At 36.4% G+C, this 56,112-nt stretch overlaps 4 protein-coding genes across 5 annotated transcripts; all 4 read left to right on the top strand.

Annotated features, from left to right (window-relative positions):
• Positions 1–243: 243 nt before the first annotated feature.
• Positions 244–7,505, top strand: LOC110701974 (probable receptor-like protein kinase At2g42960). 2 transcript variants are annotated; one of them, XR_002507430.1, is made up of 9 exons: positions 244–1,195; positions 1,843–2,601; positions 2,687–2,791; positions 2,968–3,090; positions 3,300–3,470; positions 3,575–3,704; positions 3,890–4,099; positions 5,112–5,331; positions 6,918–7,002. XR_002507430.1 is itself a non-coding variant. In XM_021879599.1 (8 exons), the coding sequence occupies exons 2-8, from the start codon at positions 1,925–1,927 to the stop codon at positions 7,056–7,058; spliced, it is 1,557 nt and encodes a 518-aa protein (XP_021735291.1). In that variant the 5' UTR covers positions 246–1,195; positions 1,843–1,924; the 3' UTR covers positions 7,059–7,505. The 2 variants fall into 2 exon arrangements, 1 of the variants encoding a protein (XP_021735291.1); XM_021879599.1 differs by lacking the exon at positions 5,112–5,331 and having other exon boundaries at positions 246–1,195; positions 6,918–7,505.
• Positions 7,506–10,803: 3,298 nt separating this feature from the next.
• Positions 10,804–16,744, top strand: LOC110701973 (conserved oligomeric Golgi complex subunit 5-like). Its single transcript, XM_021879597.1, has 3 exons — positions 10,804–12,191; positions 14,481–14,954; positions 15,462–16,744. The coding sequence occupies exons 1-3, from the start codon at positions 11,067–11,069 to the stop codon at positions 16,398–16,400; spliced, it is 2,538 nt and encodes an 845-aa protein (XP_021735289.1). The 5' UTR covers positions 10,804–11,066; the 3' UTR covers positions 16,401–16,744.
• A 2,751-nt stretch (positions 16,745–19,495) lies between these two features.
• LOC110701972 (GDSL esterase/lipase At4g10955-like) lies at positions 19,496–23,567 on the top strand. The gene is made up of 2 exons (XM_021879596.1): positions 19,496–20,504; positions 22,313–23,567. Exons 1-2 carry the CDS (start codon positions 20,335–20,337, stop codon positions 23,310–23,312), a joined length of 1,170 nt encoding a protein of 389 aa, XP_021735288.1. The 5' UTR covers positions 19,496–20,334; the 3' UTR covers positions 23,313–23,567.
• A 10,362-nt stretch (positions 23,568–33,929) lies between these two features.
• Positions 33,930–37,168, top strand: LOC110701971 (pentatricopeptide repeat-containing protein At3g16610-like). The gene has a single exon (XM_021879595.1). The coding sequence runs from the start codon at positions 34,352–34,354 to the stop codon at positions 36,776–36,778; it is 2,427 nt and encodes an 808-aa protein (XP_021735287.1). The 5' UTR covers positions 33,930–34,351; the 3' UTR covers positions 36,779–37,168.
• The last annotated feature ends 18,944 nt before the right edge of the window (positions 37,169–56,112 follow it).

The raw sequence follows: 56,112 nt of genomic DNA, 5'->3' as shown, positions 1-56,112 counted from the left end.
CAAATTACCCTTAATGAGAAGAATAAAACCTTATAGGCTTTAATCACAAGGTTGAAAGGTGTTCTATTTTCACTATACAAAGAGTTCGCTTGTTAATCCAGGTATAAATTAGAATAATAAGATCCAGTTGATTCAAGTCCTTCCCACCCCCACCTCTCGGTCATATTTTGCATAATGATGTTGTAGGTGTGACTATGACACGTTTCCTTTTCTAGAATAACATAATCATGAAATCAAATCGATCAACCCATTTTAGAGATGTCTCGACTAGACGACGACCTATTCATACGCTCGACCCCATGATACAAGTATAATATAGGTTAGGAATACTCAACGGTAACGAGACTTATAATTGTGAAAACGAAACAAAAAAAAAAAAAGCTCCTCCACTTAGAAACATACCATAACATAAGAATATAAGAACACATCTATCCAAATAAGTACGTAACATAAACAGGTGGAATGTATTGTTATTTGTCTTCCAGCTAGGCATCCTCTGCTTTTGACTCTCTTTCTTTCTTCTTCTTCTCCTTCTCCTTCTCTTTCCCACCTCTCTCTCACTATCTTGATTCTGACCCTTTTTCCTCCTTTTCTTCTTCTTTTTTCTACTTCTACTTGTACTAATTATACTTCTTTTTACCACTATTATCATTATTCACAAAATTATTACAATTAAATAATAAAAATCTCTCTTCATTTCACAATTTCACCCTCTATTCTGCTTCTTCTTCACTGATTCTGGGTTTTCTTTCCTCCATTGTAAACAAAGCTTCAATCTTTCTTAGATCCCTACATTTTGTAATTTTATTTTTTTTTACCATTTTTTTCCCCAACCCTTTAATATTCTTTGGATTTGCCGGCCATTGAATAAAAATTAAAACTTGGGAATTTTCCCAAAAAAAAAACCCTTTTGTCTTCCTTTTCACATTTTGGTTAATCAATTTTTTTGATTATTTAAAAAATAATTTTAGTGGGGTTTTAATTGAATCCTTCAAAATTACTCTACATTTTCAAAGGTGTGACCTTTCTTCTTTATTGTTGTTGGGTACTGCTAGCTTGCTTTAGGTCTACATTGGCCTATCTATGCTTATTGAGTTTGTTTTGGGTGGAAAGCAACCCCTTTTTTTGCTTCTCTGGGTTCTTAAGGAAGAAGATCAAGGTGGTTAGGTTAAGATTTCATCTCCCTGCTAAAAAGGTATAATGCTTTCCTTCACTCTTTCAATTACTGTCTTATCAATGTCACAATTAGCGTAGTTGGTTAAAGTCTTTTGGGTCGATAATTAAGACCTCTGATCGAATCCCGTCTATACTCGACTCTTTATACACATCTAAAAAATAAAACTGCTGTTCAATTATTATTAAATTTACTGTGTATATATATATATATATATATATATATATATTTTCTGTAGTTGTATTATCCGTCTTTTCCTTCCATCCCCATTGACCTTTTTTTCATTTGACTTCAAGCACAAGTGATGCTACTTTCTGAATTTGATCTCTGTTAGATTTGGAAAATTTGAGTAATTTCAATGATTTTTACTATGATTTTAGGGCATTTTATGCTGCAATTTCATCTTAATTTGGAGTTTCCCTACAAGTAATGGGTGAAATTGCTAATTAAAATGTCACTTGTTTACAATTCTGTAATCAAAGAATGTGCTATTCATTAGGTTTTCTTGCAATATTATTAGCTCTAATTTCACAATAACTGTACTGATTTCTAGTATATGCTGCCTATTCAGTGAAGTTTGTTGGGGATCATATTGTTCTTTTTGGCTGATGAACAATTAGACATTATAGAAGTGTGAAATTTGAAGCAACATTGTTGTGGTGTAACAGGTGAAGATGTTTAGGTTGTGCAACCTGTAGACTCAAATAAGGGTGAGCTAATTAGGCAATTCGTATTGGCGGAAGATTAACAATGTCATCGGGTAGCTCATTGAGTGCTAAACTTTCACAGAAGACAATTCTGGGTCTTAAGCTGTGGGTTTTGATAGGATTATGTGTTGGTTTGTTTATAATTGTGATTCTTTGTATCTTATGTATATGGTTCACATTCCGGAAGAAGTCAAGAAGGGTAGACAGGTTTTCCGTTTCTCAGATTCCAAATGTTACAAAGGATATAAGGGTTGATAGAATTGGGGTTCCGGGTCCTCGGGAATATAATAATAACCATACTAATAATAATAATCATCATCTATCCATCAATGTACATGATAAATCAAGTGACAGAAATTCAGGAAAGATGTTTTCTTATTTGGGTAGGAGCAAGTCCAGTGATGTTGAAACTATGAGCCAGTGCAGTTCGGTTCATCACCACGATAGGGCATACAGCTCACATTCTGGGGATGATGGAAGTTTTGGCACCATTCCAAAGCATGCTTCATCTTATGGCCTTCCAACAGCTTCTCCTTTGGTTGGTTTGCCAGAGATATCACATCTTGGTTGGGGACACTGGTTTACTCTTAGGGATCTGGAAATGGCAACTCATCATTTCTCAGCAACTAATATTATAGGTGAGGGTGGTTATGGTGTTGTCTACAAAGGGCTGTTAGTCAATGGAACTGAAGTAGCTGTTAAGAGACTAGTGAATAATATGTAAGTAAATTTCTGATCAAAAGATTTTTAAGGCCTGCATATTCTTATGCTATTATTTTGATTGCCATTGAATGTTTATTGACAGGGGGCAAGCCGAGAAAGAATTTAGGGTAGAAGTTGAAGCTATAGGTCATGTTCGACACAAGAACTTAGTGCGCCTCTTGGGCTATTGCATTGAAGGAGTTCATAGGTGACTCACCATTAATCTTGATGTAAATAGAATTCTTTCATGATTATGATTATGATTATTTACTGCCTTTTTGTGTGCAATGCTGATTTTTTTTTTTTTTACAAGTTATCTGCTATAAGTTAATTTCTTTTGGCCCAGCTGCCCAAGTATAAATTAGATATGAATTGGTTTTCCAGGATGCTTGTTTATGAATATGTGAACAATGGCAACTTGGAGCAATGGATTCATGGAGCTATGCGTCATCATGGTACCCTTACATGGGAGGCTCGCATAAAGGTTCTTCTTGGGACTGCTAAGGCGTAAGTTTACCTTACCATTCTTTTCAAACATGTATCATGAAGATATAAATTATTAGTTGCTAATCTTGCTATATCCTGGAGGTAGGATGGAAAATTAAAAAAATATTAGGAAGAAAGAATTATTGTATTAATGAACAAGATTCATATTTGACAAACTGGTTCAGTAAACCAGATTTATACAAGATTCAAATTGTGTCTGTTGGTTGCAGGCTTGCATATCTGCACGAATCAATAGAACCAAAAGTTGTTCATCGGGACATAAAATCAAGCAATATTCTGATCGATACTGATTTCAATGCCAAAGTATCTGATTTTGGATTGGCAAAGCTCTTGGATTCTGGAGAAAGTCACATAACCACCAGAGTAATGGGGACTTTCGGGTTAGTTTTGTTATCGTGTTTAATTTTTCTGAGTTCAGCATTTCATATTTTAGCAATTTAGTGTAAATTTCTGATCTTGCCGCTGACACTGTTATGAACTACAGGTATGTGGCACCAGAATATGCAAATAGTGGTCTGCTGAATGAGAAGAGTGACATTTATAGTTTTGGTGTTTTGCTTTTAGAAGCCATAACTGCAAGGGACCCTGTAGATTATAGCCGGCCTGCCAATGAGGTATCAGAATCTATGCTTTCATGAATGCTCATTGTAGTTGCAAAATCACTTGTTAGTTAATATTCATTACTCTCTGCTGATAACCTTATTAGGTGTACTGTGTACATACTTAAGAATTTAAGATAATAAATACACTATCACATTGTGCACAATTGCTCATGTAGATAATCGTTTTCTTGTGATAGGTCAATCTTGTAGAGTGGCTGAAAGTCATGGTGGGGACTAGAAGGGCTGAGGAAGTTGTAGATTCGAATCTTGAAGTTAAACCTACAACTCGTACTCTGAAACGTGCGCTTCTTGTAGCACTTAGGTGTATTGATCCTGACCCTGAAAAAAGACCGAAAATGAGTCAGGTTGTAAGAATGCTGGACGCTGATGAGGTTCCAAATCGTGAGGTATGCTTCTCTAGCTGTCACTGACTGCATCTTGAGCTGTCTCTTTCGACTGCAATTATAGAAACCAAAAAAAATCTAACTAGTTGTCAACTTGTCATGCAAAAGTAAATTTTTTCTCTCACATTATATGTCGGAATTTTTTTATGGATGACTATACGGAATAATAACTTTTGATTCATTCATGCAACCGACCCCACTTATTGGGACTAAGGCTTTGATTGATTGATTGTCGGAATTACTGCCTGCCTCATCACTTTAGACATTGCCAAAATCTTTTTTTTCCCCCTTCTCCCATGACATTCTCAATTTACAATGATCAACTCGTAACTGATGCTATATTTGACCTATCTCACCAATGGGCTGATTTTTATATACTGTATTACCTTACTTTGCATCTCTAGGATGAGGCATAATTTAAAGCATTTATAAGTTTTCCTACTTCGTTTGGAAGATTGTTCCAAAAATTGTTCATGGCCATGTGGTGTTAAGACTGCTAGTATATGCTGATTTTGAGGTAATTATTATGTTTGACTATAAATCCTACAGCGCTATAGGCTATTAATTTTTAAACCCTAAGATAACTAATTCTATCAACTATGTCATGAATGGAGAGGGAGCAAGGTTGGAGATTTCCGGCTTGACAGGTCAACATTGTAGAATCAGGTTGATAATTTTAAGATTCTGTTGATCTGTAATTAAGAAACAGCTTATAATTACCAAGCTTCATAATCAAAGTACATAGGATCTAGGACACAACTGAGACTATTTCATGGGTTTTCTTGGATGACTTTGGATCAGTTTTTGTCATGGGGCTGCTTTGTGGGGATGATTCACTGCAGCCACTCGATTGTTTTTTCTTTAGATTGAAGAGCCAATACCAAGTCATTGAAAATCGCTAAGCTCATTTTCTCCTCTTCAACTCCATCTTGTATGGTTTTCAACCCAGCCTATTTTATTGTGCTGTTGTGCCTTAACAATTATACGACCCTAATGTTTACATCTTGTTTCTCAGCTTATTGCAACGAACTAGCGTGGTGTTGAGAAGTAAATGGACGGAAGGTTAATTTGGATAGATAAAGCTTGAAGCTTTCGTACAACGTCAATGGCTTTAGGCCATCACTCTCCAAGAACTCTCTAAAATAATACTTTCTGCCTGCCTTCTCTACTCTAAGCTACTTCTATTTATACTACTACTACAAGCATAAGTGGCAACAAGGCCTTAATTACTACATGTACTACTCTTGTCCTCTTACTATTTTAGTGCAATAACAAACAAACAAATAAAGGTGCTTTGTCCCCTGCTCAGTCCCCTGTTTCCTTTTGCTGCTGCTGCCATGGTAAGTTGTTGTTGTTGGTGCAAAGCCCTTGCTGCTCTCTCTGTCCTCTGTGGTAGGTGAGAGTCACGGGAGGAGGTGGAAGTGGGTTCATTGCACTTATTGAGCCCAACTACTGCTTTCCCTTGCAAACAATTTGTCGTTTGGTGTTTTTTCATCAGTGCGTAAGCTTCATTGAATCTTTCCTTTTAACTTTTTGTACCTGAAAATTTTGCATCTACTCAGTCTAGATAGAATATGGGAGGGGAATGAATCTACTGATTATTTTGTGAGACAATAACACAAAATGCCCCATTTTGGAGTCCAAGATGCTCTGAATTTCAGTGTACTACAAGCAATAAGATCCAATAGAGGTGGTTGTGTCTTTATCTTTGTAACATGCATATGACTGTATTAGTAATTTGGTGCTTATAAGAGGTAGAATGGTTCTCATAACTTTTAAGGCTAGAAGTTGAGTCAAGTAATAGTTTATGAAACAGCAATATGGTTTGGGAGCTTTCAAGTAGAGAACATTCTGACTTTTGCACCTCCTTATATTGGTTATTGGCGTGCACAGGAATTAAATTGCTTCTGCTAATAGTTAATTTCAATTTGCGAGTTAGAAGCTGCTAGGGTGTGATTTTATAGCGTGCACATTTATTTTGACACCAATAAAAAAGCCAACCTGACAATAATATCTCATAGGCATTGCTTAAAATTTTCAATGAGTAAAGCATTTGGGATGGAGTGCAACATGAAGGCTGTTTTACATATAGCGAAACCAATGAGCTATACATTGCATGGGAAAATAACCTGCTTTATGATCCTTTAGTTTGTAGTCTTTTAGTAGCAAAATGAATTCTGTTTATCTGGTCCAAAATTCTGAAGACCCTATTTATGAAAAAGGAAAAGGGAGTGTGAATGTGTAGAAACCAGTAACCAAGGATCATATACATAGGATGACAAACTTGTAGATAGAATGTATTAAATTTTGTGCAGAAATTGATGCTGTGAGCTTCTTTCCAAGATTATTTTCGAAACATTTATACCTTTTTGACAATGGAAAGCAAATTTTGTAACTTTTGCCCCTTCCATATAAACAATGTGAACCATTTGATACCATGACCGCCTTTAGAAAAGCTCCTACCTTGAGCGCAGTGGATTTTATGGAGCTTTGCCTGAAAGTTGATCCGGAAGGAAACCAACTAGCTTACTATTGTATTTTCAGAGCTAACAAAGTCCAGTTTTACTAGGCAGGCACTTGATTGTTTCCAAAATAGAGTGATGCTCATTACAGATCTTATTATGTTGAAATATAAGTCCTAAACTAGCGAATGTTCATGGTTTTAGAGCCAGCAGATCAGGAGCTTGAACACATTACTCTTGTTTAGAAGTCGTATTTAACTGTGACCAAATTTTCCCAATATGCACAATTTTTACTATCTGACCAGGTCTTCTGGTTGCATCTGTTTGGATTATCTGACTTTAAAGGGTGTTCTTTGCAGGATCGTAGAAATAGAAAGAGCCGTACAACGAGCATGGAATTTGAGAGTGTGAAGGATACTGGTAGTTCAGTCGGTGATGAAATTAGTATTATTAGAGTGGAAGACACTGATAGCATTGCACCCAGTTCTAGTCAAGTATAGGCATTGACTGTAACATGGTTTAGCTAATATTGGCCACTTCTTCCAGAATGTATGGTGCAGCCACTCATCTTGACGCTTAACAAATACTTGTGACTGGTTTACCAGCCATCCTGTTCGATTGCTGGTGCCTCCCTAGTAAGACCTGTTGAGAGCGTGAAAGTTTTCCTTATATGCCTGCCTTCCATGAATCGGGACAGGACAGGAAGCTGGGGAATGATTGGAATGCTAAGAAGAGGAGAGAAACCTATGTACAGAAAATCATCAGATATAAAGTTAATTTTCATTCATGGTGGAACCTAGGTGATTCTACCCGTTTTAGCTTTGCATTTATTTACTTAATTTTTTTTTTTTTGTTGCTTTTCCTTTTTAAAGTTTAACATCTGTATTTATTCATCTATGTATGAAGTATTTTGAAGATTTTAATTTTATAATTAATATTTGATGATATGTTAAGATGAACCCCATTATAATTTGTCTTGCATCATCGACGAATGAGAGGAAGGATGATTGATTAACAAATGTTGTGGGCTAACCTTATGTTTTTTGAATTAGTTCTAGGGTGAAATTTTACTCGGCTTATATAGTTATATGTGTTTAGACTCTAATCTCTATGAAGACATCGATGATACGACTTGGGAGTTAGGATTTTAAACGAGCATCTAAATGCTAGACTAAGGCGTAAGGGTCGAGTAAAAATATAAATCTCTCATCTTACTTGACACAACTCATGTTTTATTTCTTTTCTACTTCCATAATCTTGATTCAAGGCTTTTACTCTCTTCTTTTTACCTATAGTCAACCTCAAATTCTCTCTTCTACGGAGTATCTATATAATTACTAAACTTTCAACAATGGAGTCTTATATTTACTTTTAGGAAAATTTGTTAGAAAAAACCTATTATAACACTCTTTTGTTAGAAAAAACCTTTAAAATTTTTTTTGGCCAAAAGAAACCTATTTTAAAAATTTTTTGTTGAAGACAACCAAAACCTCTAATTAGCCCCAAATTACAATAAATCTTATTTAATTAATCAAAAATCATAAATAAATTGGAAAATTAAAAAAAAAAAAACATACACCACCTTCTAACCCCATCACCAGCTACCACCCCCTGGCCTGGTAGCAACCGCCCCCACCCCTCCCCTTCCCCCGCGCCGGCAAAGTCCCCCCTACCCCTCCTATTCCTTTGAACCACCACCGCGACCACCCACCCATCACTAAACCCTAACCCCAAAAACTCCCATCCCCCTCTTTACCACCACCACAAAACGCCCACCACTCCATTTCCCACACCCTGAAACGACACGAGGAGGTCGTTCATGGGTGTGGAAAAAGGAGGGGGTTGTTTATGGTTGTGGAAATGAGGGGTGGAATTTTCGGGTTTGGGTTTAGTAAGGGGTGGGTGGTCGCGGTGGGTGAAAGGGAGGGGGTTGGGTCTCTGGTCGTCGCAGTGGGTGAAAGGGAAAGGGTTAGGGTTTTGCCGGTGCGAGGGGTAGGGATTCTGTTCGCCGGTAGGGGTGAGGGTGAGGGTGGCTGCTACCAGGGGAGGTGGATGGGGGAGGGTGGCAGGTGGTGATGGGGTTGGGGAGTGGTTTAAGTTTTTTTTTTTTTTTTTTTTAAAATTTTTTTTTTAAATTTATCAATTTATTTGTTATTTCTAAATAATTAAATAAGATTTAGTAGATAATTAGGAGTAATCAGGGGCTAATTAGGTTAATTACTATCTAGCTAATTATTTTTTTGAGTGCTAAACGCAACCTAACTTTACTCAGCGCAGCTTCTATTCCACTCATTTATTAGATGTAGGGAAAAAATAACCATTTTATATCTTTTCCTCTCAAGTAATCTCTAATAACAAGAGTGCATTAATTTAACTTAAAATACATTGAATTTGCAATGGGTAATGATTTTTACATTAGCCTCTTCGAATTTGATAAAGAATCATACAAATCTATTATGTGTAGAATCAATAAAACCACTTTTCATCCTTCAAAAAAAAAAAAAACAAAAAAACGCATTTCATATTTCGTTCAAATTGTATAAAATAATTGATCCCATTTCGTGTGTCACCCAACTTCATCCGATTCATGTTCATATTTATTAGATCTCGGAATATTGTTCGCTAATTGATTATGTAAGTAATTCGAATAAACTAAAAGGTATAAATTTCTGGAAGTTAGGTGTGGAAGGTGGAAAGGAAAGCAGGCAAAAAAATGTCGTGAAGATGATTTTAGCTTAGAAGGGTGTTTATGGTATTTAGGAGGGGTGTATAGTAGTAACTAGAGGTTGCGTTTAGCAATCATGAAAAAAAAAAACACCGGGCTGTCTTTTATTACAAGTATTCCATCTATCCCTATTTGTTTGCTCCATAGGCAAAATGAAAACTAAGACCTCCAATTTTAAAAGTAATAATGTTAGCCACTAAGCTATTTCCACATTATACTCCGTATGTTATTTTATTAAAATTAAATGTAAATAAGAATTTCAATTATGGAATTGATAGTAGTTTTGAGGAAATGCATACCGAGGTAAATTATATAAAATATTTTTTATTCAAAAATTAAAAAAAAAAAAGTAAATATAAGACTCCATTGTTGAAAGTTTAGGCCTATGATAACTCACTCTGTCCTTAATTTTTTACCTCAAATTTCTTTGTACTACCTCTGTTTTATATTTTTTGCAACTTTTGCAAAAAATGGATGCTACACATAATTTGCAACTAATTTTTCTCACTCTATCTTACACTTATAAACAAATTTTGTGTAACAATCTGTGCCCCCTTTAAAGTTACTAAAAATGTAAAATAGAGGTAGTAGTAAAATAAAGGATGGAGATAATACAATTTCGCCCCTTCTTAAACTATCTGAGAAGATAAAAGACAAAAGCTAATGAGCGCCCCGAGACGTTAGATAAGAGAAATAAAAGTGGAAATATTAGAGTAAAACTAACATTAATTACACTGAACGACGCGGGATTTTGTCATGCATTCCTAACTTATTACTAATTCAACCAATATAATTACTGTACACAAACTTTTAATAACACATAGTTTACACTAAATTAATGTAAATCGGGCTGGGCTGGGCAAATTCATCACCGAGAAAAATGATTTTGAGGAGAGAGAAAATGATTTAACAGCGAGGTGGTCGTCAATGGAGAGATGATCGAGGATTATGAAGAGGAGTTCTTCGTTGAGGAGGTCGAAGGGGTTGTTGTTGTTGTTCTCATGCTTCATCGATCTCGCCATTGAAGGATTGAAGGAGAAAGAAAATGGAGGAAAGTAGAGGGAGAAGTACTGTAGTTGCTAATTGTAGAAGAAAAATGGTTGAATTTTGAGGAAAGTGAATACTCATATGATGGAGGATAATTGTATTGAATTGTATTGTTGGGAAGAAGGTGGTAAGGGCAGACTATAATTGATTTCCCCATTAAAGGAGAGAGAAAATCGAGGAAAATACTTGCTAATTGTAGAAGAAAAGGATAACTTTTTGATTTTGATACTCTGTTTTTGTGGGGAAAAAAGGTCACTTTTGTGGAAAAAAAAGGGTAACTTTTGTGAAAATATAAGTCACTTTTATAAAAAAAGAAAGGTCATTTTTGTTAAAAAAAAGGGTCACTTTTGTGAAAAAAAGGGTCACTTTTGTGAAAATGTGGGTCACTTTTGTAAAAAAAAAAAAAAAAAAAAAAAAAAAAAAAGGTCACTTTTCGTAAAATGTTCGATGTACAATAAAATTATTGTAAATCGGGTGCATTTAAAAGGTTTGATTACTGTATTTATTATCCAACGCTCAAGGGTGCTGATTAGCAAGATTGATGATAAAATGAGGCTAACTCCTATTTTGCAGTACATAGCTTGAGTCCTTGACCTTTGTCGATCACCGAGATCAACCGGCAAATAAGCAAAATAGTGATCCGAATGTTACATTTCTTCTCCACAATTCCATGAATTTCACCATGAATCTGCAACAACACTAACTCTACAACCTCCAATTCTTCTTCTCTTCAACAATGGCGGCTTCCTCTGCTTCACTCCACAGATCCTCTCTCTCTCCTCCTTCTTCTTCCTCCCCTCTTCAACGCCTCTCCACCTTCAAAGACACCACCAACAACAACCCATCTTCTTCTTCCCTCGATTCCACCACCACAACCTCAACCAACCCTCTCTCCTCCTTCTCTTCCGACCCCATTTTCTCTCTCTTCCTCTCCCCTGACTTCTCCTCCACCTCCTTCTCCTCCCAAGCTCTCTCCTCCGGCTCCGCCGCTTCCACCGCCGAGCGCCTCCAAGACGGTATTCGTCTCCTCGAAAAACAGCTTCGCTCCGAAGTTCTTTCCCACCATGATCATCTCTTCTCTCAGCTTTCTTCCCTTCGAGACGCTGATTCCGCTCTTTCTCTTGTTCGATCCTCCGTTTTCTCTCTCCAATCGTCTGTTCGTCGCGTTCGATCTGAGATCTCTGACCCACATACCCAGATCAAATCTAAGACTACCCAGTTGTCTAATCTTCATACTGCTTCACAGCATTTGCAGTTTACTATCAAGGTGTTGCGATTGATTAAGAAGCTTCGAGATCTAATGGAGGGTTCTTCGGAATCGCTGGACCTTTTGAAGGGTGCTCAATTGCATTGTGAGATTCTGGGGTTGGCTAATGATAATGATTTGGGTGGGATTGATGTGGTTGATGAGGAATTGAGGTGGGTTTCTGAAGCCGGGTCGAAACTTCGGGCCGAAGGGATGAAGATGTTGGAGGGGGGATTAGAGGGGTTGAATCAAGCTGAGGTTGGAAGTGGTTTGCAGGTGTTTTACAATCTTGGGGAATTGAGGGGAACAGTTGATGGATTGGTTGCGAAGTATAAGAATTTGGGGGTTAAGAGTATTGCTAATGCATTGGATATGAAGGCAATTTCTGCTGCTTCTGGTGCTGGTGGTGGGTTTGGTGGTCCCGGGGGGATTCAGAGGAGTGGTACGCCGCAGATTGGGGGCGGGGCGAGAGCGAAAGACGCTCTTTGGCAGCGGATGAGTGGGTGTATGGATCAGTTGCATTCGATTATCGGAGCCGTTTGGCTATTGCAGAGGGTGTTGTCTAAGAAGAGGGATCCTTTTACTCATGTTTTGTTGCTGGATGAGGTTATTCAGGTGTGTTTGCTGCTCCTGTTTTTGTATTGTGAATGGATTTGGTTACTTGTAGTTTACCGCTGCAGAATGTTTACTGTTTATCTGTTCTTATGTGAATTTGCATGGTTTGATTGAATAATGTTCTTACAATTGAAAACATAGAAGCAAGTTGGTGATTCAAGATTGTTTGATATGCATTTTGTGGGAATACTTGCTACTAGTATGCTTAGAAGAGAAGATGAACTCTGATTGGATCTTCTATGAAGTTTTATACTTATATTATTTAACTCGTAACTTGATTAGTTTATCCTCACTTGTAGAAGTAGTAAATGGGTGATAAAGAACGTGGTACTTAAGCTCATAAGGGTAGAAGTTTTGATTTAATTGTGGTTGATTAGTAGCTTCCTTTTTCATTCTGCTTAGATCAATCACAGGATTCACAGCTCCTCTTAGTTCTCTTGGGAGTATGAACATACATTACAAGTTTGCTTAGTTTTTGACTAATGCCAAATGAGAAGGGTGACATTGGTTTTTTTTAATGGAATTCATTAAACATTTTTCTGTAAGTTCTAGTGGAAGCACTAAATATTTATGAGCAAATAAAAGGTGCAAAATATATAGAGCCAGTGATAATTACACATTAAATTTGATGTCCATCCCAAGATTCCCAACACTTGTGAATTACAACCCTTTTTCTCGAGAATTGGAACCAGACTAGCAAGAGTGTTGCCTCCTTATAATGTGCAGAGTCCTACCCGTCTCTTAGACTCTGTCTCAGATCTAGATTACAAATGATATTAGTAAACATATAATTATAATTTAATCTAACAACCTTTGCTTTGGAAATATTTACACTCCCTCTGTCCCAAATTAGCTTTTTATTTATCTCAGGCACTAGTTTTTAGGAGATATTATGGTGGGGGTTTTGTTGATTAAAGTGATTAAAATAAATTAATGGGTGTTGTTTAATGTTTGTGGTGAAAGAAAGTGTGGATTTGTTGAATAAAAGTGATTACCTAAGAAGTTAGTGGTATAGTTAATTCTGTAGACCCAGCTTAATATGAGAAATTGAGAACTTTATATGGGATCAAACATTTTGTGAGGAATGAGAGCTTTGATTGGGGAAGGTGGGAGTAGAATCCTAATTTATGCAAAACTAGAAGACTTAGTAGCTTGTAAGCAATAGTCTGCAAAAAACTCAACAATGCATCAAATTTCCCATCCCCACTCCTGCATGGACGTATTGGCCCTACCATGGGTCCATGGCTCACCTATCCTGTAGTGGACTCTTGTGCTTTCCGTACTAAACACTCTAAGGGGCTATCTTGTTATTGCAAATTGTCTTTAACTTCTTTAATTATCTTCTCTTCAATTCCAATTCCAAGCTTACTCAGTGTCATTCCGACATTCTGACTTAGCTGCTTTTTTCAAATGCAAACAGAATCATAACTATGAAAAATTCAGTTTGAATGCTCGAACAATTCACTTGCTAATATACTCTTGAGGAAGATCTTGAAGGTCTATGCACATCATTGAGTAAAATATGGATGGTGTCTTACATAAGATGCTTTGACACTATCTTTCTCTCATTGTTTCATTGCTTCCTTCAGCCTAGTCTGTTTACTAGACAGTGACAATGACAACGCTTTGGAGGCTGTTAAGCTATAATAAATTTGAAGAAAACGGTTATGCTTTAGCCCCTGGGCAAGATCAAAGAATCATCTTTTCTTAGCCATTCCATTTACTAAAATGTATAATGCATTTCCACGAGTGCCCCTTCCCCTTAGGCTAGTCTATTACTTGAACTTGTAGGCCCTTTTTATTGATTTTTTTAATCATCTACAAATTGAAAATTGCTCAAGGAAGATGATGGATCTTCTCTTAATGCTACACAAGCTGCATGTTGATTATTGATTTTGGGTGGCTATGATATGGAAAGTAGGTATATGATGACTGTATGAGGTTGAGTGTCCGGGAAAGATCAAAAGTAATAGCTATTGTACTGGTAGTTGATTTTGTCAAAATTCGAAACGTTTGGAAATCAGCCCTGTATCTGATACATTAATCTTTCTTGCCCTTATGTTGTGGATAGAGTAGACAAACAATATGTGGAACAAACTACTTCTCTACCATAAATAAAATTATGATGTTTCTTTCTTCTAGTATTAAAGAATCGTGGAGTGGCAGATATTCTAGATCTAGGTACTTTCTTTTGTTATCTTTCCCCAGTATTGCCATTTCAAGCTAGCTGGTCAAGCTGGATTTCGTATGACTTTTCCTTTTTTCTTAGTTTACCTGTTGCTTTTGCAGGAAGGTGATCCAATGTTAACAGATCGAGTTTGGGAAGCATTTGTAAAATCATTTACAAATCAGATGAAATCTGCATTCACCGCTTCAAGTTTTGTAAAGGAAATATTTACATTGGGCTACCCAAAACTTTATTCCATGATTGAGAATCTGTTAGAACGAGTATCACGTGAAACTGATGTCAAAGGAGTTCTACCAGCTATTAGTTCAGATAACAAAGAGCAGATGCGTGGGGCAATCGAAATTTTCCGGACAGCATTCTTGACCCTTTGTTTGAGTCGTCTCTCAGACCTTGTCAACAGTGTCTTGCCAGTTTCCAACCGGGGAAGTGTTCCCTCTAAGGAACACATATCCAAAATCATATCACGGATCCAGGAAGAGATCCAAGCTGTTCAGTTTGATGGACATTTGACTCTTTTGGTTCTGCGTGAAATCGGCAAAGTTTTGATTCTCTTGGCTGAAAGAGCTGAATATCAGGTATGTTTGGGTTATTTATCCCTGAAAAACCAAAAATATTCGTTATTGAAAATGCTGCTTCCATGAATCCTTTGATGAAAGCCATAAGCTTGTGAATTCGTTTCTTGTATGTGTGCTTGTTAGCTTTTCTTTTCTTGCCTGTTCCTTGTAGTTGTTGTAACCATATCTCAGTTGATATTTTTTTCTAACTAGTAAAATGTTTTGTGATTTCTGCAATATGGTTTTTTAGTTTGTCATTTCAAAATCTGTTTCTGTTTGTATGCAATGGTAGAGGTCCTAGTTGTTGAAACTAGAATCCAATTTTTAATTTGTTTTCCTGTAAAGAGTCCCAGCTTAAGAATCCAGCCCTTGATATGGAGAAGGACAACTTAAATAGACACCAACCATCTCAGTGAATAAAATATGACTAGGTCTTCCTGTTAGTGTTGATGCTTCTCTGGCGGTTTTCCATTACATGCTTGGATTTTTTTTTTCTCCTTTCATTTTTCTGCCCATGTTGATTTGCAGATATCTACTGGGCCTGAAGCTAGGCAGATAACAGGTCCTGCAACTCCAGCTCAATTGAAGAACTTCATGTTGTGTCAGCATCTTCAAGAAATCCACACTCGCATATCAGCTTCGTTGTCAAAACTACCCCGTGAAGCCTCTGAAGTATTGTCTCCCTCACTAGGTGCTGTATATGCGGTTGCCTGTGATTCAGTAGAATCCTTATTCCAAGCTATGCTAGACCGTCTCCAGTCATGCATCTTGCAAATCCATGACCACAACTTTGGCGTTGTAGGCATGGATGCTGCTATGGATAACAATGCTTCACCATACATGGAGGATTTGCAAAAATGCATCCTCCACTTCCGCAGAGAGTTCCTATCCAGGTTGTTGCCTTCCTCTAAAACTGCAGCAGTGACTGGAACTGAATCTATATCCACTAAGCTCGCACGTGGAATGGCTTCACGGGTTCTCATGTTCTTCATTAGGCATGCTTCCCTTGTAAGACCCCTTTCCGAGTCTGGAAAATTGCGGATGGCTCGGGATATGGCTGAGTTGGAATTAGCCGTGGGGCAGAATTTGTTCCCAGTGGAGCAGCTTGGTGCTCCATACAGGGCCCTACGAGCATTCCGTCCTGTCATCTTCTTGGATACATCTCAACTTGAGGCATCACCACTGCTTCAGGATCTGCGCCCTAGTACTATACTTCACCACCTTTATTCTCGAGGGCCCGATGAGTTGCTGTCACCAATGCAGAGGAATAAACTCACGCCTCTTCAGTATTCCTTGTGGTTGGACTCCCAGGGTGAAGATCAAATATGGAGGGGAATCAAAGCAACTCTTGACGACTATGCTACATTAGTGAGGTCTAGAGGAGACAAGGAGTTTGACCCTGTTTATCCCATAATGCTTCGAATAGGGTCATCTATCTCAGAAAATTCATCACAATCGGAGACTTGATTATGTGGGGAACAGGCTACAGCAGCAGACCACATGTTTTACTTACTAAAGTGCCCTTCTGCTGGTTCAATTGCTTAGTTTAGGAATATTGCATGTTAAGACAATTAGATGAAGGGCACAACTGGTTGTTCTCAACTTTGGGGTTGGAAACATCATGCTACTTCACTCAACAACGACCAAAGCTTACATTTTTTTGAAGTGCTGATTATGTTGTAGGCTCATTGTTTTGAACTCAAAGGCCAAGCTGTTTATATACTCTGAGAACTGATACCTGTCCATCATTTTTTTTCCCATGTATTTTTATAGAGTGATATTTGTATACTACTGATATAGTGATTTTTGTATTAGGGTCTGTCACATCGTTTCATAGCTCTTTGTAATAAAGTCACTACATCTTCCTAGCTCTTTTAATTGATGGGCATTCGTTAGCAAGATTCATATATAAAATCGTAATGTGAAATTACCATATTAACATATGTATGTCAAATTAAGATTCTTTCCTTCGAAAAGAACACTATCCTTCGAAATTAACCAGTCAACAAAAACATCAAAGAACAAATACCTCAATGAGGGATTTTCAATTGCATGTTATTAACTCTTTGCATGGTTGGTTTGAACTCTTTGAAGAACACTTTGATGTTTGTTTAAGCAATGACTTATAAAAAAGTTCCGTCTCATGTTAAAACGTTTTGGTATTTTATGTAAAATGAAGTTAGTTAACTTGTTTTTGTAGTGCACGTAGCTTATGGACTACAATTTCCAAGCTAACAACCGAAGTGCCAATGTATAAATTCCTTCCAACCAAGAAAGAAACCACGCTTTTTAGAAAACAATACATTACTCCAATCTAAAGCACTATTACACTCTACTTAAAAGTTAAAAGCAATGCTTGGATCACGCGCCAAAGGCCAAGTTTACTTCATGCTCTGTATGACCATATTCCCTTTGTCCCTTTTTTTTTTAATTACCCATAGAGCACGATTCATTTTTGTAAGAAGTAAGGTAAAATTGTGCATATGGGGTTGCAAGTGGGGTTGATTAGGATACATAGGGAAAGAGCAAATGCCAAATGGAAGTGCAAGTAGAGGACTTACCAAATAAAGAAATAGAGCAACCTTAAAGGAAGATCTAAAAAGAAACATGGGACAAACAAAAAGGAATTGAGGGAGTACAAAGTAGTAATTAGATTTTTTTATGACATTATATTAATAACCTTAGATCAAATAGTTTTTATAAAAGTTAATAAATCTTCAAATACATGAACCCTTTAACATTTGATAAAGAAAATGAACGTTAATTAGCCAAATGATTGAATTTTTTTGAATAATCAAACCCTCTATTCATTCTAAAAGTTAGAGAAAACAATAGGCATAAGAACTTGTATTAGATAATGACATTTTGGTTAAAGCTTAACGTTTTGTTTTCAAGTGGTAATGGATTTTGGCAAAAATTTACTACTTGTAGTATTGGAACTTTGTGAAAAATGAGCATGATTAAGGAATTTTGACATCTTAGTACTCCGTATCATGTAAGAAGTTGCAAATATTTCTCTTACAAAAACCTGTATCTGTTTGAAATGATGACTTTATTTGCACTAGAAGTCTCAGCTAGTCAAATTTACAGACTAACTCCAGAGCCAAGGTTATTGTCTAAAGCGTGTAGGAAACTAAGCACCTCTTGACTTTTTTGACTTTCCCTTTCATAGCAATTGCCAGCAACCAATTCAAGAAATTCATTTTTGACGAGGCATGCTCATACCCGTATGCTAACTACATCCGTTTCATATTATTTGTAAATTTGCAACGATTTAACATATAACAGAGAGGAAAAATATCTAATCGTTACAAATAATTAGGGGTGAGCAAAAAATCAGGGTACCCTGAATCGGAACCGGACCATGTTAGGAACCGCAAGTTCCGGAACCAGAACCTGTACAAGAGGTTCCGGTTCTGGGTAGCAAACTGGAGAACTTGTTGTAATAGGTTCCGATTCAGGTTCTCAATTTTTTGGAATCGGAACCTGTAGGGTACCCTGCACCTGATAAAAGTATCACTTACTTTCAAATTATATACTAATTCTTACTCAATTTTTAAATAATAAATATCAAAATTACAATTAAAAAAATATATATATTAAATTTGTAGACAACTACTATTAGTTTGTCTTATTTGCAAGTTGCAAACATTATAAATTAGTGACCAACCAGTTTTTTATTAAAAATTCCGCGAAAAAGTTAGTGAGTATATTATAATACAGGGTACCCTGAATAGTAGGTTCTGGTTCCGGTTCCCAATTTTCAGGAACCTGTCAACAGGTTCCGGTTCCGGTTCTCATTTTGAGGAACCTGTTGCAACAGGTTCCGGTTCCTAGAATTTTTACAGGGTACCCTGTTATGCTCACCCCTACAAATAATATGAAAAGGAGGTAGTAGTATTTTGATTTATTTATCCATTTAACTTTACATATTTGTCATTGATTTTTAGGTTACATAATTTATTTTTATTTTTAAGTGGTAAGATAAAAAAAAAATAATTAAGAAGCCCTCCTCACAAAAGGGGTATTCTTAATATATTAGTCCAAAGAATAGAAAACAAACTAGTTTTTTTTCTAGTTTTTATTTTTTTTATTTTTTTATTTTCAAAACAACAAACTAGAATTATTATAAACGAGGGGTATTTTAGATTGCTTAATGCTTATTTTATATATTTAATAGGCCAATCTCTTACAAATACTACTTTTGTTTTAGTACGTAATAAATTTTGAATATAATTTTTTTTGGTGTTCCACTCGGTTCACCTTTTGGGCTAATCCGGATTCGGGGATCAGTTTTGGGTGATTAGGTTCCAGTCCTCTCCTGATTGTTGTTGAATATATTGTTATATAGAAGGAATGATCATAAAAAAAGTTAATTATGAGTAACCTACTTAAAATAAATAAGAATAGTTGGCTACTTGGCTATTGGAGATATTTTTTTAACACAAAGTGTGTATAAATTGAGTACTAAAATTCTACTCCCTCCGTTTTTAAATACTTATTCCATTTCTTTATGTGCGGAGTTTTAGAAGAAATTGGAGAAAATAATAAAATATAGAGGTACTGGGGTAGTTGAGAAAATAAAAAAATTGTAAAATGCAAAAGTAGTGGAAGAATAAGAAGAGAGAAAGTATTATGTTGGATCCACCAAGTTTGAGAAATGAATTAAATATTGTAAAAGCTTTCCAAAAAAGGAAATAAAGCAAGTATTTAAAAACAGCCGGAAAAGAATAGTGGAACATGTATTTAAAAACAGGGAGTAAGAGATTGATGTAAAATTAGCAAAACCATAATTTACTTACACTTATGGTTTCACTGAGATAAACTCATGAAATTTCCCAAAAAAAAAATCCATGAAATAGTCAAGTCAATTCTACCTAAATTAAAAATCTAATGCCTAAGTGGTTTAAACCTTAGTAGCAACGTCAGGAGCACGAGAACAGGGGACAACATGAACAAAATATGACCGTTGGGCAAAAAGGAAAGAAAATCTATAACACCAAATTAAAAATCCCATTAGATTACATTTATTTTCTTCCCTTATTAATCCAACGACTAATTTGTGAAAAAAAAAACCACTAATTACAAACATCATTCACACTCCTCCTCTACTTATTTCGTCAATTCAAATAATCAAATCACAAATTTTAGAACCAATTCTTCTTCCATTTTCTCTTTCTCTCTCCTCAAATTCTTCTCTCATTTGTGTTTGGTTGTGGGAATTAGGAATCCAATTCTGGGGTTTTTTTTTATCTTCTTCATTTTCTAGATTTTCTGCAGATGATGTGACATTATTCAGTTTGAAAAAAAGAAAAAGAAAAAGGGACGGTCCATAATTATAATTGTAGCATATTCTTCAAGATCAAAACTTTATTGTAAAGGGGTTTTATTAAATCAAAAAATGGCAGTTGAAATTGAAGGAAATCGTCAAGTAGAAGAAGAAATGGTTGCAAACACTATGCAAATGGTGGAAAGTGGTGGTGGTGTTGAAAGTCATCCTTATGCATTTCATGTTTCTGGGCCGAGGAATCTTTCTTCCCCTAATTGGAGAGATATTATCAATTCTAGCTGGTTTGTTTGATTATCTCTTTTTGCTCTACATTACTTGTTTTGTTAGAATTGTTTTATTTGGTGTGTACTAGTATAGAGTCGTAAACGGCAGTGATGTAGACGGGATTTGATCTGGCCACGTCTTTACGAAATTTTCTGGGGTTTTGTTATGAAAGTATATTTTTATGGGGTTTGAATTTCTGAATGTGTTGGTTTATTTCAATCTAATTATATTGATGGGTTGATCTGAGAAGTTGCTAATAATGGAATATTGTTGCCTTTTTTGGCTGTTGATTTTAGAATTGGATAAACATTTTTAAATTAGAAAAAGGAAAGTTCATGATATATGCTAAAAAATATGATCTAATAGTTTCCTTTTATGATTCCATGGTTTAGATGATTGCTTATCTATTGAATACATCGCTTAAGAAGATTTGAGTACTGTTAATGTTGGATTCAGGTTTCTAAATTAACAGCATTTGCTCACTGATCTGTCTTTGATTGGTGATCTATTGGGAATTTAGATGTATAATTGCGCAATATTACTTTTTCCGGGATGCATTTTGACTTAGGCTTTGTATTGTAAAACTGTTCGAACTAGAACGAGCTTTTTGAGTAATAATGGGATGAAAACTGTTGGCTATTGTAGGAACTAGGAACTAGGGAGTTGTATCTTCCATGTTTTAGCTTGTTACGACCGTTTTGTAGGTGGTAGTATTACATGTATGTATAAATTTCATTACTACCTTTTCTGACCACCTAGTCACCTACCAAACGCGCGATTTTTGCAAAAGTATGAAGAGTTTATAGCAATGCAAAATGCTTAGTTGTTTACTTCTTGTCTTACATTGTTTGTCAAGTCTCTGAATAAATGTTTTTCTGGATAATATTGAATTGGAACATCTCTTTCATTTACCCATAGTAATAACGTATGAAGTACTATATTTGGGCTTGCAAAAAAGGGTTGCAGATGGATTTTGATGACCAGAAATTACGAAATAAACCTTATTCATGGAACATAATAGGCATTCAGCTGTAGAAGAAACCTTAGTCATTGAAATCAAATGAATCTTCTTTGGAGTAACATCATTTAGAGCCTGTTATCAAGGATTTTTTTTGTGAAATGTTTGAGTGCTGTAGTATCTTAATGAAAGCTTCAACACTTCTTTGATATGGTTCATAACCTATTCAGTTCCTTCATGCTTTACTATTTTGATGTTTCCTCATGCTACTATGCCAGGAGAGTTTTCGTTGCACATTATTGGTTATTGGCAGTAAATATCTCCTAGGTTGCATTGAACTCGTCAATAAAAATATGCATGTAACCTTTTGAAGTCTCTTCTACCTTCATATACAGTTTATAGAATAAGATTTGTCGCCCTTTGCATTATAATCACACTTGTTGGAGATTAGGCAACTTAGAAAATTTGAGTGATAAAAGCATAGTGTATTGTTTATAGAATGAGATATGTTGCCCTTTGCATTATCATCACACTTGTTGGAGATTAGGCTACTTAGAAAATTTGAGTGATAAAAGCATAGTGTATTGTTTCTCCTGGACCAACAATAAAGTGCAGCTACAAAAACAGTGGCACTAATAATGTTTGGTTTGTTGAGCTTACTTCCCAGAGGGCAGGGGGAAGATACATGTTCCAGTGCACGTACATTATAAGCCTGGGCGTGCAATGCTTCGTCTTTTATCTTTTAACAATGAATGATAGAAATTACCTTGCAGTTACGCTTGAGCAACAGGCTTTATGTGCGGGCAACTATATGTCATGAGAAAAGTATAGTTCTCTAACAATTCATTGCTGTGTGGACATATGCAGGAAAGATGGCAATTATAAAAGAACAGTCATGGCGTGTTTCATACAAGCTGCTTACCTGCTAGAGCTTGACAGGCAAGAAAACAGAACACCTGATAATGCTTTGGCTCCGAAGTGGTGGTTGCCTTTCAAGTACAAACTAACCCAGACCTTAATCGATGAGAGAGATGGATCCATATTCGGAGCAGTACTTGAATGGGACCGCTCTGCAGCTTTGGCCGACTTCATTTTCATGCGGCCAAGTGGGGCCCCAAAGGCTGTTTTAGCTCTAAGAGGAACAATCCTCAAGAGTGTGACAATTCGAAGGGATTTAACTGATGACCTCCGTTTCCTTGCTTGGGAAAGTTTAAAAGGTTCAGTAAGATTCAAAGTGGCTTTTGATGCTCTCAAATCAATTGCAGACAAGTATGGAAGTGGCAATGTCTCTATTGTCGGTCATTCATTAGGTGCTGGGTTTGCCCTTCAAATTGGAAAGGCATTAGCCAAAGAAGGAATATATGTGGAGGCTCATTTATTCAACCCACCTTCGGTTTCCCTAGCCATGAGCCTTAAGAATCTAGGAGAGAAAGCGGTTTTTGGTTGGAAGAGAATCAGGGCAATGCTTCCTTCAGGAGCCGAAATCCAGAGCATATCATCAGATGATCAGAACAAGGTGGCAAATGAAGTGTTGAGAAAATGGGTACCGCATTTGTATGTAAATAACAGTGATTATGTATGCTGCTATTATGCTGATCCAACCGGAAGTATTGAAGCCGGAAACAACAGTGGCAGTAAGGAAAATGTGGCTCCTGTGAACAACAATGCTGCCAGTGTGGCTGCAAAGCTCTTTGTATTGTCCAAGGGAAATCAGAAGTTTCTCGATGCTCATAGATTGGAGCAGTGGTGGGCTGATGATCTAGAACTTCAGACCGTTATAAACAACAGCAAGCTGATTAGTCGGCAACTCAAATCTTTGTATCAACTCCCAGCATCACAGCAGGCAGTACCAGGGAAGCAAAGATAGCATCCAGGGAATGAGGGAACCCAAAATGATGCGACAACTGATGCAAAGTATTTCTTTTTCATCTCATTGTCCTCATAATTGTGATCATATGTTTTACAATTGAGAATTTTAATCATTTTTCCTAAAGTAATCTTCAGAAACTTTGGGCCTATTGGTCTTGCAAAGAGTTAATGTAAATCCCCTTCAAATAACTAGCAATATCTTCTGATTACTTGTTTAGTATAGCTTCTTAATATTGAACTATCCTTGATCTAATTGGATTTGATTATTTAACCTCTATAGTTACATCAACTTATCCTTAACTATTTAATTGGTTCACATATGAAGGTTCAATGGGCACTCAAGAGGGGGGGGGGGGGGGGGGTTGAATTGAGTGTTAAGTAATCGTTGGCTAATTTTGCTTCTTTTCGGATTATGTGTGAGGAACCAGTTGTGCTGGTTCCCGTACGCAGCGGAATATAAATAAGCAATAAAGAAGACAACAAATTTAACGAAATAAAACAAAGCAATAAAGAACACAACAAATTTAACGAGGTTCAGCCAACTCAGGCCTACGTCCTCCTATCCTAAGTTCTTTATTAATCTACTCCGAAAAACAAAGACAAAGAACACTCTGCTGTTCCCTACTCCGGGAACCAGCAAACCCCACACTCTACTCCGAGTGTGCTCTCAACTTACACTCGTAAGCCCAATATGTTTGAACTCACAAACACTCACCCAGCCTTTAACCCCTTTGTTAAAGACTCAATACAAGAATCAAGAACTCCCCTTTGATCTCACTTCTACGAAGCTAATTAAGAGAAAACGTTTAAGTACTAGAATGCTCTTGTATATGACTTGATGAATGGGATTAGTGCTTAAGTATATACTCTCAAATAATTGCTCTTTTAATTTCTGGAGAGGCACACGAAATATGTGAAATAAGATGAGTTTATATAAGCTTAGATTCCTAAAACCTAGTTTCCTTAAATCACACAATCTTAGAGAATAAGATATAATGTAATTTTAGGAAAGTTTTTATCTTATTTGATTTAATCACAAAGATAGAATCAATTAAGATAAATACTCCTAGTTTTTAGGTAACCAAGAATATTTCATCTTATTTCCTGCTGCACAAAATATTTTCAAAATAATCTTTTCGAAAAAAAATCTTTTTGTAAAATCTTTTTCCAAAACGGCAGCTCGAATACAGTGAACCTGGTTCCCCGACCTGGTTCCCTGAATTGAAACATGTTATGAAACCTGTTCCAACTTTGTACCAGATTTCATATCATACTTCAATATACTTTTAAGCACTTATATAACCCAAACATGCAAGCATACTACGGAGCATATTACATGAAAACCTAGATAACATATTAAAGCATAAATCGTCTTTTCTTCATGTAATCTTCAAGACTTGAATCTTCCTTGAATACTTCTATTATGAGCAAACAATCTTTCTTCGAAATATCTTCGAAAGGCTTCTATGCTCCAAGTCTTGGAATCAACTCAACTACTGCACATGTAACATGGTTAATGCACAATAAAGAGTATGTGACTGCTTTACCACGTAGCAACCATGGAAACAGTACATACTGGTTCCCTACCAGTACATAACACTTTTATCATATAACTGTTCCCTGTATAAAGACAAGTTAGTTCAATAAGAAAACTCATGTAAGTAATAACTTGTCTGGGGAAACAGTGTTCTATGTTAGCTGGTTCCCCCAACTGTATCGAACACTTTCAAGGACCTGTTTCCCTTAGCTGTTTGTCATCATTCAAAACTATCAATCAAAACCTAAGGGACTCAACAAATTCCCCCTTTTTGATGATGACAAACTCTTGAAGTTCCTGAACCTGTGAACATGCTCAAAAGGAAAACCGTCAAAAACTTCAAGGACTCAAAACTCTTTGGAACAAGTCAGTTAGGCCAACTGGTTCCCTAAACAGAAAATAGAAAATACGAAATAAAAAGACTCAAACTGACTCAATCTAAACTAGCTAAACCTTAGGCTTCAACTTCAGACTACTTCCCCCTTTTGGCATCATTAAAAAGTATCCACAAGTAAAAGCAATGTGCACAAGTTAATGTGCTTATCCATACAATGGCATCAACCACCATTCAAGCATTATGCTGCAAAAAGAGATTAGTCAAACAGTTCATACCATAGCAGAGTTAGTAGTTCATACAAGCCAACAAAGTTCAACCAAGGAAGCCCAAATCCATCCAAAAAGAAAGTTCATGGAATGGAGAGAAGTAGACAGACCAACAAAATCAGTTATTTAAGAATAAACATGAGGATGAGGAAAACAAGAACAGAAGCAGCATCACTCCTCATCATCATTCTCGTTCCCTTCCTCCTCCTCGAACTTTGCAACATCTTCTGTATTATCATCTGATTCCTCTTCATCCTTGTCACCATGCTCTGCTTAAACCAAAATCATTATATTACTAAGCATATTCTTGTGATTCCCCAATCTGTTTCAAAACCACTTCCTGACCTGCTGGTTCCTCTATTTTTTTTTTTTTTTTTTATTTTTTTATTTTTTTTTTTTTTTTTATTTTTTTATTTTTTTATTTTTTTTTTTTTTTTAAAGAAAGCATGAGAGATATGTACTGATTCAGAATGTTCTCCTTGTTGCATAACGAGTGCAAAACTGTTCTCCTTGTTGCATAACGAGTGCAAAACTAGCATCACATCAATCAAGCAAAGAGGTTCTTGCTGGTACCCTTTTTCTCTTGGTTCCTGGAACAGCGTCAATGGACTGTTCCTCCTGCACCTTCTCAGTGAACTTCTTTAATTGAGTTACTCTACTTCGTACCATGGTCTTAGCAGTGGGTGTCTCCTCATAATAACCAACAACCTCTATTTCATCCTTTTCACTCTGACTTTTCTGAATTTCCTCCAACTTCGGGCTTAAGGACATTTATGCTTCCTTCTGATGTTCCCCCTGAGACTGAGCTGGTTCCTTGAGTGAACAGTAACCGAATGAACAATGATGAATTTAAAGCATACGAGAGAGAGAAAGAGAATTTCGAGTGATGATGATTGATGATCTGCACAAAGGGTTAGTGTATATTTTTAACAATGAAGCACAAAGAGAGAAGAAGGAAAGAAAAGAGTTAGTTGAGCCAATAAAAAGCAACTGTAAAGGATATTTTTAAATTGAAATCAAAAATTTGGTAATTATCTTTTACCATAATTATCTCAACCAACTATAAATAAGGCATATGATATGTTTGCCTTTTATATGGGATTAAATAACTGAAATAAGATAAATTCCTTCCAAAAGGAAATATCTTATAGTAATCTTCCGAAAATAAAAGATATTATCGGATGACATATCAGAGCTGGTCTGCTGTTTCCCTTTGCTGGTACCTGTATAGAACCATGTCACGCTGTTTCTGGCAATTCAGCCTGATTTCACCTGTTTCTTACAACAATGATTCTCAATCCTTTTGAGATTTTGAACCATCTACACAACACTTGAAAGATATCAACATAAGTATGTACACACACTATACAAGAGAATACCATTCTAACCAATCATTGAAGGAAGTAATTGAAGCCAATACCTAAAATCTAACTAGACCTAAAAGGACTCTTAACCTACAAAAAGACTCTCTACACAAAGGCTTTGTGAAGATATCAGCAATTTGATCTTCACTTTTACAAAACAACATCTCCACCAATCCTTTTTCCACATTGTCTCTTAAAAAATGGTGTCTTATTTCAATGTGTTTTGTCTTGGAGTGTTGCACAGGATTCTTTGAAATATTGATTGCACTAGTGTTATCACAAAACATAGGAACACTTTTATAAATAACACCAAAATCTTTCAGCTGGTTCCTTATCCACAGTAGCTGGGAACAGCATGAAGCTGCAGCTATATATTCAGACTCTGCCGTGGATAGGGCCACTGAATTTTGCTTTTTAGAACCCCATGAAATTAGACAAGAGCCAAGAAAGTGTGCCATACCTGATGTGCTCTTTCTATCAACTAAGAAACCAGCATAATCTGCATCTGTGTATCCAATAAGATCATTGGTACTGCCTTTGGGGTACCACAATCCCAGATTTGCTGTTCCTACAAGATACCTAAGTATCCTTCTAACAGCCTTCAAGTGAGATTCCTTTGGATTGCTTTGAAACCTAGCACACAAACCAACAGAAAACACAATGTCAGGTCTACTAGCTGTTAGGTAAAGTAGAGAACCTATCATTCCTCTATAAAGAGAAGCTTCAACATCTTTTCCCTTAAGATCAGCATCTAATTTTGTAGATGGGGGAACAGGTGTATCATAAGCTTTGCTGTTCTCCATGCCGAATTTTTTCAGCAACTCTTTTAAGTACTTTTGTTGATGGATCATTATTCCATCATCCATTTGCTTAATCTGCAGCCCTAGGAAGAATCCTAGTTCTCCCATCATGCTCATTTCAAATTCACTCTGCATAAGATTAGCAAATTCATCACATAAAACCTGATTAGTAGCACCAAATAAAATATCATCAACATAAATTTGTACTACAATCAAGTGTTTCCCCCTGGTTCTTATGAACAAGGTCTTGTCTATTGTTCCCCTCTTGTAATCATTTGCCATCAAGAAATTGGACAATCTTTCATACCAAGCCCTCGGAGCTTGTTTCAACCCATATAATGCTTTGTCCAACTTGTACACATGTTGGGGGAAAGGTGCATCTTCAAAACCAGGTGGCTGCTCCACATATACTTCTTCCTTTAAATATCCATTGAGGAAGGCAGTCTTTACATCCATCTGAAACAGCTTAAAATTCATGTGAGCAGCATAAGCAATTAAAATCCTAATAGCCTCTAGCCTAGCTACTGGTGCAAACGTCTCATCATAGTCAATTCCTTCTTGTTGATTGTACCCTTGCACCACTAGCCTTGCTTTGTTTCTGACTATAGTACCAAGGTCATCTAACTTGTTTCTAAAGACCCATCTAGTGCCAATGACTGATCTTTCCTTGGGACGGGGAACCAGGTGCCAAACCTGGTTCCTCTGAAACTGATTTAACTCATCTTGCATAGCTAGTACCCAATCAGGATCAGTCAATGCCATTTTATAGTCAGTAGGCTCTACATTAGACAAGAAAGAATAGAAAGCACAAAAGTTTTGAAAAACATTTGTTCTCGTTTGAATCCCCTTATTTATATCACTAATTATTTGATCAGTGGGATGAGAAGATTGATATCTATAACTTTTAAAATTAAGACTGTTTTGTGCTTTCTCATTAAGTTGGGAACCAGCATGTTCATGGATCTCTCCTTCTTCTGAGGAGCCAGGAGGATTCACATTCATGCTGTTTCCTCTATCATTACTTACCTCAGGTTCAGGGGTGGTACCTTCTTCTGTTCCCCCTGAACTCATTACCTGTCTATTATTTGAGGAACCATCAGGACTTGGTTCCCCTTCAGAGTCCTCATTATCTTCATTTTCTTCTCTAGGCACTTCATCATTATCATCTGGTGGAGTATTTGGTAGGCCTAGATCTGCTTGCACTTCATCCGTGGGACCAGTATACTGGTTCCCCGTGAAATCCATCAATCCAATCACTTCATCAGGTTGTACCTGCGCAATCTCAGAAGACATGTTAAATTCATCAAAAATGACATGGACACTCTCCTCAACACGAAGAGTCCTTTTATTAAAGACTCTATATGCTTTGCTGTGAGAAGAGTATCCAAGGAAGATTCCCTCATCACTTCTAGGATCAAATTTATCAAGCTGGTCCTTCCCATTATTATGCACATAACATTTACATCCAAAAATGCGAAAATATGTAATGTTGGGCTTTCGACCTTTAAGAAGTTCATAGGGAGTCTTATTTAACTTTGGTCTAATGAGACCTCTATTCAATATATAGCAAGCAGTGTCAACAGCTTCTCCCCAAAAACTCTTTGGGAGACCACTCTCAATGAGCATCGTCCTTGCCATCTCCTCAAGAGTTCTATTCTTCCTTTCTACAACACCATTTTGTTGAGGTGTTCTAGGGGCTGAGAAGTTGTGATTAACTCCATGTTCCCTACAATAATCAATAAAGTTAGCATTATCAAATTCAGTACCATGGTCTGATCTTACCGAGACCAGCTTGTGGGTGAGCTGGTTCTCCACTTGTTTCACCAATGTTACCCATTCTTCAAACGTTTCATCCTTTGTGTGTAACATCATTACCCAAGTGTACCTAGAATAATCATCAACCATAACACAGACATATCTATGACCTCTTCGACTTTGTACTCTCATGGGACCACACAAATCAATGTGTACAAGTTCGAAGGGTCTGCTGGTACTCAAAACAGTTTTAGGCTTAAAAGAGATTTTGACCTGTTTCCCCCTTACACATTCAGAACAAACTTTATCAGCTTCATACTTAATGTTAGGAAGGCCTACAACTAAGTCACGTGTTTTAAGTTTGTTTAGAAGTGTTAGGCTAGCATGTCCAAACCTCTTATGCCAAATCCATTGATTATTGTCAGAAACAGCTTTCAAACAGATGGACTTGTCTTGAGGGATTTTATCTAAGAAGGTGATGTAAACATCATGCTTCCTGGTTCCCTCACATACAAGTTCTCCTGTTTGTGAGTTAACTATGTGACATAGGTTGGCTTGAAACTCAACTATATTACCTTTGTCACATAATTGAGAAATACTCAAGAGATTATGTTGCAAGCCTTCAACATAATAAACATCATCTATTGCGTTAGAAAGTGTCTTACCAACCTTACCTAAACCAGTGATGGTTCCCTTGCTGTTATCCCCAAAGGTGACACTTCCTCCATCAAAGGCCACTAGTGAAAGGAATTGATCTTTATCCCCGGACATGTGTCTTGAGCAACCACTGTCCAAATACCAATAGGTGTCTCCCTTCACTCTAGCCTGCAAGAGCAAATCAAACATTAGTTTTAGGAACCCAAACATACTTGGGTCCCTTTTCAACAACATTAACATCTTGTTGATCCTTTCTTCTCCATACATATTTTACACCCTTGCTGTTCTTATTAGCACTAATTTTCTTAGCTGGACATTCATGCATTTTATGTCCATTTTTACCACAATGAAAACACACATGCATCTCTTTAGTCATGACATACTTGCCTCGTTGATATTCTTTGATCCAGGTGGTTTCTCTGGGAGACCAGTTAGTCCTGGTTCTCTGTCTAATATAACCAAGACCCACTTTTCCTCTGTTTCCTCTTGATGAAGTCAGGTAATTTAAGGATTCTTGAGCATTCAATAATTTGTCCACATGTCTATGACTATCATTAAGTTCTTTTTCTCTGGTTTCAAGTGTTTTAGTTAACAATTCGTTTTTCTCTTTAAGAAAATCAAAGTTACTTTTTAAAGCTTCGAATTGTAGATTAAGCTTTGAAACCATAGAGTCAATAGACATGTCAACAACCACTGGTTGCTTGTCCTTTTTCAGTTGATTGATTTCCGCATGCAAATCACAAATATTACTTTCATACTTTTCAATCGTATTACTGACATCTACACTGGTACCTGTAGGGGAAACAGTGAACTGTGCAGCTTTAAGTGAAGCAATTTCCTTGTGAGAGTTTTCCAGGTTGTAAGCCAATGTTTCAAAGGCCTTCAACAAGGAAGTTCTAGTACACGAATTTGCTTTACTTATAGCTACTGAAAAATCAAGAGTATCACTAGTGGTTGATAAGTCTCTAGGGAACCAGGAGGTCAGATCCTCTTCACCATCAATTGGTTCAAACGATCTTTCCTTTTCTAGTTCCACTTTACACTTGTCCAATTCAACCTCTAGTTCTGCTACTTGATTTTTTAGTTCATAACAGACTCCTTCTAGATGATCACAACTAGCAATAGCAATATTACATTCACCACGTTTTTCTTTTAATTCTCTTTTGCAAGTTATGTATGTTTCACTTAGTTTATAGCATTCATCTAGTAAGGAATCAATACAAGCAAGCATATTTTCTCTATCATATTCATGCATATCTTCTCTAATTTGCTCTAAGCTTACCTTGCGTTCATGTAGTACATCCTTCTTTGCCATAAAGCATTTGTTGAATGTACTGGTTCCCCCTCTGGTTCCTGGACCAGTGCTGTTTTCCTTGATGTTTGTAAAGGCAGTTAGGCAAACATCTGAGTTGGGTGATCCTTCTTCTTCATCTGACCCTGAGTCAGAGTCTCCCCACATGGAAGCTATCATGGCATTCTTGTATGCTTGTTTATCTCCGGATTTAGACTGTTTGTCATTCCACTTAGGACAATCTCGAATAAGATGTCCTTTTTCTCCACACTTGAAACATCCTGTAGAAGAAGAATTAGAGTTAGATTTTTTATAGTTTTTAAAATGCTTACCTTTGAAATTCTTTCTTTGATCTCGAAGAGATCTCTCAAATCTTTTTGCAATCATGCTAATTTCATCTTCATCATCTTCTACTGTTCCCTTAAGCGCCATGCCTCTTGCTGGTTCCTTCTCAGACTTAGAGTCAATCAGCATCTCATGAGTCATAAGGGAACCAATCAGCTGTTCCAGAGACAAGGTAGACAGATCCTTTGCTTCATATACTGCTGTTACCTTGGCTGTCCATGCATCTGTTAAACTACGCAATAATTTTCTCACAAGATCCTCGTCAGATAAATTTTTACCAAGAGATCTAAGATCATTTACAATAGTCATAAACCTACGAAAGCAATCATTGATTTTTTCATTTTTATTCATGGCAAACAATTCATATTTAGACATGATTAAATCAATTTTAGACCGTTTTACCTCACTGGTTCCCTCAAACGCAAGTTCAAGGGTGTCCCATATCTCCTTAGCACTACTGCAGCCAGATATACGATTTGTTTCGGTCTCACCTATTGCTTGTTGTAGTATTGACATTGCCTTAGCATTCTTCTCCAGCAACTTGTAATCAGCAGTGACCAATTCGCTATCTTTCTTGGGAACCTGGTTCCCCTCAACATCTGTCTTGAGAATGATATTAGGACCATTTTTAACTACGAGCCAGCATTCATAATCAATACCCATGATAACATTCTGGATCCTGTTCTTCCACCAAGCATAATTATTTCCATTAAACTTGGGTGACTTGTTGTCATAACCGATTGCACTTAATTCTTGAGTACTCATTCTTAACTCCTCTAGATGTTACTCTTTCGAGAAGCTTAGGCTCTGATACCAATTGAAGGTTCAATGGGCACTCAAGAGGGGGGGGGGGGGTGAATTGAGTGTTAAGTAATCGTTGGCTAATTTTGCTTCTTTTCGGATTATGTGTGAGGAACCAGTTGTGCTGGTTCCCGTACGCAGCGGAATATAAATAAGCAATAAAGAAGACAACAAATTTAACGAGGTTCAGCCAACTCAGGCCTACGTCCTCCTATCCTAAGTTCTTTATTAATCTACTCCGAAAAACAAAGACAAAGAACACTCTGCTGTTCCCTACTCCGGGAACCAGCAAACCCCACACTCTACTCCGAGTGTGCTCTCAACTTACACTCGTAAGCCCAATATGTTTGAACTCACAAACACTCACCCAGCCTTTAACCCCTTTGTTAAAGACTCAATACAAGAATCAAGAACTCCCCTTTGATCTCACTTCTACGAAGCTAATTAAGAGAAAACGTTTAAGTACTAGAATGCTCTTGTATATGACTTGATGAATGGGATTAGTGCTTAAGTATATACTCTCAAATAATTGCTCTTTTAATTTCTGGAGAGGCACACGAAATATGTGAAATAAGATGAGTTTATATAAGCTTAGATTCCTAAAACCTAGTTTCCTTAAATCACACAATCTTAGAGAATAAGATATAATGTAATTTTAGGAAAGTTTTTATCTTATTTGATTTAATCACAAAGATAGAATCAATTAAGATAAATACTCCTAGTTTTTAGGTAACCAAGAATATTTCATCTTATTTCCTGCTGCACAAAATATTTTCAAAATAATCTTTTCGAAAAAAAATCTTTTTGTAAAATCTTTTTCCAAAACGGCAGCTCGAATACAGTGAACCTGGTTCCCCGACCTGGTTCCCTGAATTGAAACATGTTATGAAACCTGTTCCAACTTTGTACCAGATTTCATATCATACTTCAATATACTTTTAAGCACTTATATAACCCAAACATGCAAGCATACTACGGAGCATATTACATGAAAACCTAGATAACATATTAAAGCATAAATCGTCTTTTCTTCATGTAATCTTCAAGACTTGAATCTTCCTTGAATACTTCTATTATGAGCAAACAATCTTTCTTCGAAATATCTTCGAAAGGCTTCTATGCTCCAAGTCTTGGAATCAACTCAACTACTGCACATGTAACATGGTTAATGCACAATAAAGAGTATGTGACTGCTTTACCACGTAGCAACCATGGAAACAGTACATACTGGTTCCCTACCAGTACATAACACTTTTATCATATAACTGTTCCCTGTATAAAGACAAGTTAGTTCAATAAGAAAACTCATGTAAGTAATAACTTGTCTGGGGAAACAGTGTTCTATGTTAGCTGGTTCCCCCAACTGTATCGAACACTTTCAAGGACCTGTTTCCCTTAGCTGTTTGTCATCATTCAAAACTATCAATCAAAACCTAAGGGACTCAACAACATATTAAATAAATTGTTAGCTATTGTATTGATATTTTAACTTGACAAATGATCCTCGTATTATATTAATATATTTAGATAGATAGCAAATAGATTTCGAATAAAAAATAGTAGAATTTACAATAAAAAAATTAAAATGGATAATCTCAACACTTCATCAATCATCTACATAAAACTACTTTTGTATTAACTCACAACATTTCATCAATTATTTACATAAAACTACTGTTGTATTAACTCAAAAGAATAGATACCACAATCAGATTATTCATAATAAATACAACAATCTTAATTTAAAAGAGGAAAAATTAGAAAAAAAATAAAACAAAATCATTCTTTCATATCATTAATTGGCGGGCAAAATGGAGTGAGCTACAACAAAGAAAGTAGACATTCAAACATCGTTGCACACAATTGCAAGAGAAACACGGCGAGATGGTGCAATGCCTCGCACGACTCAACCGTGTTGGCCGCCCTATATTCACCACTAGCACTCGCTTACTACACGCCATAACAGTTGACAAATACCCAGAATTACTTGAACACTGCATTCAAACCAAATCACTTAAACATGGCAAGATCATTCATCAACATTTTCTAAAGAATTACAACTACCATGTCAATGGAAGTTCTATTGTAATTGAAAAGCTCACTCGATTTTATCTTATTTGTGGCCGGTTAGGTAATGCACGCCATGTGTTTGATGAAATTCCTGAACCAACTGTTGTTTTGTGGAATTTGATGATCCGGGCTTATGCTTGGAATGGACCCTTTGATGCTTCCATTGATTTGTACTCTCAAATGATTGTTTCTGGGATTCTTCCTAATAATTATACCTTCCCTTTTGTTCTTAAAGCGTGTTCGGGTTTGAATGCAGTAGAGCGTGGTGAAGAGATTCATAGCCATGTGCTTCGACTTGGGTTTGACTCGGATGTGTATGTTTATACTGCTTTGGTTGATTTGTATGCCAAGTGTGGAGAGCTGGCTCAAGCGGCGAATGTGTTTTATGGTATGTCTTGTAGGGATATTGTGGCTTGGAATGCCATGATTGCTGGTTTTTCTGTTCATGGGTTTTATGATGATATGATGAGATTGGTTGTTGGTATGCAGGAAGCAGGAATTAACCCCAACTCCTCAACTGTTGTGACTGTATTACCGGCAATTGCTCAAGCTTGTGCCTTGAGTCATGGGAAGGAGATCCATGGTTATTCTGTGAGGCGGGGTTTTAGCAATGCAGTTATGGTGGGCACAGGGCTTGTTGATATGTATGGAAAATGTGGGTGCATTTCATATGCGAGGACAACCTTTGACTTGTTGAGTTTAAGGAATGAAGTCACTTGGAGTGCAATGATTGGTGGGTATGTTGCATCTGATCAGATGAGAGAAGCCTTGAAACTGTTCAACCATATGTTGCTCAAGGAGGCAGGAAGTCCATCACTGGTAACTCTTTGTTGTGCTGTTCGAGCTTGCACGAAGCTGATTGATCTTGTTAATGGGAGAAGGATCCATGGATACATTTTGAAATCAGGGTATCTTTCTGATTTGATGGTTAGCAATACAACTCTTTCTATGTATGCAAAGTGTGATATATTAGATGATGCTGTCAAGTTTTTTCAAGAAATGAATCCAATAGATAGAGTCTCTTATGGTGCAATGATTTCTGGGTATGTGCAAAATGGCAGCAGTCTGCAAGGATTGAAGTTCTTCCGGAACATGCAGTTTTCAGGAATTGATCCAGATGAGGCTACTATGCTTGCCTTGCTACCAGCTTGTTCGCATTTGTCTGCTTTAAAATATGGAGCATGTGCTCATGGATATTCTGTAGTCCGTGGTTTTGTGTCTGATACTCCAATCTGTAATGCACTAATTGATATGTATGCAAAGTGTGGAAAGGTCAGAACTGCTAGGGAAGTATTTAATAGGATGCATAAACGTGATATTATCTCATGGAATTCTATGATTGCCAGCTATGGTATTCATGGCCTTGGTTCAGATGCACTTGCTCTGTTCAGTGAACTAAGAACTGAAGGTCTGATGCCAGATGATATAACATTCATCAGTCTTTTGATTGCTTGTACTCATGCAGGCCTTGTTACAGAAGGTAAATACTGGTTCGATGCTATGGTCCGAGAATTTCAGATTGTCCCTAAGGTTGATCATTGTATATGCATGGTTGATCTCTTGGGTCGAGCAGGTCTTCTAGAAGAGGCTAAAAATTTCATTGACAAAATGCCATGCACGCCCAATGTTCATGTCTGGAGCGCCTTGCTTGCTGCATGTAAAATCCACAAGGATGTTGAGTTGGCTGAAGAAGCAGCAAAGAGGATCCATGGTTTGGGTCCTGAAAGTTCTGGCAATTTTGTGCTTTTGTCTAATATATATAGTTGTGCAGGGAGATGGGAAGAGGCGGCTTCTGTAAGAATCACGCAGAGCAATCAGGGCTTCAAGAAAAGACCGGGATGTAGCTGGGTAGAGATAAATGGAAAAATTCACGCATTCATCGGTGGGGACAATTCACACCCACAATCGGAACAAATTTATAAAAAATTGGAGGAATTGCTCACAGAGATCAAAAAGTTGGGATATCAGGCTGTCCCAAGTGTTGTATTCCAGGATGTTGAGGAGGAAGAAAAGGAGCATATTCTTCTTTATCATAGTGAAAAGTTAGCTATTGCATATGCTACAATAAGTTTGAGCCCAAGACAACCTATTTTTGTTACCAAGAACTTGCGAGTTTGTGGTGACTGTCATGAGGCCATTAAGTATATCACTCTTGTTACTAAGAGGGAGATAACAATAAGGGATACCAGTCGATTTCACCATTTTAGAGATGGTGTATGTAGTTGTAGAGATTATTGGTAGCCTTTTTGAAAAGGTAATGCGTACTGCACATCCTTCTGACTAGAGATATCTGTTCTTTGTTCTCCTAATGGGCAAAATCAGGGGTATATCTTAGCTGAAGAGTTCGTACTTCATATACAGACGTTGGTAATGAATGGTTTGTTGGGGAATTTGTGAATGAACAAGGGTCTCAAAAACAGCAAATAATTAAACCGGAAAACTTCGAGGCGTGAACGGAATCACTTTCCCAAAAGTATAATTCCGACCCTAAACTATAACCGGGTTTTCACGGAAATTTACTTAGGAGATACAACGAAGAAACAATTGCAATCACAAGTAGGATGATTACAAAACAATGTAAGTAAGCCTTTGGATTTATGATGATGATAAAATGTTGCAAAGAGGTTTCAAGAAAAATTAGTTTATGATTTTTCTCAAGTGTTTTTCAACATATGTTCCAAGAACATATATATACTAAAGCATAATCTCAGCCAATAGTCACGAAATAACTGACGAAAACCGTCAGTCTAATCTCCTCCTTGAACACGCGCCCGATCGGGCTGCTGCCGCCCGGTCGGGCGGAAAACATCGTCATTCAAAGAGTCTTCTCGCGCCCGATCGGGCGGTGGTGGCCCGATCGGGCGGCTGCCTCACGTCAATTCTGTTCCCTTCTCGCGCCCGATAGGGCGGCGACTGCCCGATCGGGCGGCGAAGAAGACGTTTTCCAGATCACCCTCGCGCCCGATTGGGCGAGTACCACCACGATCGGGCGGCTGACCGGGCGGGTTGAGGCAACAGCTTTACTTTCCTTTTTCCGTGAGTTCTTGTTTGTTCAAAGTATACAATGCTTTAATAATCTTTTCTAATTAAATTACAACACCATAACCTAAGTAATTTAATTATTTACTTGAAATTTGTCTCCAATTCTCAAAATTATTCAATAATCCTCCCCCATTTTGAGAATTAAACTAGACACATTGCAAAACATCATCATCACAAAACAATCTTATGCATAAATGAAAGTGTACAAAGACTTGAACTCCCACTTAGTGAAATATACAATTCAAGAATCCGTATCGATTTGGTATCGTAAAACGCTTGAACCAAAAGCAACACATTTGGAAACTCAAAGATATTACACACACAAGATTAATTACTTAAATACATATTAACTTGACACTATAAGCCTTGTGTCCATATCTATTCATAAGTACATCAAAGCTACACCCTAAATAGCTTCTTGAAGCGGCAAAACCTCGTACTTATATAAGTAGAGTTCCAACATGCTCCTGTGACAAAACACTTTTATCAGGAATTCTATTAAGTTTAAAACAACCTCTTTCCATCACAGAAAAACCGAAACTTTACCTTGGATGAATAAAGAAGTTCCCAATCAACAATTAAGAGAATTAATCTCATTGAACTTAAGACCCAACGTCTTATTGGGCGTTAAGTTGAGATTCTCCTAATTGTGATTATTTAGGGTTCCAATCCTAAACCGATTGCCATCCTACTGTTAACATCACTAGCCAATGCCTTTGTAAAACAGTCGGCGAGATTTAAATCCGTTCGAACATAATCAATAGTGATCACTGTAGGGAATTATAGGTACTACGCAGCGGAAATAAACATGAATCATATTCATACAGTACCTAATCCCAAGATCTAATGCATAACACATAAAGAACATATAATCGTACCTTTGAAGCGTGATTCCACGTGCGATCGAGCAAGAACAATGGGAGATAAAGAACCTCAAGCGTGATTCCTCTACTTGGTCCACGGGCACAGATTAAGACCTCTACTAATGCTAGTTAGTTGCAATTGAACTATTCAATTGACCTTCTACGGAGAAGAGCGACATACTAACCAAGAACCACCACGAACCACCACACGAGCCACCAAGGGGTGGCCGGCCGTGAGTCCAAAGGGGAGGAGAGGGAGCCGTGAGTTAGAGAGAGGATTGGGGTTTTGGGATTGGTTGCCTTGATGTCAAAATTCACAGTGTGTGAATTATGACTTCTTGCTTGCAACCCTAGGAAAGGATCTTATTTATAATCTCATCTCTAAATAAGAGCCCATGTCAAAATCCCAAAACCTAATTCTCATCTAACTATGCTGGCCCAATCCATTTCATGATTAGTTAGTTGGTCATGAGGCCCATTAATGGGCCTCTTACTTGCTTAACCCAATACCCTTGTTGTGTGACCTCATAGGATCCATTCTAGTAGGCTTTGGACTATTTGACTAGCCCAAAGATCATTAATCATAGTCTAGCAACAGATAATGACGACCCAAAAGAACGAACTTATTATCTCCATAATAGTGATCCTTGATATATCTAGTAATTGCACTTATCGAAGACACAATTCCTTCAATCTCCCACTTGTCTGAGACAAGTGCGCAATATTCAAATTCCTTAAGTCAATGTATGTCGATTTGATAATATGATTGCATTTCATGTCGTGATCATATAAGTCTACAAATCTTTTCTTGAAAACTGAGTGAGAATTACAAAACAAATGGTTACTATGTAATCCATTTGAGCACGGCCATGCATTTTCTGAATTCTCCCTCTTCAAGGGGCCAAGACACATTCCTAATTAAATAGGTAGACTCTATCCAATCTTTTGGCAACCAAAGCTCCCACTCAACTTCTGAAATAACCGGGAAACACCCTTTATAATCTCCAGTTACGCGCAGACGTTTGAGTGTACCACAGCCATAACATCCATTGAATGAAATCAATGTTCCACTCATGTCAAAGGAATCCACTTATATATCCGGAAGTTCTATACTTGAACTTCAAAGTAGGTCTATAGTTCGATCATGCATCATTCATGCATACTCATGTGATTGACCGAGCTTCACTACGATCCTATAGCCCATGAAACTGCGCTATCCAATCAATCTTACATGCTAGTCCAATTTATGAAATCATTTATGCCCACTTTAATGATTCCGAACTAGGAACTTAAATAATGTATGAATTTAGTTCACCTGTGGGGTTTCATTCACCAGGTTATTTAAATAAACTAACCTGATGAGCCCATCAATCCATAATTATTTTGGACATTTTATTTAATCTTGAAACCACGATTAAATAAGATTGAAACTTTGTTTCAATTGATAAACACAATTCTGCAAATGAATGTATTACATATGTAACTTGTTTTTCTCCAAAAACAAATACAACTTCTAATTACATTATTTGCCTCAATCCAGTTTCATTAGCATGTTTCCCATGCTTTGGAAATGGAAGGGGTTTACTAAGTAGAGTTCATGAGACATTCTCATAAACATGAATTTTGCAATTTCTAAATCTTATAATCATTTTCATCTCCAAATACTAAGACTTTTCCTTCACCCTTTCGCAAGGAACTCTGGAATTTCTAATTTGTATTCCAACGTAACATTGGATTTCAATTGAAATCTATCATCACTTGTTCTTAAAAACATGTGAATCAAATAGGCGAGTATAGTCCATGACATGCATGATGCATCCTTTGCAAACTGCATAAGGATCATCACTCAAGACCTTAATTTCATCAACCTTTCTCAAAGTATTGAATCATGAGCAATGTGCCATGTTACATGGGATTGAAACTCCTTTCAATATAACGTTGAACTTTATAAGAATCTTATCAATATAAGTTTCTTAATCAAGCTCAAACATCCATCAAAACCTATGTCTATAGATTTTGAATCCCAAATGTACTCATCATTCTTCTTCAAGATTTTCATACAAAATGCATTAGTCGTCACTTGACCCTTCAAGAAATGAACAATTGCTCTCTATACTAGACCAAGAAGACTTCATAGCTCCCACTAAACATCTTGTACACACAGGACCTTTTCTTCATTTTACGAGAACATCAAACGATTTGATTTACTCACAAAATTAAGAACACTAACTCCATGATGCTATGCATCCCTAGGACTATTGGATCTTCAAACTTTTGATTGTATCATATACAAATCTTCTTTCATGAACAATTTCAAGAAAGTGTTTTGAAATCCATCTACCAAATCTTATAAGGTAGAAATCACTGAAACATCTTTAATAGATCTTTGCAACATGACTAATGTAAAGGTTTCATCGTAATCATAGTCATACTATGAATTAGTTGAATCCTTTAACAAGTCTTTGCTTACTTAGAAAATATTTTTCTTTCTTGTCTGTTTTGCTTATAATGGGTCTCACCCAATGAGGCTAATTATCAAGTGTCATACACTTGCTTTCAGACTAGAATCTATTTCAGATTTCCTGGTTTTTAAACCACTTGGAGTCATAACTTGTCAAATCATCTTTGTTACTTGCATAATCATCATGTTCCAAAATGATTATTTTAGAACTCTTAATCAATATGAAATCATATTTCTTTGACTAAGTTTTACATATGCTAGTCATCATTATGGGTTTTGATGCAACAATTGAAGCTTATACAACAACTTTTTTTAGTTTCATTGAGAAACGACAATTGAGGATGTGTAATTGGAATGTACTACCTTCGACACATGGTTATTATTCCCATTACACTTAATGAGACCATGCGTTGTCACTTGTAACATGAGGTGAATCATGCTCATATTGTTGCTTTGATTTGATTACTTCTCAAATTTATTCAAGATTTTCGAAATCACTTTTCTTGAACTCTTTCAAGGCTCTCGAACTTTTCGAGATTCTTATACTCCCACTTGCCTTTTTCAGGAGGCACTTTTAGCATAGGGTGAACCAATCATGGTTTGAACCATGTTTGTTTGTTGCTTTTCTCAAACTCTTTTGAGAATTTATACTACTCCCACTTGACCTTTTGGAACAATTTCCATAAGGGCATCTACTTGAGCAACAAACATTTTGTGCTAAGTATGATTTGTGTAGTAGTACCCTGTGCTCTGTGTAGGAATTGATCGTGCATTAAACTCTTTAATACAATATTTATTCCTTGCTTTGTAGAAAGACTTTATGAGAACTCTTCTTATCCATATCATATATGGAGTCTTTGCTACACTTGATTTGACATATATAGTTTGTTTAGTTTTGTAGCTTATCTTAAAAGTATATCCCTTGAACAATGGTTGGAAGATAGGTAATTTTCATCCATTATCAAAATATATCTTATATAGATTGATTTCCCCCTTCATAAACACTTCACAAGGTTTTCTTTCGGAGTATGTTGTAAAATGATTTCACAACTCTTGGATGTTCATCAAGGTCTTAGCTTAAATTCTTATTATTACGATCATATCACAATACTTTGAATGTGTTGCCAAGTAAATGTCTTGACTCAAATTTTCACAATACAATCATATTGTAATGCAATTATTATCTTGTCAAGTTGATACTGAACTTCATACTGAACATTTTGAACTTTTCAAAAAATTTCACTCTTATGCTTCAACTAAGCACATGTGATCATATCACAAATGAAGTTTCATTGTTCGTCTCTAGCCTTTGAGCCTTTGGTTTTCTTACATCGATATGTATTCGACCTTGAGTTCTCATCATCATTTCTCTAAATGGTGACTTTGTCAATACTTTCAAATTAGAATGATGTTTACATATATCAATGGATTCATAATCCAATGATATTGAAAGTCCATCCCTTTGGATCTTTCGCATGCAATGTTCATTTTCATTCGAATTTAAGACATTTTAGAGACAATTCATATATATAAATGGTTTAATTATTTCTATCATATAGAACTTTGAACCTATTTAGCAATCTCAAAACCACATTATGACTCAATGAAGCATAGAATAACATTTATTCCACATTTTTGAATCTTCGATGCTTAGTCATTACTAACATTGAATGGTGCTTTGATAATGGCAAGAAAGAATAACATTTATTTATTTCTAGCCAATAACAAGGTAAGGTGAAATATAGGTTCTACTTGTAAAGTTGCAACTTTTGCTTCCAAACTTGTAGATTCTACATGTGAAGTAGCAACATTTGCTTCTAAACTTGTAGATTTATTTCTCCTTTAGCCATACTTCTTCATTTAGTTCAACCTCATTCTCAATGAGAGAGAACTAAACAAGACATCATATGTCCAAGAAGTAGCAATGTGCTAAATCAATTTCTATAATATACTTCTTAAATTGGAACATTTCCATTCTTTTACCTTCCAACTATATGAGGTAGTTTCTAATCAATTGGAATCGGTCCATTTAATTTGAAACATTTGTTGTTCATAACAACTTTTAGCATGTCTGTAGTTCTAGGTTTGAGAGGTAGCAACTTGTTTGCATTTCTTGGCCCATAACTTCTTAATGCAATCCTCATATATTCCTAAACCTTTCCCATTTGAGCCACTTAGAACACTTCTCTTAGGTTCAAAATGATGCTTTGCTTAACTACTTTAAGCAAATTTCATGATTTTGCTAAGTCTATTCAATCATCATTCATATTAGAGTTTAATCAACTATTTAACTCTTATATAAAATGGATGAAGAATAGTGTCATTTGATCAACTTTTGATCATAGAGATTTCCAATCACTTTCTTATATTCAATCATATTGAAGATAAGAGATTTTATTGGACTTCTATACTTGTCTTTTAGAGAGTTTGTACCTCCCATCTCATTGTATCCCTTGAAACACTTTTCAAAATAAAGATGTGTTGGAATTTTACTCAAACATTTTGAATAAAAACAAACTTAGACATGTGACATGGATTTTCAAAACTTGCCTTTAAGAACCATCTTAGCAAAATTGGAATATAGGTTTATGGATTATCTTTTAATATTTTGAGAACGTTTCTCAACTTTATTTTCAATCGAGGAGATTATATAATAATAAAATTAGAACGACATGTTACTTAAAAGTAAACGCAAAATTCAATTATGTTTAATAAAAATTTTAAAGTACCATAAGCGATTATAAAACTGGTAACTTTAAAACATTCATTCAATTTAATTAATCCCTATTGAATAGAATGATTCCAAGATCCTTTATTTGTGCATTGATTGACCGGACTTTGGCCCTACCATCAACCATTACATTTTCAAGGTGAGTAAACTCTTTACTGATTACAACTCTTTGTAATTCTTGGTTGAATAATTAACCATCACATGTTTAATTATTACCCTTAGCTTCAAGGTTCTAAACTCTTTAGGTAACCTTATTGAGTATAACCAATTAAAAGTGTAGAATTTGTCCTACCCCCACTCCCCAATGAAAAATATGACGCCCAGCTTTGGCATGACCCATCATAAATGTCAAAGGTTTCATCGGGTTTTTAATTGGAAAAGCTGCCTCAATATTACTGGGACCTAGATTTATTATGCTGTGATTAATAGTGAACTCTAGCGCATCATCACAAAACATCAATAAAATCTAACATGCATAATAAACTGAATGCATAAACAAGACATAACATGGCCCCCTAATCCTAAGAAAAACAATAAAGTAAATGCTCTCACTTGAATCATCATGGATCTCATCCACCTTGCTCCTTTGGGCCTTCACTTCATGGGTTTCTTGGATTAACTGCAACCTGTAATTTTACTCTATTCTATCTACTACTTAAATAAAATGAAATAAAATTACAGAAATACTTCATCGGTACGAAGACCATACTTAGATTACAAAAATACATCACGATGCGCAGATCGTATTTAGAAATCTACTGGGCCATACTAGTCATTATATAGCAGTAAATAATATCATATTTTATAAAGTGCCACATAATAAATCACTCATCATGTTTTCCTAAACTACAACATCGAATGATCATAATTAAGGAAACATGGCATCTAAATATCTCATATTTTAATTAATGCAATTAGATAATATCATATATTATTCATGACCATCAATAAAATATCATATATTTTAAATTAGTCATGAGATAGAATCAAATCTTATTTTAATCTTAAAAGATAAATCATATTTATCCTCAAAGATTTTCCTAACAAAGTTAGGAAATTCTATCCTAATTACTAGCCAATCACAAAATTTTAAATCAATTATTATCCAAAATTAATTATGGGATAATCACATTATTTAAATCAATTATTATCCTTTTGGAATATGCTCAGAATATCCTAACAAATCTTATCCAAAATTAACCACTTTAATTATGGATAATTATCAATTTAACAACTTTAAATATGGATAATATCAAGTATAACAACTTTTGAAAGATTTGATTTTATCCTAAAATAAAAGATTTTATCCAAATAAAACCAATTTTATCTTTTAAAAATAAAATATCATATTTTCAAAATATTTTATCTTATCCAAAATAAAACTCATTTTATCCCAAAATAATTCATAATTATCTTGAAATAATTTTACAAAATAGTTTTTTTTTTTTTTGAAAAAAACGCAATCCACCACCGCCGGCCACCGTGGTTGGCTAGCCGAAGCTAGCCACGGTGGCTGGCTTCCATAACAGCAGCCACTGCCGCAAGGCAGCAGCGGGCAGCTGCTCTGGCAGCCGTGGCAGCAGCCGTGCAACACTTGCACGCTGCTGCCCACAGCCACCCCGACCTCCGCCCTCCCTTTCCCTCCCTCTTGGACCACCACCTGGTCGGCAGCCGCCGTGGCTGCACCACAGGTTGCCGACCAAAATAATAATTTTTTTTTTTTTAATTTAATTAAAATAACATTTATTAAAATTAAATTAAATCAGTCCATAAGATTAAAATTAAATCACATTCAACTTTAAAATTAGGGTTCATCATAAAATTAATCCCAATTTAATTCTAACTTTTAAAATTAAATTGATCATCATACATAAAACACTTTTATGCATAAATCAACTGGATTAAATTCATGAAGCATAAAACAAACGAAATCGAACAAAATCAAGCACAAAAAATCAGATTTTAGGGCTAATTAGGTTCAAAATTTTCGAAAAAAATAGGGTTAGGGTTCGAAAATTTCGAATGCTCTAGGGCTTAAATCGGTCCTCTTCATGGCTATTTTGAGCATAATTAAATCACATTTAATCGATTCTAAAAGTTTAATCACATTAAATATAATAATTGAACCATAATTAAATTATTCTCCCTCCTAATTGAATTAAAATTGTGGACTATCAAAGAATTATAGTAAATATGCGTAAATGCAATGGGCTAACTGATACCACTGTAGGGAATGATAGGTACTACGCAGCGGAAATAAACATGAATCATATTCATACAGTACCTAATCCCAAGATCTGATGCATAACACATAAAGAACATATAATCGTACCTTTGAAGCGTGATTCCACGTGCGATCGAGCAAGAACAATGGGAGATAAAGAACCTCAAGCGTGATTCCTCTACTTGGTCCACGGGCACAGATTAAGCCTCCACTAATGCTAGTTAGTTGCAATTGAACTATTAAATTGACCTTCTACGGAGAAGAGCGACATACTAACCAAGAACCACCACGAACCACCACACGAGCCACCAAGGGGTGGCCGGCCGTGAGTCCAAAGGGGAGGAGAGGGAGCCGTGAGTTAGAGAGAGGATTGGGGTTTTGGGATTGGTTTCCTTGATGTCAAAATTCACAGTGTGTGAATTATGACTGCTTGCTTACAACCCTAGGAAAGGATCTTATTTATAGATCTCATCTCTAAATAAGAGCCCATGTCAAAAGCCCAAAACCTAATTCTCATCTAACTATGCTGGCCCAATCCATTTCATGATTAGTTAGTTGCTCATGAGGCCCATTAATGGGCCTCTTACTTGCTTAACCCAATACCCTTGTTGTGTGACCTCATAGGATCCATTCTAGTAGGCTTTGGACTATTTGACTAGCCCAAAGATCATTAATCATAGTCTAGCAACAGATAATGACGACCCAAAAGAACGAACTTATTATCTCCATAATAGTGATCCTTGATATATCTAGTAATTACACTTATCGAAGTCACAATTCCTTCAATCACACTATCCTTGATAAGTCCTTGGATGTAACTGTGTCGTACTCCAATGTGCCTTGACTTACCATTATAAACTTGGCTATAAGCCCTTGCCAAGGTAGCATTATTATCACAATGTATCACTATTGGTGATATCGGTTTTGGCAACAAAGGAATCTCAAACATGAGATCCTTCAACCATTCGGCTTCTTTACCGGCCGAATTCAAAGCAATGAACTCCGATGTCATTGTGGAGTCCGCAATGCAAGTTTATTTCTTTGAAGCCCATGAAATGGCACCTCTCCCATACCGGAAAACCCATCCACTTGTGGAGGAATGATATTTGTTAGAGATCCAACTTGCATCCAAATACCCTTCTACAACCGAAGGATATCCACTATAGGACAAACCAAATTCCTTGGTTTTCTTCAAGTACTTCAACAAGCGTCGATCCGCTTGTCAATGTTGTATACTAGGCTTGCTAGTGTACCTGCTCAGTTGACCAACTGCATAAGCAATATCAGGTCTAGTACTTGTCATGGCATACATCAAACAACCTATTACTTTAGCATATTCAAGTTGTGAAACCGCATAACCTTCATTAGGTATCAACTTTATGCTAGGATCCATAGGTGTTGAATAAAGAGAAGTGGTGTCTTCACTTACATTAAATTTCTTGAGTACTTTCTCAATCTAATGAGATTATGACAAGACCAACTTTCCTTTTTCCCTCTTTATCCTTATGCCCAAGATGACATCCGCTTCCCCCATGTCTTTCATGGAAACTTTGAACTAAGGAATGACTTTGTCTTTTCAACTTGTGACAAATCAGTTCCGAAGATCAACATGTCATCTACATATAGACAAAATGACACCTTGACCATTGTCATCAAATTTGCTATAAATACACTTGTCTGAATTGTTCAACTTAAAACCATTAGACAACACAACCTCATCAAATTTTTGATGCCATTGCTTAGGTGCTTGCTTTAGCCCATATACAGATTTAATCAACTTGCAAACCTTTCCTTCCTAACCTTCCACAACAAACCCTTCTGGTTGTCGCATGTAAACTTCTTCCTCTAGATCTCCATTCAAGAATGCTGTCTTGACATCCATTTGATGGATCACAAGATTGTGGATAGCCGCAAGTGCTATCAACAATCTTATAGTTGAGATTCTAGCAACAGGTGCATATGTATCGAAATAATCGATACCAGGTTTTTGTGTAAAACCTTGTGCCACTAACCGGGCTTTGAACTTTTCAACCGTTCCATCAATCCTCAATTTCTTTTTGAAGATCCATTTGCACCCAATTGGTTTACATTTTGGTGGTAAAGTAGCTAAAACCCAAGTATTGTTTCCCATGATGGATTCCATCTCATCATTAATAGCTTCCTTCCAAAATGGAGCATCACGAGACCTCATAGCCTCATCATAGGTCAAAGGATCATCTTCTACGTTAAATATGTATGGAAATTGTGTTGAAACAGATTCCCTTGATCCTTCAACTAAGTACACATGAAAGTCCGGGCCAAAAGATTTTTCTTTCCTTGCCCTCTTACTTCTCCTAGGTTGTGATGATGATGTAGATGCCTCCTCTTAATGAGTTTGGTCATCCACCTCTTGATCAATGTCAATTTGATCAAGACTTTGAGCATCGGTATTTGGAGTTATGTCCTTTGGTCTAGGAATTGAGGAAAAACGATTTTCATCAAACAATGCATCCCTTGACTAAGTGGTGGTGTGAACCGACCAAAAGTCATTTTGTTCTATTACATAGAACCTATAGGATTTGCTATGATCCGCATATCCTATAAAAAATGCATTCAAATCCTCTTTCACCTAACTTTTTACGTTTAGGTTCCGGCACTTTTACAATTGCCCTACAACCCCAAACTTTGAGATGAATCAAGTTTGGTTTTCTTTTATACCAAAGCTCATATGGGATTACATCTTTCCCTTTCATGGGAACACGATATAACACGTAACAAGCCGTTAAAACGGCTTCACCCCAAAAACCATCACTTAAACCTGAATATGACAACATAGAATTTACCATTAGTGTCCTATTCTTCCTTTCCGCTACACCATTTTGTTGTGGTGTATATGCTGCGGTAGTTTCATGTACTAAACCTAAAGATTGGAAATAACTTGGATCATAGTATTCACCTCCTTTATCAGTTCTTAACTTTTTAATCTTTTCATTAGTTTGCAACTCTACTTCATTTTTGTAAATTTTAAATTTATCAAGGGCTTCATCTTTAGTGAATAACAAATAAATGTAACAAAACCTTGAATAATCATCAATAAAAGTTACCAAATATTTCTTATTCCCTAAAGAAGGTGTGTTGTGAAAATCACACAAATCACTATGCACTAAATCAAGCAATGAATTATTTTTCTCAACAACTTGAGGAAATGGTTTCCTTGTGATTTTGGTTAACATGCATGTTCTACACTTCTCTATTCTTGGATCAAACATAGGTATCATATCATGCTTTGACATAAAATATAACTTTTTATAATTAACATGACCAAGTCGCAAATGCCATAGAGAAGAATTATCATTAACAACATCATTCAAAGTATTTGAAATACTTAATTTAAACATACCATTACACAAATAACCAAGTCCTACAAATTGACCTCCTTTAGACAAAATAAACTTATCTGACTCAAACACCATCTTAAAACCTAATCGATTCAAGATCGCACCAGATACAAGATTCCTCCTAAGTTTGGGAGAATACAACACATCCCTTAAAATAAGAGATTTTCCCGAACTAAAGACTAGCTCCACTTGTCCTTTGCCAAGAACCTTAGCTGTAGAATCATTGCCATATAGAGAATTTCTCCATCATCAACCTCCAAGAAGGTCTTGAACATTGACCTATCCTTGCACACATGCCTCGATGCTCCCGAATCGATATACCACGAACAATCAGCCTGTACACAATTGATTTCAGAAATCATACACATATAATTCATAAATGAATTAAATGAAATTTGTGCACAAGATTTACCTTGTTTGTCTTGGGATTGTCTATCATTTTCATTCCCATCTTGAGCCTTCTTTTTGCTCATCCTTTTCTTCCAGATTGTGCAATCTTTCTTGAAGTGACCGGGTTTTTCACAAACCCAACAACCACGTGACTTTGAAACATCACCGCTTAACTTAGGCTTCTTGCCTTTATTTTTGGTTTGAGTCATTACCCCTTTTCCTCACATTTTGTTTAGCATCCTCCACTACATTTACCGTAGTAGAACTAGGATTTCCATCCTTATTTCCTTCTTGCAAACAGATTTCTTTCTCAATCCGGATGTGAGAAGCCAAACTCTCAAGGTTAACATCATCCTTCCTATGCTTTAAACCACTTTTAAAGTCTTTCCAAGAAAAAGGTAACTTGTCTATTATAGATGACACTACAAATGTCTCATCAAGAACTATGTTATGTTGTCTAAGACTTCCTAAAATTCTTTGTATCTCATGAAATTGCTCCATAATAGGCCTACTATCAATAATTTTATAATTATTAAATTTACTAACAAGAAACTTCTTGCTAGAAGCATCTTAAGCCATATATTTAGCCTCTAATTCATCCCATAGAGACTTAGCAGAATCATTGAACTGATAGATATCAAAGAGTTCATCAGACATACCGTTGATAATGTGACCACAACAAATATAGTTGTCATTCTCCCACTTGCTGCGTTTCCTTGCTTCATCAATTGTTTCCTCCTCCTTTTCCTCGAGTTTTGGAGTAGCAAGAACATAAGCCACCCCAACTGTAGTCATGAAGAAATGCATCTTCCTTTGCCACCTTCGGAAATCAACACCTTCGAATTTGTCCAACTTTTGAATGTTGGCCATCAATTCCTTAACATTTGCCATCTTTGTAATTATACTTTTGGAATGTTGGGGAATTTGTGAATGAACAAGGGTCTCAAAAACAGCAAATAATTAAACCGGAAAACTTCGAGGCGTGAACGGAATCACTTTCCCAAAAGTATAATTCCGACCTTAAACTACAACCGGGTTTTCACGAAAATGTACTTAGGAGATACAACGAAGAAACAATTGCAACCATAAGTAGGATGATTACAAAACAATGTAAGTACGCCTTTGGATTTATGATGATGATAAAATGTTGCAAAGAGGTTTCAAGAAAAATTAGTTTCTGATTTTTCTCAAGTATTTTTCAACATATGTTCCAAGAACATATATATACTAAAGCATAATCTCAGCCAATAGTCACGAAATAACTGACGAAAACCGTTAGTCTAATCTCCTCCTTGAACACGCGCCCGATCGGGCTGCTGCCGCCCAGTCGGGCGGAAAACACCGTCATTCAAAGAGTCTTCTCGCGCCCGATCGGGCGGTGGTGGCCCGATCGGGCAGCTGCCTCACGTCAATTCTGTTCCCTTCTCGCGCCCGATAGGGCGGCGGCTGCCCGATCGGGCGGCGAAGAAGACGTTTTCCAGATCACCCTCGCGCCCGATCGGGCGAGTACCACCACGATCGGGCGGCTGACCGAGCGGATTGAGGCAACAACTTTACTTTCCTTTTTCCGTGAGTTCTTGTTTGTTCAAAGTATACAATGCTTTAATAATCTTTGCTAATTAAATTACAACACCATAACCTAAGTAATTTAATTATTTACTTGAAATTTGTCTCCAATTCTCAAAATTATTCAACATGGTTCAGTACATCGAAATAAAACCATGTCTTCTAAAAGTCCCTTGGCTGTTGTATTGTAGGATGTTTTGTACAAGGATGTTCACGTGCCTATGCTTATGGAAACTTAAGGTTTACCACAGAAAGGCTTTTCATTTATGGAGTTATACAGTGGTGCTTATGATGGAATGAAGAAGGAACGAGCTCAAGAACTATTGGAGAAAATGCTCCAGGAGGGTGAAAGGATGGAAGTAAGAGTATAAGAACAATATGGAGGTTGGACTACTCTGCAGTCGTCTGCAGTTAGGTGAATTGAAATGTAGTGTAGATGAACCATGTACACCCTATTATTTTTTGCATCAGTTGGCGAGTAAAAAATGAATGAAGCGTGATCCTAGCAAATTAGCAATAGATAAGGCAATTAAGGGGTGGGTATCCGGTATTTCATAAACTACAACTAAAAGATTGTAAATTAATTCGTACCATTATATAATTTTACATAATATTGTACGAGTATAACTTTTTTCCTCCAAATCTAACTAGAAAATTTTCCCTATTTGTAAAGCTCACAATATTTTAATACTCGTACAAATTAAGTATTCGAAGATTTTAAAAATATATTAACTTTATGTTAAGGACCTAGGAGCATAAAGTATTTAGCTAAAGATATAAAGGAAGAGTTTGATTGAATAGTATTCTTAGGTGTTTCAAAAAAATAAAAATAGTATTCTTAGGTGGTGATCTTAGATTCTTAGGCATGACAAATTTGTGGATAAAACAAATATACACCTTGGAAAGGTGGTGGAGGCGACTAATATGGGTATTTTGGTAACTTCTCATGCAATTTTATAATACTACCTCCGTTAATTTTATGTGCAACTTTGGAATGTTTTATATCTCACAAATAATACCCCAAAGTTGCACATAAAAAGTAACAGAGGTAGTATAAAATTTTGTCACCCACTTCAAGAATAAAAAATTAAAAAAATAAATAAATTAAAAAAAAAACCATTCCTTATTTTTGATGTCTTTTCTATTTCTATTTTTTTTTTTTGAAATTTTATTTTTGACAAAATCTTTTGAAATTTTAACTTTAGGTTTCTCTCTCCCAAATTTGGAATTATTTTATAATAATCAAAAGTTGGGATTGTTTATTAAAAATCGACTAAGGGCCTGTTTACATTTACAGAACTGAGCTGAACTGAACTGAACTGTACTGCACTGATTGGAGCTGAACTGAACTGAATATTTTATGAGAGAGGAAAATTAGGAATTGAACTGAACCGAACTGAAATTAAGTAAATGTGAACAGGCCCTAAAGGCCCAAATTTTTTCCTTATGCTAAGCCTTAACGCTATAAAATTACATTAACATTTTTTTTTGGTGTTTAGAGAGCCGGAAGAGCGAATGATGAGAATCGATCCCAAGATCTCTTGGAACCGGGATGGGAGCTCTAACCACTTGAGCTATCCCTCACTCTCAAATTACATTAACATTTGAATAGGCACATCACACTTATCTCCATTAAGGTGTTGTTTGGTTACACTAATTTTCCATGGGCACTCAAAATTCCTTTCAAACAAAACCCTTTATTTCGAAAAAAAAAAAAACTCTAATTGCGAAATTGTGATGGATTTGGATGGAATTGAGAGAGAGTTGAGGGATATCTGGCAGAGATTGCGATTCTTCAAGCTGCGACGGCGTTTTCGGCGGCGGATTATTAGTCTTTGAAGGAAGATATTGATGTACTGAGAATGAATGTGAATTTGAATGAAATTGATTTGGCTGATTTTATGGTCTTGTCGGAAAGAATTCAGGTATAGGTTTATAAATTGTTCATTTTTGCGTATGTTCTCTTTTCGATTGTCTTCTTCAATCGAATTTTGTTGTTCGAGTTTTTTTGTTGAATTTGTTGCTGCGATTGTTCTTGCGTTCATCTTGTGGTGATTTGTAGCAAATTCTGGTGTTTTGTTTGATTGGATTGTGTGATTGCAATTTGAGGTTACAATTTCTGTCTTGATTGATTAAAGTGATTGATTAAAAACCTTACTAAAATAAAACTTTCCTTAATTAAACCTCAACTTTAATAAAATTAATAATTATATAAACTTCCCTTAATAAAATATTTTCAAAAAAAATAAATAATTAAAATTACATATACCTATAGTTTCACGTAATTTGTTAATAATATTAAAAAAATTTAATACTTCCTCTGTCTCAGTTTGCTTGCAACATTTTGACTGGACACGCTTGCCAATGCACATGTTTGACCGTTGATATCTTTTATTATATATTTATATAAATTATAAAAAGTTTGTATTAAGAAACTATATATTAAAATAAACCCAACAACATCTTACATGATAACATTGACTTTATATAATAGTTAAAAAAGATGGTCAAAGGATGATGTGTGAATAGTGCAAAAAGTCAAACCATTGCGAGTAATTTGGGACAGAGGAAGTATAATTATAAGAGCTTCCTCAGCAATGGCATTCAAAAGTTGATTATCTTCCACCTATAAAAAAACAAAACAAACATCACGCTCCTCAATTATATATTACTAGAGTGGACCCGTGCAAAATGCACGGGATATATAAGAAAAAATATAATTAAAATATGAAAAGTTGATTTTGATGTTGTAATTTAGACTTGAGCTATGATGGTTGTGTTGGGGTTTGGTGAGTCCGACTCACCGCGGAAACAAACCCCGACCCAAGGAACCACTCGCAATAATTAAAATCATAAAGCATAAATAAATAATCACTAAGAAAAGATAACGAATCTTACCCTCGAAGCGAGCTTCGCCCAAAAACCGGGGCTCTTACTTGAAAGCTACGAGCACATCAAGCGCCGCGCCTCCAACGGTATCCACCCACAAAAAGGCGAACACAACTTTAAGGTCTACTACCTGGGGGTTAGCGAGGTCCAACCAAAACCCGAGTGTTATATGAGTTTAAGAGTTTTCCCAATATTATGGAATGCTCTTTTTAACTCCCACTCAAGCATCATTTCCAATGCCCAAAGTTGGGTATTTATAGGGAATGATGGAGTATGAAAATCTCTCCCATCAATGTGGGACAATGAGATTTTCTCATTTTATTTTAAAGCTAAAATAAAATTATTAAGCAAATTAGTAATAAATCAACAAGTGTCAAGCATACATGAGAGAGTAGGTGAGGACCACTTGAAGATGGGGACCAAACTTGCTCCCCACTCTCTCCCTCACCTTGTGCCACATGGCAACCCACTTGCTCCCATATTCTAACCTTCCCCTTATTCACGGCCCTATGGCCCGAGCCAAGTCACGAGCCAAGCCCGAGCCCGGCCCGAGCCCAGTCCGCACCAGCTGCTGCTGTGGCGTGGTGCAGCTGCGGCTGCTGTTGTGCCTAGCCGCGGCTGGCTGTGGCTGCAGCACGGTGTGCCGGCTCGTCTTGCCCCTAGCATTCGGATGCTCGGGGCACTCCGATGCTAGGGGTATGTTCGGGAATATTGTTGTTTTATTATTATTTTGCGCGTCTCATCTTTTATTATTTAGACTCGACTTCCGACGATCGGTTTCAACGCTCTAAGCTCGAATTATCGACGTCTAATTATTTAACACTCGGGCGACGAATTAATTTCTTCCGAATTAATTCGTCGAGTTGGTTCGCATATATTTTCTTAGGTGTGACCCGAAGGGTTCAGTCAAGATTAAGCTGTAATTTTAATTATATTAATATTACTGATCAGAAGCGACCTCCACCCAGGCATTCCGATCACTTGACCTTACTGAATATATTAGCTTTCTAATAATTCTGAACCCGCTATCAGAATAATACACTTGTTCGAAGGACACTATTCCTTTCAATCTCCCACTTGTCCTTCCGGACAAGTGTGCATTTAGTGTATAGCCCTTATCCTATGTCTCTTCATGTCTCTTCTTGAACTGCAGAGTAAGATTACTAGTCATCTCTGATACGTCCAGAAGTGTTTCTCGAAATCCGAGTTTGACTGTCAATAAGCAGATGATTTCTAAAATCCATCTGAGCACGGCCATGCATTTTTCATAGTCTCGCTCTTCGAGAGGCCTTGTAAACAACAAGACATGTTCCCTATTGTTAGTAGGGGGACATTTCCAGTCTTGTAATGTAGCTTCTCTTACTAAGAGGATTCACCCGCCCAATATCTGTCTTTATAATCCCCAGTTACGGCGGACATTTGGCGGATACCAAAGCGGACCAGTACTCAAACAAGAGATCACCCACTACTCATGGTCAAAGGAAAAGAGTTCCGATAGTAATAATGAGAAAATACTTATGACGATTTTTAAATCTCTTAAAGTATCCTCATAGGTCGATCCAGTATGGTTTTAAACCAATACCTGTGCAAATGATTTATATCCTCATAGCACAAGAAACGGTGCTATAAATCATACTACACACTAATCTCTGATGGTCATCAATCGTCCACAAAATATGACCTTGATTAGGGATAATTTTCGATTAAATATTCAATGTTCACTTTAATAGGTGTTTCTTTATCCAAGCCATTGACTTGATACCCTATTTTGAATATTTATTAAAATCGAATGGACTCATTATTTAATTCTAAACCATATTTAAATAGAGACGGAGTGATTTAAATTGCATGAAAAATTTTAATTAGTCCAAAACTGAATGGTTCATCATAGTGCTTTACATCAACATTGTTCAAAATTTGATTAAAACACTATAAAATGGAATTCAAAGCCAATTTATGACATGCTTGATTCCCATTGCCTCAACGTGTTTGTTGTGCTTCACTTGAGGCAAAGGTTTAGTAAGTGGATCGG

The sequence above is a fragment of the Chenopodium quinoa genome, unplaced genomic scaffold, assembly GCF_001683475.1.
Source record: "Chenopodium quinoa cultivar QQ74 unplaced genomic scaffold, ASM168347v1, whole genome shotgun sequence".
Taxonomy (NCBI): Eukaryota; Viridiplantae; Streptophyta; class Magnoliopsida; order Caryophyllales; family Amaranthaceae; genus Chenopodium; species Chenopodium quinoa.
This window is presented reverse-complemented; position numbering and strand designations above follow the sequence as displayed.

What these genes read in the sequence shown, in the direction of transcription:
- LOC110701974 (XM_021879599.1), top strand. Translation starts at nt 1,925, where the DNA reads ATGTCATCGGGTAGCTCATTGAGTGCTAAACTTTCACAGAAGACAATT. An exon ending in TGCATTGAAGGAGTTCATAG is followed by an intron (nt 2,792 to 2,967) that starts GTGACTCACCAT and finishes TTGGTTTTCCAG; the next exon opens with GATGCTTGTTTATGAATATG. An exon ending in AGAGTAATGGGGACTTTCGG is followed by an intron (nt 3,471 to 3,574) that starts GTTAGTTTTGTT and finishes TATGAACTACAG; the next exon opens with GTATGTGGCACCAGAATATG.
- LOC110701973 (XM_021879597.1), top strand. Translation starts at nt 11,067, where the DNA reads ATGGCGGCTTCCTCTGCTTCACTCCACAGATCCTCTCTCTCTCCTCCT. An exon ending in TGCTGGATGAGGTTATTCAG is followed by an intron (nt 12,192 to 14,480) that starts GTGTGTTTGCTG and finishes TTGCTTTTGCAG; the next exon opens with GAAGGTGATCCAATGTTAAC. An exon ending in CTGAAAGAGCTGAATATCAG is followed by an intron (nt 14,955 to 15,461) that starts GTATGTTTGGGT and finishes GTTGATTTGCAG; the next exon opens with ATATCTACTGGGCCTGAAGC.
- LOC110701972 (XM_021879596.1), top strand. Translation starts at nt 20,335, where the DNA reads ATGGCAGTTGAAATTGAAGGAAATCGTCAAGTAGAAGAAGAAATGGTT. An exon ending in GATATTATCAATTCTAGCTG is followed by an intron (nt 20,505 to 22,312) that starts GTTTGTTTGATT and finishes GGACATATGCAG; the next exon opens with GAAAGATGGCAATTATAAAA.
- LOC110701971 (XM_021879595.1), top strand. Translation starts at nt 34,352, where the DNA reads ATGGTGCAATGCCTCGCACGACTCAACCGTGTTGGCCGCCCTATATTC.